The sequence below is a fragment of the Pongo abelii genome, chromosome 19, assembly GCF_028885655.2.
Source record: "Pongo abelii isolate AG06213 chromosome 19, NHGRI_mPonAbe1-v2.0_pri, whole genome shotgun sequence".
Lineage (NCBI taxonomy): Eukaryota > Metazoa > Chordata > Mammalia > Primates > Hominidae > Pongo > Pongo abelii.
The window spans coordinates 25,393,148-25,465,236 of record NC_072004.2 but is presented as its reverse complement, the minus strand read 5'-3'; the positions used below and the strand labels follow the sequence as shown (position 1 = coordinate 25,465,236).

At 43.4% G+C, this 72,089-nt stretch overlaps 1 long non-coding RNA gene and 1 pseudogene across 1 annotated transcript; one reads left to right on the top strand and one right to left on the bottom strand.

Annotated features, from left to right (window-relative positions):
- Nucleotides 1-29,705: 29,705 nt before the first annotated feature.
- On the top strand, nt 29,706-51,235 carry LOC134760467 (putative uncharacterized protein LINC02693; annotated as a pseudogene).
- Nucleotides 51,236-62,099: 10,864 nt separating this feature from the next.
- Nucleotides 62,100-63,591, bottom strand: LOC134760591 (uncharacterized). Its single transcript, XR_010138364.1, has 3 exons — nt 63,473-63,591; nt 62,748-62,806; nt 62,100-62,201 (listed from the first exon to the last, which is right to left on the bottom strand). It is a non-coding gene; the product is annotated as an uncharacterized LOC134760591 (long non-coding RNA).
- Between the last annotated feature and the right edge of the window lie 8,498 nt (nt 63,592-72,089).

Below are 72,089 nucleotides of genomic sequence, written 5' to 3'. Positions count from 1 at the left end.
TTTTCCCGATACCAGGCCGGCTCTGCCTGTACCATTTTCTTCTGCTTGGGCAGGCTGACAGCTCTGACAGTCCGGTGCTCCGGCCTGCCTCGCTAATGCGCATGCGCTAGTTTCAGGGCACCAGGCCTGAGCTGTGAGCTCTGGCTAGCATCACGATGAATGCCACTGTTGCCTAACGACAAATCTGTGCGACTTAGCTGGGAAGGAGACCACCGTGGAGGTGCGAAGGCGGTGGACTCTCGCCTGTCTTCTCCGTGGGATCCACAGGATAGTCCGACGATCCTAGGAGAGGGCAGATGTGAACGAGCCTGAAGAAACGTAAGGCAGAGCCCCAGGACTAAACCACGAAATCTCTAAGGATCCTAAAGGATCTGCAGGATGCCTCCGGCCTGCCTAGTCGTTGTAAGGGTGAGTCTTTTTGAAACTTGCCCCACTTTGATTTCTAGGTATAGCCCCCTGTTTTCCACGGGGTTGCTGTCTCCCACGTGGGGCTTCCTTCAGAACCACCCAGCCTCAGAAGCTGCCGGGCTGTGTGTTTCTGAGGGAGTGTTGCAAGTGTTGGATGTCTGCGTGTGTGTGTGACTTTGTGTATGTGTGTGCGTGTGTGTGTGCCTGTGTGTGTGCGCGCCTGTAAGTGGAGTCGGCTTAAATGAATGTGGCTAACGCACTACAGATTTTTTTCCCCCACCTTTTGGTAGCCTATCTGTGTGGCTTTGTGTGGGCTGTGGGACCCCATGTCCTTTGTGTTTCCGTGGTTCCTGAATCCGCGATGAATTGGGAGGCTGGCTGAGACCCGCCGGGGTTTAAGTCACCTCCCCCTGCAAAGGAGCCAACCTTCTAGAAAGAAAAGGACCACACTACACCCAAGAACAGACAACTCCCAGTGCTTCATTATCCTGTGGCCAACCCAGAGCCAGACCCTAGCAGTCCTGTTCACAGAGCTCCTTGAATTTACCTCGGATTGGGTTTCCAGCCAAGCAGGTGCTTCCCATCGTGAGGGGGACACTCCTCCCTTGTATCGGGATTACATTTAGGGATGGAGAGTGTGAGCAGCAATAAGGTCAGGTAGGGGAGAGGATACAATCTGGTGAGGTGTGGATGGGGTCCTGCACCTTCACCTGCAAAAAAGATGCAGACAGATGACACAGAAGGTGCTTCCAAGTCCATCCTCGCATTCCCTTCATTACAAAGGCAGTCCACACATAGCCCGGTGCCCAGTTGGGAGCACTCCAACGTGCAGGGAACAGCTGGAGTGCAAACTTGGGTCATTCTGGTCAGCTCCTGATTTGGGCTTTCATTCCACTTGAGATTGGGATGGATGGATGCCGGGTGGAATGTGGCCTCTGCACTGGCCTCCTATTTTCCTGGCTTTCACTTCCTTTCTCAGGGTCTTGGCTTGTTCTTTCGCCCAAAGGGAGTGGGGTGGACAGATTACCTCTGAACCTTGGGTGCCTTTGATTTCTTTCTTTGTAGTTGATGTCATTACAATGAACATTGATGCCTGCCATGTGCCAGGCCTGAGTCCTGGATGCCCAGAGGAAGGAGGCACCGTTCCCCTGAGCCTGCTAATAGGTCTTCCATCCACCCTTCTCATTATAATGCAGAGTTCAGGTTTTGAGACTAGGAAAACGTGAATTTGACTCCACTGGGTCACCTGCCAGCTGCTGACAGCCACTTAATTCCTCCAGGCCCAACATCCCTATATGTAAGCACAATACACAATTAGGGTTGCTGTGAGCCTTATGCAAGGGGAGACTTGGACGTGCTTGGCAGCAGCAGGTGGTCTACCCAGACTCTCTGGGTAGGCCTTGGTCTGCTTCCCTCCAGGTCTGTGCCACCTTCACTCAGGCTCCTGCAGAGGCAGCCCGTCACCTTGTGACCAGGCTGGAAAACAGCAACTGGCAGGAGGGCATAGAGACTAAGCGGGTCCCTGTCTGGAGCCCCTGCCAGTCGGCCAGGCAGCATCTCTGAGATGGGTGGCTGGATGCCAGTGCTCTTGTCCTGGCACCCCTCTGTTTCCTGCACTGGCTCGTGGTGGCAGACTTCCAGGCCTCTCCACATTCTCTGTCCTGGTGATGGTGGGAGTGTCTGCCCCTCTGAAATGTGTCCCTGGAGGTTGGGAAATGGCCATGACCTTTGAACCTCACTTCTGGCCCAGTATCTGGCTCAGACAGAGTGCACAGGGTGTGTGTTGAGGAGGGTGGAGGAGTGGCAGCCCTTTACCTATGAGCCAGTGCTCTGCAGGTCTGCCCAAGGGCCAACATCCCAGGGCCCAGGCCCTAAGATGAACGCCGCATCCCAGGTCCCAGCATCTTCTGAGAAGACATCATCCCAGTACCAGGGTCCCTGTTGGATAGTGCCTCTGCCCATCTTTCCTCTGTCTCCCAGCAGGTTCATGGTTGCAGTGGCCTGTGTGGGAGGGGTGCAGGTGATGGGGCCAGGGACTTTCGCAGGAAGGAACTAGGACATTGGCCAAAGAGGCTGCTCCCTGAGCCCAATTGTGTCCCTAATTTACTGTGTGACCTCCACAAGTCATTCAGTATCTCTGGTCCTGTTTCCCCCACCCCCACCCCCACTATGTGATGGGTACAATAATACCACAGTCCCTGTGACTGTGTTTTATTCAGGAGTCAGCTGTGGGCCTCCCTGACACTCTATCCCCAACAAAGTCCAGTGTCGGGAGTTAGTTGGACCTCCACCCCTGATCTTATATTTTCCAGCAGCATTTTGGGAAGGAATATCCTGAAAGGTGAGCCTGCCTGTTATCTCCTCAGAGGGTTCAGGAAAAGCCGGCCCTCTCTATCCCCTTTCCCCACCATGATCCTCCAGGTCCGTTCACCTAATCATTAGGCATGAACTAATTGAACACCTGCCAAGACCCAGGTGAGCTTTTACATCTAGAGAGAACTAAGACACAGCCATGGTCCTGGGGGTCTCACCCTCTTAGATGGGAGGCCAGCAGGAGAGGATATGTGGGTCGGGTTCAAGAGTGGAGTAGGGAGTTGCAAGTGGCTAGTGCCCACCTGGGCATGGTCTCATGGGCCCTTGCCAGGAATGTGCATGCCATCCTGTTTCCATTGTAAGGCTTTTAGCAGAGAAGGGAGTGGGATTGAGAAAAAAAAATTGCCATGGCCAGGGCTGCAAGAATGGCTAAGATCCTTGGTGGTACCATGGGCACGTGGCAATGACCGGAGGTTTTGAGAAGTAGAGTAGGCAGGGTCTGGTGGTCAAGGGGCATCTAAGGGAAATCAGACCAAGTTCTAGCTTCCCAGTTTGCAGTCATGGGCAGACAGTGGTGCTATTTACTGAGGGGAGATGACTTAAGGAAGAGTAGAATGGAGGAAACACCGGGCCTGCCTGAAGGTAGATGCCAGACAAAGGGAGGAAAAGAGAAGCCTGAGAGGAAGCAGCAGGCACAGATCAAGGAGGAGAAGCACAAGAGTGCCGGCCCAAAGGGCAAGAAGTGTCCAGAAGAAGGGGGCTACAGAAAGGTCAAGTTAGATGAAGGCCATAGTACACCTATCCAATGTGGCCACCAGAAGGCCAGCTGGTCAAGGGTGTTGCTGAAGGCAGAGGACAGTGGGTCAGGAGTGAAGGTGAGGATGCAGATCGAGAGTGTAGACAACAGGCAGAAGGGGAGAGAGATGGTGTGGATAGACGGGGTGTAGGGTCATAGATGGAAATATCCCCAAGTTTAGGTGGATGGGCAGGAGATCATTGCTGAGAAGGGATCTCGTAAGAAAGGAGAGGTGGAGCAGAACAGAGGGGGCAACGATGTGAGGGTGGCAGTGACACAGGGTCATTGGGGAGTGTGTGGGGACATCTGTCTGTTGGGCATCGGCTCATGGCTTAGGGCAGGCTACTGGGCAAGCCCACAGACCCCTAGAAGAGAGGAGCTCCTGCCATGTATGGCACAGTCTTGTCATTCACCATGCACTCTAATTTCACATATTGAGTACTTGGTATGTACTGGTCACTGTGTTGGACACAGGGGACATAAAATATGATAAGACACAGTCCCAAAGGGGCGAAGAGTACTGTGGCCTCTTACTCAAAGGCTTGAACCCAGGGTTAAGCTTCTAACAAGTTGGAAGGCAGACATAGGCACCTCCATTTGCCTTGAGTACAAACAGATGTTCAGAGAGGTTTAGTGACTGGCCGAAGGTCACGCTGCCAGGAAATGGCTGTGTCCAGGACAGTTCCAGGTCTCCTGCCCATAAAACCCACCCAGGCCACCGGGTTCAGTTTCAGCCAGGTGGCCTTCAGGGTTGACCACGCTGTTCGACTCGGCAAGAAGAATGCAAGCCAAAGGCAAGCACGTGCTCATTCTTCTGAGCATCCTCTGTGTGCCCAGCCCTGTTGTGGGCATGGGAAGCAGGGCTGGAGACAGGAATTCCAAATCATGACCTTGCCATCTGCAGCTGAGGGTGTAGTTGGAGAATTTGATGTCCCAGGAGAGGGATGTCTCCTGTTCCCTGGCTGCCTAGGAGAGGGCAGAAAGCAAGCCCTCTTGAAGGAGAGAGAGGGTGGCAAGGGGAAGGTAAGAAGGGACAACTCTTCCCCTCCCTCAAAGGAGGCCACTCAGGAATCCCAGGGAAGCCAGGCAAAAGCCTGTGGAATAAAGGGGCCTCTGAGCCTCCTCCCCACTGCTGTGGTCCTGACTCGGGGATTTCAGGGTGCAGTCATCATTCCCACCTCAATAGGGGAAAGCCCAGGATGGTGGAGCCTGGCTGCTGCAACTTCTTGTACAAGCAGCTCTGGAGGCCCCACATCTGAGCTGGTAGCCCGGACTGGAAGGAGCTGGGAGCCCTTGTTCCTCCTCCTCTTGTGGGAACTGTGAGTGAGCCCTCACCCATGAAGGACCAGGAGAGGGCCGCAGCAGTTTCCTCACTCTCTCCCCTCCCTCCTGAACTTCCACCTGGACCTCCCCTTCCCCCATCCTATAACCCATCCGGTGACCCCTCCTCTCTGGATCCAGGCCCTGCACCCACTTCCTAGGTCAAACTTCAAGGGCAGCCCAAAGTCGCTGTGATTGAGAGAAAGAAACTGGCTTCAGGACAGACCCATCTGTTCTACTCTGGGGCCAGCTGGGGGCCTTTGGAAAGGGAAGCTGGTATCAGCAGGAAGCTGAAGCCAGGTTGAGGGGACTCCAGTGAGTCCCCTTGCCTGTACTTCTTCCTACAGCAACTCCCCCTCCCCCAAGCTGGAGAAGCCTCCCTGGGGTGGTTCAGCTGGATTACGCCTGGCCCAACCTTTCCCTCCCCAGACTCACCTGCTGACCCAGGCTGACCCAGAAGCCCCGCTGCCTGTCTAGTGTCTGACCTCTGAGAGAGCAGGTTCTTGGGTCTCCCTCCATCTTCGCTTCACATTCCTGTCCACCAAGAGCTCTCTCCATCCACCCCTCCCTTCCTTTCAGGTCCCATGGTCCTCTGGGGATCTCCCTGAAGGCTACACCTGTTATTCACCTCTTAGTCCCTGGCTCCCTGCAGCCTGCAGGGGCCTGAGATGGACCAGGACAAGCTCATCTGCCCTGTCGCATCTTTCCCCAGCCACAGCAGTTGCCCTCATTCTAGATGGATTTTCTCTGCCCTTCCTAGAGCTGACTGTGTCCAGTAGAGGGAGGGTGGGCATTAGTCTGGAATGCCAGCCTAGATGGATGGTCAGTGCCAGGCTCTGGGGCATAGGAAAGACCTTGGTCATGACCAGGGGTAGCTGATCACCAGGAATGCAGTTGGGGCTCCATGCCTGAATGCCAGGGAGACTCAGAGCTGGATCTGGGCACGGAGTGAGGGGACAGTGGCTGTTGGTTTATACTGAGGGGAAGATGGGGCTGACAGGACTAAGGCCCTGGGGCCGAAGGGCATAGGAGCTCTTGCTAAAATTTAGGAGGCTCTGTTTGAAGGAATCTAGTGTTGATAGAATTTCCAGAGCTGCTGCCTGGGCCAGGTAAAACCCACGGGACCCTTCTCTCCAGCTTAGGCTCCCGATGGGTACCCACCCTTTTTCATCACCTTCTCCTAGCTAGAGGTCCCCTATGAGGCATGAAGGTGGTGGGGCAGAGGCCCCTGTCAGGGCCTTCATGTCTGCCTGGGGGCTGGACCACCTGGCTGGAGAAAGGAAGCCGAGGTAGCAGAAGGGCCTGCCTGAAGATCCTCTGAGCCTTCCTCCTCCTTTTCTACTCCTTGGCCCAGGTGGTTGTATAAATTACTATTCACCCCTATAAAAATTGTTTAACTCCATCACAAATATTTGGATAATGGGGGAAATCTCAATCTAATTACTGTTAGCATTTTGGTTTCTTTTCATTTATTCTCCTTCCTATGTGTGTGTCTTGGGGATTTCCCATAGGGGCATCACAGAGTACTGATGATTGTGCATTCTGCTTTTTCACTTACCGTATTCACCTAGTCAGCCAGTGTCAGCTGCTGTACCAGGCACTAGGAACCAATAAAAAAGTGTCATTCCTACACTCAGGTAGCTTATTGTCCCAGACAGAATGGCCATCAAATCCAGTTAGGATGTGATATGCAGATATGATATCATATGGTTATGATATGATATGGTACATCTTCAAGGAGCTGTGTCAGGGACATGATGGAGAAGCCATTCCCCCAGGATCTTATCAGCAAGAGGGAAATCCAGGAGTGCTTCCCAGAGGAGGAAGGTGTTGACAGAGGTGAATTCTAAAGGTTTGTACAGTTCCTTCTCATGAAACCATCTGGACCTGGTACTTTTTTCAGTGGGAGATGTTTTTCTCGTCAGTGGTAATTAAGTTTCTACTCATTATCTAGTTCATTAGGGGCACTTTATATTTTACTAGGAAAGCATTCATTTTCTCCAAATGTGTAAACTCTCCACTTTTAAAATTTATTATGAATTTCTTTGTGGCCAAACAAATGATTTTTCTCAGATTTTCATAGATATAGAAAAAATGTGTATTTTCTATTTAAGGGATATAAGGTCCCATATATACCAAATCAAGTTTTTGGTTATTCAAACTTTCACTTCTTTTGTATCCTTTGAGGGAGGAGGCTTTTACTCTAGTTCTAACAGAGATTTAGCCTTCCACTCAAATTTTCTCTATAAATCTCTTCTTTTACTAGTTTTTGCTTTTTATATTTACTATGATGCTGTGGGGAGCATGCAGATTTTGAGTGTTCTCTATAATTTTCTCTATAAATCTCATCTTTTACTAGATTTTGCTTTTTGTATTTACCATGATGCTGTTGGGAGCATGCAGATTTCGAGTGTTCTCTCATTACAAATTGTGCCTGTCATTACACGGTGTCCCTCTTTATCCCATTTCAGTGCTTAACCTTAAATTCCACCCCTCTATTATTATTATGGCCACTCTTTATTTTACTTTAGCTTTTGCACTTTCCTGGTATCTCTTGGCATTCTTTTATTTTCCACCATTATCATTGTTTAAGTGTTTTTCTTGTATATATACATCACTGGGGTTTTTTGTTGGTGATGGTGTTGATTGAGACAAGGTCTTGTTCTGTTGCCCTGGCTGGAGTGCAGTGGCACCATCACAGCTTACTTCAGCATTGGCCTTCTAGTTTGAGGTGATCCCCCCACCTCAGCCTCTACAGTAGCTGGGACTACAGGCATGCACCATTACATCCAGCTAATTTTTTGTATTTTTTTTTTCTTTCGGAGAGATGGGGATCTCACCATATTGCCCAGTTATCACTGTATTTTTAAACCCAAGCTGACCTTTGTCTTTCAGTGGGAATTCATCTGTTCACATTTCATTAAACAATTGATCTACTGTAGTTGATTTTATTTCTTTTGGCTTATTTTACATTTATTGGTTTACCTTGTGGGTTTTTTCCTCTGGTTATTGATCACTCTAGTTATTAATTTCCTTTTTCTTCCCTTGTTACTCTTTCCATTTCATTATTGGCATCTACCCCTTCTCTGGAGTTCCTAATCAAACACGTATTCTTTAGCATGTGATTCCATGGGGATTTTTTTTTCTCAGCACTGTCATCTGGAGCTCCAACCTGTTGGTCTATAGACTCAGGTCTTTCTTTCTGCTTCAGTAAATCTATGTGTTGTTTGATTTGATTGTCATTTTTGTTGTTGTTGTTGTTGTTTATTTTCTCTCTTCCCCTTTCTCCTTTCTTCTCTCTCCCTTTTTACTTTTTCTTTCCCTTCTCTTCTCTCTCTTCTCTTCGTTCTCTTCTCTTCTTCTCTCTTCTCTCCCTCCCCTCTCCTCCCCTTTTCTCCCTTCTCTCATCTTCTTTTCTTTTCTTTCACAGGATCTCAGTCTGTCACCCACTCTGGGGTGCAGTAGTGCAATCATAGTTCATTGCAGCCTCAACCTCCCAGACTCAAGCATTTCTCCCAACTCAGCCTCAGTAGCTGGGACTACAAGTGCATGAAACAACACTTGGCTAATTTTTGTATTTTTTGTAGAGACAGGGTCTCACTATGTTACTCAGGTTGGTCTCAAACTCCTGGGGTCAAGCGATCCACCCACCTCAGCCTCCCAAAATGTTGGGATTACAGGCATGGGTCACCATGCCCAGCTCATTTAATCTTAGTTTGTGTGTTAATCATTTAACCTTCATCATTCCTCAAATCTCTCTTTAAAAATACCTTATAAACATGTAAATCACTAAAACTCTTATGTCTCTTCAACTTTTTTATATAAAGTGACAACTCCAAATACATTTTTCCATTTAATGTTATTTAATAAAAACCATTCTATTTTTTTATGCTAGTATCTCCATTTGGCCATAAAACAATATATCTAGAAACAAAGTGTGAGCTTCAAAAAAACAATGATCTACTGTTTCTATCAACTTTTTACTATCCATAATCCCTTTGCTTCCCATCTACCTCAAACAAATTGAAGTTAATTATCAACTTGAAATTTGTAGAGCTTATGCAACTTCAATTCATTTATCTTTCCCTTGCTTTATTCAACTCTACTGCCAAAATTACAACCTTGGTTAAATGCAACTGTCTGTGTGTCTAATCCTTGCCAGCACCCATGCAGCTGAACATGCCCAAAAGAACAATATAGCAATGATTTTCAACATTTTACATCCAGGCCAGAACTCTCCCCTGAGTTTCAGATTTATATATTTAAATGCTTACTTAACATCTCCAATTAACTATTTAATGGAAATCCCAAAATTAATATATCCATAACCGTCAAATTCTTCACCTACATCATCTCTCAGTTTACAAAAATTCCATTTTTTCCTAATGAATATTTACCGTGTTCATCATTTTGCTCAAATGTTTCCTCAAAGTGGTGCCTACCTTAATCGTATTACTAAAAGTTTTTCTAAGCACTTCATTTTTCTGCCCTGCTTTGTTTTCCTCCTTAGAACCACCTGATGCACTGTATATTTTACTAATGCACAGTTTGTTTCTCTTACCTGCTAGAATATAAATTATATAAGACCAGCAATTTTTTACATCATGTTTACTTTCCAATGCCATACCAAGATCAGTACCTGACACTGAAACAAAGGTAGATTATTCAATTTTTTAAAATGTGTTCTGTGGATTACTAGAACTGCAAAACTCACTTCAATAAGTCTACGACAACTAAAAAATACATTCATGACACCTTATCTTCTTGGGGAGTTACAGTGATTACTAGTCTTTAAAAGTAAGAAGACATAAACTTCAGTTTGAAACCAGGACTCATCATCCCATAGCTAGAGTTGGATTTCTTTGTGTGCTCAGGGACTACAGAGAGGTCAGGGGTGTTGGCCTCAGCCTCTTGGACAAGGGAAGCGGGTGCCTTATGAGCTCAGGACCCCTGTCCCTAACCTGGATGATGGCAGAGTCTGGCTCAGCCAGGTCCCTGGCCTGCACAAAGCCAGTGGCACCAGGTGAACATGCCCAGCTCAGTGATTGCCTGGAGCAGGTGTGGGGCAGCCAGAACCAGTGGGTGTGGGCTTGGGAGCCTAGCCGCAGAGGATGAGCAGGACGGGCACAGTCAGACAGCCCTTAGAAGGCCTCCACCCCTGAGCTGCAGGAAGAGATCCCCTCATCCAGCTCCTCCCCAGGGGCCCACACTGGATCAACAGGAAAATGTAGCCCCTGATGTGGTTGTGCATAACTGGACAGATGGGAGACACGCAGCTGAAGGCCATGTTGATGACCGCCTGCTGGTATCCCAGTTTGACATCCCAGTACCACATATCACTGAAACGCCAGGTCACCACATCACCAACGGTCAAGTCGATGTGAACTATTGATTGTTGACGAGTCCCAGGATCTTTTCTGCTCTTGAGCCTGACCATGAGGTAGTAGATGCCAAAGTCAGGCAAGGATTGCCGGGCCTGATAGAGGCACAACTGGGCCTGGTCGGCAAGAGCCAGGCCACATTCTGGGGGCTTCCAGGATCCGTGGGATGAGCTGCTTGGCCTTGAACTTTTGTGGAAGTGCAGGGTTAGGGGTGTGGAGTGAGTACCAAGACCACAGAGGCTGAGGCCCCTGACAATGGCGCCACTGCCCTGGGGGTGGTTGCCTAACCTGGTGCCTTTCTGCTGGAAGGCCTGCATCTCGCTGGCTGCTGTTCCCTGCATGGTGCAGCCCCTCCTGGGAAGCCAGTGGCAGCCCCTGCGGCATGCACCTGGCTGCTCCTGCCCCGAAGGTGGGAGTCGCTTGCCTCCTGTGAGTTGGATGCAGAACTTGCAGCCAGAAACGCTAACACCAGAAATGCCCTCACAGCCCTTGAGGTTGAGCTGCCGAGGGTGTGGGGTGGGTGTCCACTGGGGCGTGGCCTGGCTCTCATGGCAGAATTGCATGTCTTGCTTGAACAGCTCCCAGTGCTGGCCTCAGCCCTTCAGGGTCAGCTTCTGGGGCTGGGAGATTTGGGGACACTCCTTGACTTCTGTGACAGTGGCCAGGCTTCCAGCCCGTCTGTGGGTACCTAGCCCTCCAGCTTCTCCTCCAGGCTGCTGAGGGCTGCGTCCAGGCCATCCAGCCGGGTATCCACAGCTGGCTTGCCCATCTCCCCTCTCTGAGACAGCCTGTTTCCATAGGACTGCAGGGATGAGACACCATCAACCCCTCCTAGATGCAGGCCAACCCTCCAGCAGCAGATCTCACTGAGCAGCTCGCACAGCGGGATCCAAGCCGCAGAAATCTTGGGGCTGAAAGCACAGCCAGAGGCGCCTGGCCCTGGCGTCCCGTTAAATGAGGCACGGCAGGTACCAGAGCCCGCTGTGCAGCAGGGATTCGTCCAACGGGAGTTGGGCCCTGGCGGGCGAGGGAGGGTCGGGCGGCGTCGGGCAGCGGCTCGGCAGATGGTCGCAGGCCTTGGTTGGCCACTGTCCCAGAAGTGAGCCAGCCTCCCCGGAAGAGCGCTGGAGCGAAGCTCCCCGCTATTACCACCTTGGTCAGGTTGCACACCTCCTCGTCCGGTTCCTTCTAGTCTCAGGAGCTAGAGTGGGGCTGGAGGCAAGTGAGCCCCACCTGCGGGGCAGGAGCAGCTGAGTGCATGCTGCAGGGGTTGCCACCGGCTTCCCAGGAGGGGCTGAACAGCGCAAGGAACAGCCGTCAGCGAGGTGCAGGCCACCCTTGGCCTTTCAGGAGACAGGTGCGGGACTCGGGCAACCACCCCCAGGGCCTTGGCGCCTCCGTCAGGGGCCTCAGCTTCTGTGGCCTTGGTGCTCAGGAGCTGGAGTGGGGCCAGTTCCGGGACGCAGGGCACTGTGGAGGCTGTAGGTGGCGGCTGCGGCCCAGAAGCACTGACGAAAGCGCCTTGACAGATCAAGTCAAAATGTAACTGAGGGCCGGGCGCGGTGGCTCATGCCTGTAATCCCAGCACTTTGGGAGGCCGAGGCGGGCGGATCACGAGGTCAGGAGATCGAGACCATCCTGGCTAACACGGTGAAACCCCGTCTCCACTAAAAATACCAAAAAAATTAGCCGGGCACCATGGCGGGCGCCTGTAGTCCCAGCTACTCGGGAGGCTGAGACAGGAGGATGGCGTGAACCCGGGAGGCAGAGCTTGCAGTGAGCCGAGATTGTGCCACTGCAGTCCGGCCTGGGCGAAAGAGGAAGACTCCTTCTCAAAAAAAAAAAAAGTGTTATTGAGAAGGCCAGTTCATTCTCTAGGATGCCAGTGGCAAACAAACATGAGGACGACCAGGGAGACGAGGATTTTGAGTGCTTACTTTATAAAGTGTCTATAATATCTGCAGCAGAAGAAGTTAATGGCAAGTTGATCAGAAGATAACCCTGGAAATCTTAAATGTCGTATACTCATTTTTAATTATATTGTATGTTACATACTCTTTGGGGCAAGAATGATGGAGATTATGTGAAGTGGAATAAGGGCTTTCCCTCTCTGTTTGCTTCAGACCACTTCTTTGTTACCATTATCACAATTGGTACAGTTAGCTGGGTGTTGTGCTAAACACATTAAAGACATGTTATTGAATATCCATTTTAACCATATGGGATAGGTTTTATTAACAGGGTGTGAATATGGTTCAAACAATTTACCCAGAGTGTGTAATGGATTAGCCAATACTAGTCTGTTTTCCTCCCAAGCCCTCTTGACTATTATTATATATTCTTCCCATGAGAGACCAGGAGATGCCTAAAGAAAGGAATCGAGGGAGCAGAAGACGTTTTGTGAGGAGGAGATATTTGAATTGTACTTGAGTATAAGTTGCTACACGGTTGTGTGCTATGACATCTATCCACAAATAACCCAGTTTACCCCATAAAACCTTCAACCAACTTTCATATCTCAATTTTCCTTTGAAGTATTCCTCTGAGTGTTGAAGAGAAGTATGAAAATTTGCTCCACAGTAAACTGCAGAGATAAACAGAGATGGCTATGAAAATACTACAACTATTATTAAGGAAGATGGCTATTTGCCTTTTAGTATAAATTGAGTCAATGAGATGCATAAATATTATTTCCAATATCAGTGAATATTTGCCTAAGACATAATTTATTATTATTATTTTCATTTTTAATTTGTAGATACCATTGTACATGTTGTGTACAATATGATATTTTAAAGTATATATATTGTGGAATGATTCAACCTAGCTAATGAACATATGCATTGCCTTACATACCATTTTTGTGGTGAGAATACAACAATTTTAAATATTTGTCCAATTCACATTTGGAAAATACAATTAAAATAAGTTTAAAATGCCTATAATTCACAGTGCAGTCATAAAAATTAAACCGATGAAACACACTAAAGTCAATTAAATGTATCCTTACTTATTGTTCTTGATCATATAGTAAAACGTCATCAAAATATAGTCTGTATTGTTTTAGAATTTGATTTTTTAGATCTGGTGATAATTATGCTGTATAGATAACACTGTGTGGTCTAAACGGATTTGAAGTCAGAAACTTGCACTGCCAAAACAACACTGTGTGTTATCAGCTCTGCCTCAATTTGCAAATCGCATAAGCTTTCAGAACTCCGTTTTATTCATTTGGGAAATGAGATCAATACACTACATATTTCAATTAATGCAAAGTAGAATACAAAAAGAACCACACTCTAGTTCCATTCCACGTGAGCACTTCATCTATTTCCCTCCAGAAATCACCTGTACACCATAGGAAAGTAAATTCATACCCACCTAGTTAACAGTGTGAGAATGTAAGTTTAAAGCATGTTTGACTAAGGAAACTTAATCATAATAAAATGGTTTAATTTCCCTGAGCATGAAATATTCTCCACAAGAAATGGCATGCTATGTTTAATTGGTTCTGGGAATGATTATCCGATATTACTCACTTTCATATTGGTGTCCCCTAGAGTGGAAAATAAATAAGTCAGTGATTGCACTTCTGCATGTCCATCTTCTGCCAAGACATTTTGCTGATGTGCAGTGTCTGCAGCTTCCCATTTCTTGGCTAAGTTCAAGCTTTGTTAGTTTAGTGCTTAGGAAAGCCTCATGTTCTTACAGAAATTCTTTTGCTCTCATTACTTTTTGTGATGTTATGGACAATAATTTGCCTTGGGAGCATGACAATTGATTCCAACAGTTGCCAATGTGGGGGAGGGGGGTGTCAAAAGGTGGGCTTTTTCAATGTCAGTTTTAACCCAGCAGCAATTTCTGCAGTTGCAAATAATTCTATTTTCTTTCTGGTCACTTAAGTTCTGTCAAATTAAATTGGTGTTCAAAACTCATAGCACAGTTTTGCTTTTTTATTACTACATCTGCAATTTGATTAGTGTGATAAATTTTCATATATGAATGAATATCACTTAAAGGTGATGAACATTTATAGGTAACTTTTTCAGCCATAGAGGTTAGTAATTTTAACGTGTAAACCATCTGAATTCATACTGCAACCATATTTTTGTAACATAAGAAAATGTAGATTAAATAAGTTTTATTAGTATTTTAAATGTAATAAAATTATTTTCGGCTGGCTGCAGTGGCTCACGCCTGTAATCCCAACACTTTGAGATGCCAAGGTGGGTGGATCACCTGAGGTCACTAATTCAAAACCAGCCTGGCCAACATGGCAAAATGCCATCTCTACTAAAAATACAAAATTAGCCATGCATGGTGGCGCATGCCTGTAATCCCAGCTACCCGGGAGGCTGAGGCAGGAGAATAGCTTGAACCCAGGAGGCAGAGGTTGCAGTGAGCTGAGATCGTGCCATTGCATTCCAGCCTGTTCAACAAGAATGAAACTCCTTTATGAAAGTATTTTGTTAAAATATTAAAATATAGTTTAATGTATCTTTAACATCATATGCCCATTAAAATGTTGTGTTAAATAACTATAATATTACTGAGAATAACTTAAGTTTCAGACATTTCACTTACATCATTTAAATCAGACTTCCTAATAACCCACGTATAAACCTTGGTATGAAGTAACTGATCCTGAGAGATGTAAATTATCTTCCCAAATTCATGCATTTATTAAGTTTATCATCTGAGTTTTCTGACACTATATGTAACATTTTTTTCTCCATACCACGTTGGTTTCTTGCATTCCAAAGCTCTTGAAGAACACTGAAAGAAGTCAATGGCCTTCATCTGCATTTCAACCAACAATGCTACAATCACCCTTGTTCACAGTCCTGTCTTCATACAAAAAGAAATGTTTCCATTAGTTTCCAGCATCATCTCACATAGTTATCATTTTGGTTTAGAACACTAATCCACTCTCAGAATTTCTCAAAAATACATTAAGTTGCTAACAATAGTCAGCACATTGCACAATAGATCTCTTGAATTTTACTCCTTCTCTCTGACTATAGTTGTGTATCCTTTGACCAACATCTACCAAACTCCATTCCCAACCACGTTAGCTGCTGGCAAAAAAACATTTTACTCTCTACTTATTAACGTTTTTAGATTCCACATATGAATGAGACTATGTGATAATTGTCTTTCTGGCCTAGCTCATAATATTCTCCAGGTTCATCCACGTTTTCACAAATGACAGAATTTCCTTCTTTTCTGTGGCTGAATGTATTTCATTGTATGTATATGCCACATTTTCTCTATCCATTCCCCCGTCGACGGACACAAGTTGATTCCATATCATGACTACTGTGAATAATACTGCAATAAACATGGGAGTGCAGATATCTGTTCCATATACTGATTTTATATCCTTTGGATAGGTAGATACCCAGCAGTGGGATCACTGGATCATATAGTAGTTCAATTTTTAAATTTCTGGAGAACCATAATACTTAGCGGCCTAAAACTTAATATTTAATACATAGCGGCTGTACTAATTTATTAGGTTAGTGCAAAAGTAATTGAAGTTTTTGCCATTGAATGTAATGGCAAAACTGCAATTACTTTTACACAAAGTGAATATATTCCCACCAATAGTGTACAAGGGTTCCCTGGTCTCCACACCCTGATCAACACGTTTAATTCTTGTATTTTTGATAATAACCATTATAATAGGTGTGAGATGACAGCAGAGTGGAGCTGTAGTTTGCATTTCCATAATAATTGTGATGTTGAACATTTTTTGCATATGCCTACTTGGCCATTTGTATGTCTTCTTTTGAGAAATGTCTGCTCAGATCTTTTGCTTATATTTTAATCAGTTCATTTGCCTTCTTGCTATTGAGTTGTTTGAATTTCTTATATATTTTGGATGTTAATTACCACAAAATTCATAACCATATAAGGTAATACATATGCTAATTAGCTAGATTTAGTCACCTCACAACGTAAATATACCTCAAAATATCATGTTGTACAAAATAAATACATAAAATTTTATCCTTCAATTAAGAAATTAAAATAAAATGAAATTTTCAGCATGATAGACATTCAAATATATGAATCATGTCACCCCAACCTCTCTTTATCATTTTTAGTAGTTACGGGTGAAATCTGAGTCAGGGCTGATGTTCCTAGTTCCCTACTATTATATTCTTAATACACTGCAGTTTCTCAATCATCCTTATTAAAGCAGTTACCAAAATTTAAAAATTAATTTTGAATGTACTATGATCATCTCTGAAAATTATAATTTGAAGAAGTGCTTCTATGAATGGGATAAAATATTTCATTATTTTTTTCAGCATTCCACATTTTTGACTCATTGACTCAGCTAAACCACATAAATCTTCACTTTTTTCTATTTTATATATCATAATGCCTATCTTTCAGCTGTGAAAAATTATCAACTATGTTTGTTTATTAACTTTGGGAATATGAAATTTAGATTGTGATCTTCTAGAAATAAAATTTAGAAGCTTTTTTTCTAACCAAAGCATTCAGACTTGAGCAAATGACAAATGCAGAATATTTTATGTGTTGACAAATATATACATATAATATCAATGTTTTTGTGTTTCAAGTTTTTAAGCAATATTTGCTACCTGATAAACTTATTTTTATTTACTAATAAGAAATAATTTGGAGTGCAGAAATCAAGATACTGTCCTTGCATGACATTAAGATTAATAGATAAATGTTATCACACATACAGGCACATACAACACCACCAGAACTTTACCTAAATGATTGTTTTCCAACTTATGCAATTGTGGCTGTTCATAAACATCTTGTTTATTGATGATCTTGATTATAAACATCTTGTTTATTATTGATCTTGTCTATAAACTATCTTTACTAATTAGGAAACATTTTTTTCTCTTTTCTTTTTTTTTTTCAGAGAAAAGGTCTGGCTCTGCCACCCAAGCTGGAGGACAGTGGCACCAGCTCCACTCACTGTAACCTTTGCCTCCCAAGTTCAAGTGATTCTTGTCCCTCAGCCTCCCAAGTAGCTGGGACTACAGGCATGCACCAGCACACGTGGCTAATTTTTGTATTTTTAGTAGAGATAGGGTTTTGTTATATTACTCAGGCTGGTCTTGAACTCCTGGGCTCAAGTGATCAACTATTCCTGGTCTCCCAAAGTGCTGGGATTACAGGCATGAGCCACTGTGCCTGGCCTCTGTTTTCTTTATTGCTTTATTTATCTGGTTTTGAGTTGGGAGATGATATTAAACAACAGTTATAATTTTCCAAAAATTGAAATAAAAATAATTTTAGGCTAGAGGAAAGTGCAAACAATGGCAACATTAGGATCTATTAGCTTATTTGAATTTTGTAATAAATAAAGATTTGATATAACGGGAAATTTCGTATGCTCAATATGTAAGTACATTCTCAATTCTTGAAGGAAATAATAAAACAGTATCAATTTAGAAAGATATAAAAAAAATGCTAAGTTGTCACACAAAAAAAAGAAATTCAGAAAAAAGGAAATTCCAAAGCAGAAGTCCTGGTATGTTACTATTCCAGACAAATCTCATATGAGAAAGCACTCAAGATAATTGAAACGTTAATTTAATAATTAATTAATTAAAATAATACAGTCCTGGATGTCTTTCCTTTTTTGTGCTTTCTTTAATTTCTTTCCAGCTATATATAAATGTGTCTTGGTAGAAATTTAAGTGCCTGGGAATGAATAGTACTGTCCCCCAGGATAATAAGTTATTAGCAAATTAATACCTTGCTTCTGTTAGTTGTCAACATGTTGCAAGTAAACATTGTTGATAGGCACTGTGGATCTACAAAGGGTAAGATATCATCCTTTCACAAAAGGATAGCTATTAAACCTGACTGTAGGTAAAGTTAAATTGCAACTAAACATATGTAGACATATACCAAGATTTTTAAAATTACACAATATTTCTGACCAATAAAATATAAACTAGAGTCTAAACTGTTTGGCTAAGAATTTCATTGCTAGAGTACACTTACAAGTACTAAATGAATTTCCAAAAATCTAACATTTTGTTCTCAATAAAATAAAATGTGTTTAATAAATATGAAGCAAAAAATAAAATCCTAAACAAAAGCAAACACTGTTGATCAGTCAATTTAACATGGACTATTATTGCTATTATTTTTATTGACCAATAATTTATTTCCTGACTTTTCTTCCCAGATATGGACACTATTGATGGGAGCGGCTGGCCATCTGGAGTGGCAGTTGCCATCATGTCAGTAGCACTTGGGCCGCACGGGCAGTGTTGTCAGGAGCAGCAGCAGGAGCAGCAGTGGCAGTGGTAGGTCCCCGTTCCCTGTGTCCTCAAGGCATCTGACTGCACCGCCCCCTAATGGATGGGCAGGACCCACTCCCAGGTGCAGACCCTCCATGGTGGCCTCAACTTCGCTTCCCACCACATCTGGGAGCCCATCAGCGCTGGCAGCCGGGTCTTGCAGGATTGGCCCCAGGAGCATCAGGTTCATTTGTGCGGCATTAGCCAGGGCCCCCATGCCACCTGCCCCTCGCCCGTGCACTACTGCAGGGAAAACGCAGAGAGGAGTCACGGCCAGGGCTGCACACTCTATGGAGCCAGTGGGAGTTGGGGACAAGTGGGAGCCCAGCCCTTTCCAAATTGCCAGGGCAGTAACTCCCCAGGCGCAACTGCAGCTGCCCAAGGAGGGTCTGCGACCCAGGCAGTCCTGTGCTCTTGGGAGCCAGGAGAAGGCAGGAGCCCCACCCTCCCAGGTACAGCTGGAGCCTTTCAAGCCACGGCTGCAGACCCAGGCACTCTGCACTCTTGGTGCCTGGGAGGGCCCCCGTGACCCCACAGGCTCAGAAGTGCCTGCGCCCACTGTCTGGGTTCTCCTCGCTGTCAGCACCTGCTCCAATCTTTGAGCAAATTTGAGGTCGAGCACACTATATTGTGCCCAATATAAAATAGATATAAAAATACCTCTTACACTTAAATCCAGGCATTGTCATTTGAATGACTTAAGAATATGCAGCTAAGATGCTTTTGAAAATACAAGCTAGTGATTATACTGAATTTGTAAATCACGTAGGATAGTGAGTCATTTTAGAATATTAATTATTTCAGTCCATAAACCTGGATGTCTTTCCTTTTCTGTGTTTTCTTTAATTTCTTTCATTGATGTTTGTAATTTTTGTTGTAGAAATCTTTTACTTCCTCGGTTAAGTTTATTTCTACAATAGCTACATTTTTGTAGCTATTGTAAAAGAAATAGCTTCCTTAATTTTTTTCAGCTAGTTTACTAGCAACATATAGAAATGCTACTGTTTTTTGTATGTTGATTTTATATCCTGCAACTTTATTAAATTTATTAAATTCATTTATCACTCTAAGAAGTTTTTGGTAGAGTCTTTAGTTTTTTCTGTGTATGAAATCACATTGTCTGCAAACAGGGACAATTTGACTGTCTCCTTTCCAATTCAGACACCCTTTATTTCTTTCTCTAACTGAATTGCCCTGGCTAAGACTTTCAGTATGTGAAATATGAGTGGTGAAAGTGGGCCTCCTTTTCTTGCTCCAGTTTTCATTTTTCACCTTTTCCATATTCAGTATGATCTTAGCTGTGGGTTTGTCTTTATGCCCTTTTGTGTTGAAGCATATGTTTTCTATACTAAATTGTTGAGAGGCTTTTGTCACGTAAGAATGTTTAATTTTGCCAAATGCTTTCATTGTGTTTATTGATTTAATCGTATGGTTTTCAGTATATATCCAAAGGAAAGAAAATCAATATATCAAAGGGTTACCTGCACCCCCATGTTTATTACAGCACTATTCACAATAGCCAAGATATGGAATCAACATAAGTGTCCATCAGCAGATGAATGGATAAAGAAAATGTGACATACATATATAATGGAATACTATTAAGTTATAATAAAGAACAAAATCCTGTCATTTGTGGCAACCTGAATGCAACTGGAGGGCATTAGCTTAGGTGAAATAAGCCTGGCATAGAAAAATAAACACCACAGGCCAGGTGCAATGGCTCATGCCTGTAATCCCAGCATTTTGGGAGGCTGAGACAGGCGGATCACAAGGTCAGGAGATCGAGACCATCCTGGCTAACACAGTGAAACCCTGTCTCTACTAAAAATACAAAAAAAAATTAGCCGGGTGAGGTGACGGGCACCTGTAGTCCCAGGTACTCAGGAGGCTCAGGCAGGAGAATGGCATGAACCTGGGAGGTGGAGCTTGCAGTGAGCCAAGATAGCGCCACTGCAGTCTGGCCTGGGCGAAAGAGCAAGACTCCATCTCAAAAAAAAAAAAGAGAAGGAAACACCACATAACTACGTGTTCTCACTTACGTATGGAAGCTTAGATAGTAGAGTATTGGTTACCATATACGGGAAAGAGAAAGGGGAGTATAAGAAAAATTTGGTTAACACATACAAAATTACAGCTGGAGAGAAGGATTAAGTTATAGTTCTCTGCAGCACTGCAGGGTGACTGTAGTTAAAAGGAATTTATTGTGTGTTTTCAAATAACTAGAAGAAAAGATTTTTAATATTCTCCTGCAAAGAAATAATAAATGATTTAGGTAATGGATATGCTAATGACTCTGACTTGATCATTACACATTGCATAAATATATCAAAATATCATTCTGTAACCCATAAACCTGTACAATTATTACATGCCAATTAAAAATAATTTTAAAAGAGAAAAAAGAAATAAAATTAAAGATACAGAATTTAACTACTTTTTCTTCTATGAAACCCAAGGGTCAGTACCAAGAAGAGTGAATTTATTAGTTTTCTAAAATAAAAAAATCAAAATGACCAAAAAAGAGCAATATCCAAGAAAAAAAACAGTTAATAAGAATACTTAGAAAACTTGGGCACTGTATCACCTGTTCCTAGATACCAATTTACAGATGACCACTTAAATAGAAGTTTATTCCAGTTAATTCATTTATAATCCCAGAGCTCAAAATTACGTTTTATCTACAATAAATGAGATAAGACATTTAAATTATATGGTACTCTGCCTAACACACGTTAATAACTCAATACATGTTAGCAATAAGCTTTTAGTATAGTAGTCATAGTACTAATTTCTCACATTGCAATTTCCTTCATTCAGAGACATGAATACAACTTTCCTCATGACTCCTTTTTCATCAAGATAGCTCTTCAAATTATTCTGTTTCTTTAATTCAGTATATTAGCTGTGTATACCAATACTACATTCTTTTTTTTTTTTTTTTCTGAGATGGAATCTCATTCTGTCACCCAGGCTGGAGTGCAGTGGCATGATTTCAGTTCACTGCAACCTCCAACTCCCAGGTTCAAGCAATTCTCCTGCCTCAGCTCCCCAGGCAGCTAGGACTACAGGTGCACACCACCACGCCTCACTAATTTTTGTATTTTTAGTAGAGTCAGGGTTTCACCATGTTGTCCAGGCTGGTCTCAAACTCCTGATCGCAGGTGATCCACCCACCGTGGCCTCCCAAAGTGCTGGGATTACAGGCATAAGCCACCGTGCCCAGCCTGATATTGCATTCTTGGATTTTGAACACTGAATATCTTTTTGAAAGATTAAATCTCTTTACCAATTTGTGCTTTGGAAATTATTTTCCTTCAAGTGTTCTAAGAGTCTAATGAAGAATGAAGGTCATGTTTTATCACTTTTGTCCTTAAAGATTTCAGACATGCTGAGGCCGAGCTTGGTGGCCCATGCCTGTAATTCCAGCACTTTGGGAGGCCGAGGTGGGCAGATCACAAGATCAGGAGATCTAGACCATCCAAGCTAACACGGTGAAACCCCGTCTCTACCAAAAATACAAAAAAAGTAGCCAGGTGTGGTGGTGGGCGCCTGTAATCCAGCTACATGGGAGGCTGAGGCAGGAGAATGTCTGAACCCAGGAGGAAGAACTTGCAGTGAGCTGAGATCGCGCCACTGCACTCCAGCCTGGGTGACAGAGCATGACTCCGTCTCAAAAAAAAAAAAAAAAAAAAGATTTCAGACATGCTGAAACTGAATGAAGTATCATTTGCTACCAGATAGATTAGTTCTTTCTAGTTGTAGGAGTGGATACATCTTTAATGGTATATTTTGGGTTATTGCCTTATTTTTGATGCAGTATTCTGTAAATAATTTTTTAAACCTGGCAAAATTCGGTGAGCATAGATTTGTCAGCTTTGGTGTTATATTGTGTTTGCTTTTAAAAACTGCTTTTGAGGCCGAGCATGGTGGCTCTTGCCTGCAATCCCAGCACTTTGGGAGGCCAAGGTGGGTGGATTACCTGAGGTCAGGAGTTCGAGACTAGCCTGGCCATCATGGTGAAACCCCATTTCTACTAAAAACACAAAATTAGCCAGGCATGTTGGTGCATGCTTGTAGTCCTAGCTACTCAGGAGGCTGAGGCAAGAGAATCACCTGAATCAGGGAGGCAAAGGTTGCTGTGAGCCAAGATCACACCATTGTACTCCATCCTAGATGATAACAGTGAAACTCTGTCTCAAAAAATAAAAAAAAACTGCTTTTGAACAGAGTTGTAAATACAATTTTTTATGAAAAAAGAAATTATCAAGTGCATAAGTCCATAATACAAAAACAAATAAAATTCGAGGCACAAGTTAGTACTAAAAAAATTATGTTGAATATTCCCTAATACAACATGCTTTTTCCCTTCATGAACAATTTGTGTTTTACTGAGAAGACTCATTATTTATGGCAGAAGTTAGACTACAGATGAATATGTACTTTAAACACTCTCAGTAGCTTTCTTAATTTTACATATGCTGCTTTATGCTTCTGTTTATTTTCATTTTTCCAATGTCCATATTCTAGTAAATTTGAATATTTTAATTCAAGTTTATTGAATTTAATATTTAATATTGCTTGTATAATTTAGTATTTTTAAGACTCAAAAAGGTTTACAAAAAAAGTAAAAGGTCAACATGTTGCTAATCATTTAAAGATTATTTTAAAATCTTTGACCTTTATGTGTTAATGAATAAAATGTTAGTAGTTATTAGTACAAAATAATTCATGTCTTTTGGTCTTAGCATCCAGCATTTCATTTTTAATAAATAAATAATTATTCTCCTGCAATATATTATGTTTATCTGGGTTTTGAAAAATGATGTTTCCTAATATGAGAAAGCCATTTACATATTTAAATCTACAAAGGCAAATGAAATGGTACTAAATTATTTACATAATAACATTTAGATGGTGGCCCTTATAACATTCTTTGTATACTTCATACAGAGTTGGGGATATGCAATCCTAGAATATTTCTGGGAGCAAACCCTTCAGCTTGATGAACAAAACAAGACTTTTAAATCAAATTAAACTTTTAAATTACCTTGGTTATGGGGCCTTTTAATTCAATGGATATGAAACATAATGAATTATCCCCTTTTCATTGGGCAATAAGTTCTCATTCTTAACTTATAATACTCAAAATATCCTTTAATTTTTAATTTGTGATTAACCATATCATTATCCCTAGATATTTTAGCTTCTATCTTGAAGTCTATAATAATTTTGAAACAGGAGAAAGTATTCTTTATTACCATATGTGTTAAACATCATGGTTTTCAAATTTAACTGCAAATGTATCTTTTTCATTGCTTCCTGATGACGCCCTTCACCCTATCCATATTGTCACTACCAAGTGGTAATTACTTTTCAGGTTCCTATATTTGTTTTTTTGGAAAATCTTCTCTGTGCCTTATAAAGAATATGATTGTAGGCATTCAAAAACCAGTGAAATACACATAATTAGCCTGTGGCCTAACTCATTTGTTTAAGAAACTACACTAATTTTACCCACATACTGATATTTTTATTGCCACACTATTTCTGGAGAAAATAAATACCGTTAACATCCTGTTGGTAAGAGAGTAAAAAAATCTCTTCTCGAAGTGCTCATTGTAGTATTAACATATAGTGTCAATTTTTTTATAAATTCCTCATACACATTTTATTCTTAGAGAAATAAAAATGCTAAAAGTGAAATGACTTTGTTTACTCTCCATATTATAAGCCACCCATCTTGGTAATTTAGGGTCTTTATAGGTAGGGTAAGTTGTGTCATACCGAGATAACAAAACAAAAAGTATTTTATCTCTTTTGGGCCTTTCCTTATTCAGTTATACTGTCAGTTTGGCTTTTTTTGTAGATCAACTTATTGACCTCAGTATTCTGAAATAATACGTTTACTATCTTTTGATCAGCATTTAAAATATTAGATTTATTGTTACTCTTCTGCCTTTATTGGGCTGGAAGAATAATTGTTTCTCTCACTCCACAAAGGCCAAGTTGCAGAGTAAAACATATAGACTTTCAATTGCAAAGCAAAGAAACTTGACTATTTTCTGCAATTTTAAAGTGTACATTGAATGAATTAAACCATCTTTTTATTTTCTTTTTTGCTCACTTGCAAATATTAACAACATCAAGTGTATTATCGTGATGTTATCTAGGTAAAAATCTCAACAAGTTTTCATAATTACCATTTTTAGATATATAAATAGGGGACCTAACTTTAATTTTAAATGTCCGAGGCCATGTCTATTATTTCAGTCTTTAAACTCAGTTCATAATGCAGACACTTAGCAAATACTCAAAAATTATGTGCTGAATAAAAAAGGTTAAATATGTAATACGTACAAAATCTACTGGAAAAAATGCACCAACAATTTTATTTTGTATAACAGTTTATTGTAGAATCTTTATTGCCTTTAAATAGTAATATACTTTTCCAGTGTCTACAATGACTTGTAATATTTGTACACATATAAAATAATATTTCCAAAAATGTAATCCAGTAAGGAAATATACTTTCTAAATTCTAGATTTATAATTTAGGGGTTAAATTATAAAATCATTAAATAAAATACAAATGACATATAGTCAAAGATCCCCTTGGAAAAAAATTAAGTGGCCTCTAAAGTGATGTATTCATATATATACTTTTACAATCACCCTCGGTTTGCTGTTCCTCTGGCATTAGAACAGATTGTTGTTGTTTACTTGCTTTAACATCAAAGGTAAATGTTTTTGCTCCTTTAAGGACATATGTAAAAATAAATGCACATGGTCTACAATAGAATAATATTTAGTGATAAGCACATAGGACATAAGACCATCTGAAATAAATGCAGAACCAAATCTCTCATGCATATGCACTCAACCACATACGTTTATTGATAAAATGCTAAGTGGAAAAACCTGAATTATATGTGTGTGTGTGTGTATATATATATATATATATACACACACACATATATACACACACATATATATACACATATATACATATACACATATATACCACATTTTCTTTATTCACTCGTTGATCGATGAGCATTTGAGCTGGTTCCTTATTTTTGCAATTGTGAATGGTGCTGCTATAAACATGCATGTGCAAGTATCTTTTTCATGTAATGATTTCTTTTCCTCTGGGTAGATAACCAGAAGTGGGATTGCTGGATCAAATGGTAGATCTACTTTTAGTTCTTTAAGGAATCTCCATACTGTTTTCCATAGTGGTTGTATTAATTTACATTCCCATCTAACAGTGTAAAAGTGTTCCCTTTTCACCACATCCACACCAACACCTATTTTAATTTTTTGATTTTTTAATTATGGTCATTCTTGTAAGATTATGGTGGTATCGTGTTGTGGTTTTGATTTGCATTTCCCTGATAATTAGTGAGGTTGAGTATTTTTTCATATATTTGTTGGCCATTAGTATATCTTCTTTTGTGAATTGTCTATTCATGTCCTTAGCCCGCTTTTTGATGCGATTGTTTTTTCCTGAACAGCTACAATTCTTTGGCTTGTTATTTTAGTGGTTGCTTTAGTGTTTATAGTGCATGTCTTCAACAGATCACAGTCTACCTTCAAGTGATAATATATCATTTTAGTATAAGAAACTTACATCAGTATACTTCTTCCCTCCTAGTCTTTAAGCTATGACTGTCATCCATTTTATTTTACATGTTGTAAATTCCATAGTACTTTATTATTTTTGTTTAAACAATTATATTTAAAAGAGGCTTAAGTAATAATAACAAATCATATATTTGTCCATGTTGTAACTATTTCCAGTGCTCTTCATTCCTTTGTGCAGATCTAGATTTCAATATGGTATCCTTCTTACTGCCTAAAAGACATCCTTTAATTTTTCTTGCAGTGCAGGTCTCCAGGTAAGAAAGTCTTAAGTCTTTACAAGTCTAAAAATGTATTTATTTCATCATAGCCATTATTCTCTTTTTGGTAGTATCTAGTTGGCTGTGACACTAATCCATTAAACTTTCCATTTCAATTATGGTATTTTTCAAATCCAGGTTTCTATTTGGTAATTTTTCCCAATCTACTTGATTATTTTCATACTCATGCTCTTTAATCCCCTGGTTTCTTTACGTGTAAGACACACTTCATGTGATGTTTGGTGACTCTAATATCTTCAGTCTCTGTAGGTTGTTTCCTTTGTACGTTGTTTCTGCTGGCTCTTGCCCATTATACATGTTTGTGATTTTTCATTAAAAACTTACATTCCTTGAAGCTGTCTTCCATTTTGCTTTTGCCAGGCACCTGGAAGGCATTAAAAACCTGATATCACTTTAAATTTGCAGCTTGAGACTTTTTAGATTATACAGCTTATGTGTGAAGCCACCAGTGGAAGGGCTGCCCATGGTTATATATTAATGTATCCTCACTCTCAGGAGAGATGATTTCCCTCAGGATGGACAATCTTGTCTGCTGCTCCAGGGGCTGCAGGGATTGAGTGGGCAGGAGACAGGGGAGGCAGACAGGTTGATTCATAGTTCCCTCCTACACTAAACCTATCTTTTTGGTGTCCTACTTTTTTTTTTTTTTTTGAGACGGAGTCTTGCTCTGTCGCCCAGGCTGGAGTGCGGTGGCGCAATCTCGGCTCACTGCAAGCTCCGCCTCCCGGGTTCACGCCATTCTCCTGCCTCAGCCTCCCGAGTAGCTGGGACTATAGGCGCCCGCCACTACGCCCGGCTAATTTTTGTATTTTTAGTAGAGATGGGGTTTCACTGTGTTAGCCAGAATGGTCTCGATCTCCTGAACTCGTGATCTGCCCGCCTCGGCCTCCCAAAGTGCTGCGATTACAGGTTTGAGCCACCGCGCCCAGCCGTGTCCTACTTTTGATGTCTTCTCCTAACCCTCCTACCTTGGACAGGATCTAAACTTTGTCTGCTATTCTGCTGCCCCATCCTCTTCCCAGACTATGAAAAGAGAGTTTCAGTATGACACTTGGCAACTAACTTAAGGGTGAAAAATGGCATCTAATTACTTCTTTGGGTTTCTACTTTCACTTTTTAATTTTAATTTTTTTGCCTTTGCGAACTCTTAATTATTTTGCAGCTCATTGATACATTTTTTAAAATGGTTCTTTATATGTATTCCAGAAGTTTTTGTTGTTTTCTGGTTCTTGTCAGCCCATGTTGCCGGAAATAAAATTCTTTCAACTTGTTCTTTAACAATTTACAGTATCCATATATTCCTTCCTGTTCCAGAGGCAATAGAGTGAGAACACACACTTAGGAGCCAAGCTGGCCTGAGATTAAGATCCACCAGCAATGTGACCTCAGTAGCCTATTTACATTCTGAGCCTCAGCTTCTCATAGGGTTGGTGTGATAATTAAATGAGGTAATATATGAATAACACTTAAAACAGAGACTGACACTGGTAAGGATGGACTTTCTTGTTATTACTATCTGAAAAAGTTGAAAAATTATGAGCCTGAGTAACAGTTATACATCTTACCCAATGGTTGACTAACCTCTGGTCCCTGGCTACCCCGGCCCCCTCTACCATGCAGTCACCCACACCCATGCTTATACTGATGGAGGGGAGTCAACTATGAGCTATTCACTGGATGACAGGCCCAGCTACTGTCACAGATGCGCCCCAAGTCCAGGACAGAATGTTAGCAGATAGCTGCTGGTCTGAGGAATGTCATCATCACATAAGCCTGAGTGAAAACACAGCCCCTTTACTACTAAGAAATCTGAAAATAAACGAACATAAACAAACATAATTTTAAATTTTGTATTTTTTATGATGTCATTTGTCCCAACAGCCATCTGACATCAATAGCCCTGATTACTAAAAGTCTCAACGTTATAGAAATGTTCTCCTCCTTTTTGAAAACCATGTTTATTTTCCCCCCACAACACAGCGCTATCTGCAAAGCCTTGAACTGATAACATAGCTCGGGGCTAACTCTGTCTTAGCAGAGTAGCAGCTGAAAAAAGAAGACAATTCTTAACAAACAGGGAGATCAGGAATGCTCACTTCTAAAAACATTATTTATTCAGGGCAAGTGGTATTTCTGACGTGCGAATGAAGCTTAAACTTCAGCTTTAATTTATAAGAATTAGGAAATGCAGATTAAATCTCTGATGCCATATTGTGAATTCAGTAAAAGTTGACTAAGCTACGACGCAAAGACAGATGTTAGCTATCCTACGCTTATTATTCTGGAAATTTAATGAAAATTAAACAAGAAGACTCACAGAGTATGAGAATTGTCCCCCCGCCTTTACAGTGTTGTTTTCAGCCTCTGTTGCCTGAAACATTGCAGAATAATTCAGATTTTTTTAACCCCACCTTTTTATTGAGCAAAACCAAAGTACTAAACTTATAAATGTGAAAAAGGATGTTGGGTTTAAAAAGAAAAAGCCTCAAGACATCGAGCCTGTTAGATATTTTAAATGTGAAGACTGAGAAGGAACGCACTGTTGCTAAACAGAATTACAGGATCATGGTCAATTTATAATCTTTTCCATATGGGATTTGAATGTTCTGATATTAGATACGATGTATGTACTTTATTTATATAGTACCTCCCGAGAAGAAAAAAAAATCAATATTGGTTTATACAGTATTTGGCGTGCTATTGACATATGCAGTGATGTATACGATGTCAGAGCTAGAAAATAGCTTAGATACGATTTGGATTCAGCGCCGGGCGGGTCCGCCCCCGCCAAGCCCCGCCCCATCCCCTCCCCCCGCCTCGCCTCATCCCGCCCCCTCCGCCCCCCGCCCCCTGCCCCCTGCCTCTCCGCCCCCCCCGCCCCGCCCCCTCCTCCCCGCCCCCTCCTCCCCGCCCCGCTCCCTCCTCCCCGCCCCGCCCCCTCTCCTCAACCCCGCCCAGCTCCGCCTCGTCCTCTCCGCCCCGCCCCGCCCCCGAGACCTGCGCTGCGCGCCTGGCCGGCGGGGCTGGCTGTTTGAGGACTGCGTGTGGAGCTCCATAACCGGTGTCTGAAGTCGTCAGTTTACTGCTTGTAACGAAGGTAGCGATCACTGGGAACCTGGAAGTAGAGACTCCTTTCTGCCGTCCCTCCGTCCCTCGGGCTGCTGCGAATCCCCCCGCCGGCCTCCAGGACTCCGTGCTGACAGAACGCCCGCACCGGTCCCGCCGCCCCAGGGCCCGCTCCGCGCCCGGCATAATGGGAGAAAAATCGCGATGGAAAGGCCCAGCCCCTCGCCATGCAGACGGGAAGCTTGGCCGCACGTGTGATCACCCTTACGCCCCTTGGAGTTTCACCCCCTCTTCGCGGGCTCCAACAGCCTGGGTCGGGGCCTCCTTGTCCTGTGTGTGCCTCTGGGCCGCAAGAACACAGTCCCGAGCCCCCGCGAGCCCGCAGGCCTCCTACCCGCCGTGCACAGGCTGCACTTCTGCGCCCCAGCACTGCGCCTGCGGGACCATCTGGATCACTTTTCCATTCTGATGACGTCCTGTACTTCGTGGCTGCAGGCTCCTCAAGCCCCAGGTCTGTGCAGAGAAGAGCAAAGCAGCAGATCCGTGCCACAGCTTTCTGGAACACCCATTTTACTACCAGATTTGGAAGGAACGAAGTTAAGTAATTTTCAAGGTAAGTAATTAAAATTTTACGATGAAAAGGCTAGAAACTCTTCTGCTGGTAATAACTGTCAGACATATCTGCCTGAAATGTCAGACTTTTTCTGAGAAAAAAACTGAAAACTTGTTTCCCATTATTTTAAATAGGAAAAATTATAGGGCACGGCAAGTCAATAGAAAAAAAACCTACCAATTTCCTAACTCACAATGAGGCAGTAGGTTTAAGTTGCACATAAGTTAGGATGTAAAATGCTTAAATGTTGCCACTTGGTCACCCACATTTGATATGGTTGTTAACATGCAGTTGCCTTGGATGCAGTAGCTATGGCTTGAGACCAGCAACATCCTTTTGCTGAACCTCCCTTTGTCACCTGAACCTCCCCTTTGTCAACACACCAAAGCTTTTTGAAGTGACTGTCATGATCCTGATGGTCTACCAGTTGTTGCTGGAAGCAACATGTGGCTTTTTCCAGCAAACTATTTAGTTTAAAATGCTGTAATTTTTGAAAGCTCAAACATTATGTCTACAACCATCAGCCAAAAAATTTGAGACAGGTTCTTGCTCTTTTGCCCAAACTGCACCACGAAAGGGGCTCCAGCGATCCACCTGCTTCAGCCTCCCCAGTAGCTGAGACCACAGGTGTGTGCCACCATGCCTGTTAATTTCTAAATTTTTTGTAGAAACTACATCTCCCCACTTTGCCCAGGCTGGTCTCGAACTTCTAGACTCAAGCAGTTTTCCTGCCTTGGCCTCCCAAAGTGCTGGAATTACAGGCATGAGTCACCAACCGCACCCAGCCTGAAAAATGATTTGTGAGATAAATAGCTGCTATACAGTTTAGATATTAAAAACTAAGATGTATTCTTCCAGGAAAGTAATAATTTCGGATATATTCTGTGTCACATCCTGTATGATGAAATAGATGGCAAAAAAAATCCCATTTAATTTAAAGATGGAAGCTGTAACTTCAAGTAAATTTGGAGCTGAGGAGTCCTTTCGGGCTATGACCCCAGAATTCTGGGGTTCTCTGTACCGATTTTTTGCTAGTGTCCACACACAAGCATTCCTTAATGCTGTGCGTTAAACAAATAGACCTTCTTTAACCCCAGATTTCTCTCCATTTACCATCTGTTTCTCTGCTCCATGCAACTGCCTCACCTCATGTCCTCTCTTGCACCCACTCCTCTCTAGCTTTCCTCCAGGGTACTTTGCTGAAACGACTTTTATCTCAGTCATTTAGCTGCATTTGACACAGACGATACAATTGAGGACTTCCACCATTTCTTCTGGATTTTAGGGACCTTCCCTCCTGGATTCCCTCTCACCTTTATCTTCATCCTCCTGCTCCTCCTCCACCAGATCTCTAGTGATCCTCTCAGAATGATCCCACACAGTCTCATAGCTTTAAATACCATCCATCTGTTGATAACCACTGGGCTTGGGGCCTCTTCCCTGAGGGGAGCACCAAGAGTCATCCCTGACTCCTTTCCCTTCTCCCCCAACCCCCATGCAACCACACAGCAAGTCCTGTGGCTCTTGAGTGCAACCAGCATCTTGATTCACCATCTCCATTTCCACAGCCAGTTTCAGTCACCTTCCTCTCCTACTGATCTACTGCCAAAAATCCTCCTACTGCCAAAGATCCTCCAACCTCCCTGCCTCCTGTCTTGCCCTGCTACAGTCCAGCCTCCTCTCAAGCATCCAGAGTGATCTCTTGAAAATGTTAAAACATGATATAGGCATACCCCCAACCCTGTGTAAACCCTGCCACTGTCTACTCATTGCAGTGAATAAAAGCTCAGAGAACCTGGTGCCTGCCTCTTCAGCCTCATCTCCTACCCTTGCTTGTTCTTGCTTTGTGGGTCAGATTTTCTGGTCTCCAGAGGTGAATACAATTTTAACTGACAAATGCTAGATCATAGACTCTATCTACAGCATAAGGCATGGAAGGAAAAGTCTGAGAGAATGAAGGGCCAGAAAAGTTTGTTTAAAAAAAAAATAAAAAGCACAGGAAACTGGAAACATAACTAACCTGTATGTATATACTTAAAAGAACATGGTAACAAAATGAACTCTTTAGAAACTGAGCCAACAGACTTGCAAACAAATAGAAATACCTTTGGTCCTACTCTGAAAACAAAAAGAATCCTTAGTGAGTATACAAGAACAAAAATTGTACACATTTCTGGGTCATAATGCAATAAAACTAGAAATAATTGAAAGACAATTTAAAGATGTTCAGCTTCCTGAAAATGTTAAATTATCCTTTTAAACAAATTAATGCCTACATCAGGGTGCAAATCCAAAACACAAATACCTTGCCTATAAAAATATATTTTTGCAAACAACAGTGTATCGGGATGTAAGGAGAGAGCTCACTGACTCAGAAGCTCCCAGAGTGACCAGATGTGTTCATGGGAACTGGAGCACTGCCCTGGAGTCATTTGACATCACCTTATTACAAGTAGGAACAGCCATGCTGGGAGATGCTCAGATGCCAGTAATAAGTCAGAGGATTCCCTCCTGAATGGGACCTCCCAGTCCTCTTTGGCACAGGGTTCCAGGCGTGACCACAAATCCATCGGTGAGGGCTTTCAAGATCAACCTACCCTCAGGCAGTGGAGTGGAAACTGGCACTAGCAGCTACAGTGGAAAAAATGAATGGCCTCTAAGAATATGTCATCTGCCCCATGCAAAGACTCTGGATCCCAGAAGTCCTCCTGGTAAGGTCTCAGAGCCAGACAACTTCATTTCCTGTCACCTGGGCTGCTCTCCCTCTGACAGCTATGGAAATTGGTGAAGCACAGGAACATATTGGAAATGGCAATGATGTGCCATGCCAATGTGTGGAAGTGTACAAGTTAAGTAATATTTTAAAAACAGAACACACAAAAGTTGCACAATCCGACCAAAGCTCTGTCATGTATGTTTCTAAACAAGTTTGGAAGAGAATTTGGAAATGGCTGAAATTTTTTTATAAAGCTCATGTTTTTAGTTTGTTTAAATGTAAAAGCATACACTTAGAAACAAGTTAGTATGTAAAAATTTTTAATCTTAGCTATCTGGAAGCTTCAAATACCTAGAATGAGGCATTTCCCAAAGGTCTCTGTAACTTGAATTTTACCGTAGTTTGAAAATTCTTGCCCAGCATAATGGCTAACACCTGTAATCACAGCACTTTGGGAGGTTAAGGTGGGCAGATCACTTGAGCTAGGAGTTAGAGACCAGCCTGGGCAACATGGTGAAACCCCATCTCTACAAAAAATTTAAAAATTAGCTGGGAGTGGTGGCCCTGCCGATAGACACAGCTACTCAGGAGGCTGAGGTGGAAGGATCCTTGAGCCCGGGAGGTCTAGGCTGCAGTGAGCTGTGATTGCACCAGTGTACTTCAGACTGGGCAATACTGCCAGACCCCACCCCCTCCCCTAAAAGAAAGAAAACTATTAGTTCATAGTGCAGCTGATGAAATAATTTACATCCACAAAGAAAGGGGCAATCATAATATGTATATAATTACTCAGTATTAAAATATTGTGTATAGTATTACATGTATTGAATACCTATAATGAATGGGGCACTGCTTTAAGCACTTTATACTCATTATCCCACAAGAATTCTCTCTCCAGCAGGTCTTAGTATATTCAATTTAAAGGCTAATTAGTAAGCAATGTATAGAATTGAATGAGAAACTACTTAAAACATAGAAGGCTCTCGAAAATACAATGTGGAATGAGTAATGCAAGTTACAGAGATACACAGCACATTTATAGAAAGTGTAAAAACTTACAAAGTTAAGCAGTATATTATTTAGGGAAACAATATATTATTTAGAGATGTTATTATGTAATAAAAGTATAATGAAAGTCAGGGAAATAATACTTTTTGTAAAGCTTCAGATGAATGATTGTCCCAGATGGGGTTACATTTCAGAAGGGCCAACCATGCAGACGGCTTCAAATGTAGTGGAGTAGGTGATGGGTACAATTATTTATTTTACTTTTATGTGAGTCTGTGTATGTGTGTGTGTGTGTGTAATTTTGTATGTATAAAATAGTTCGTAATAATTTTTTTTGAGTTGGGATGTTTCTCTGTCTCCCAGGCTGGATTGCAGTAGCATGATCACGGCTCACTGCAGCCTTCACCTCTCAGGCTCAAGTGATCCTCCCACGTCAGCCTCCTGAGTACCTAGGACTACAAGTGTGCACCACCATGCTTGGCTAAATTTTTTAAATCTCTTGTAGAGATCGGGTCTCACTCTATTGTCCAGGCTGGTCTTGAACTCCTGGCTTCAAACAATCCTCTTGCCTCAGCCTCCCCAAGTGCTGGTATTACAGGGTAAGTTGCTGTGCCCAGCCTAATTTTTTTTTATTTTTAAACAGCTTTATTGAGGAAAAATTCACATACCTTATGATCTGCTAGGGTTTAATATAATCACAGATATGTGCAACCAAAACCATGGTTAAGTTTACAACATTTTTGTTAGTCCTGTACCTTTTAGCTATCACTCTGTTCCCCCCACCACCTACCCCAGCTGTAAGCAACCACAAATCCAGTTTCTGTCTCAATAGATTTGTCTTCTCTGGGCATTTCATATAAATCGATCCATATAAGTGTTTTTTCATGTCTGGCTTCTTCACATTTGTCTCATTCCAGAAGGTGTCTGAATTTTTCCACAACTGGGAACACTAAGCTGTGGGGTGAATTTTTGGTTCCCAAGTGAATGTGAATGAGGCAGAGTGGAAGGAGAGTTCTTTGACTGAGGGAACGGGACAAGAACCAATGAAAGAAAGAGATCCAGCAGGAGGGGAGGGAGGAAGCGGGGTGGAGAGCTGCTTGAAGCAGATGAACAGAGCTCTGGGCCGTGACAGCAGAATAGAAGGTGCAGTGCAGCGGGGTGCAGGTCCTGAGGCGGTGAGAGGGGGAATGTGGAAAACAGCAGGTCATAAACTCTGAATTCCAGCTGCTGGAGCTGTGGGTCCCAGGGGCCTGGTTATCCCCTCACAGGCAGGAGCTGGAAAGTGGGGCTCTGCTCAGGTCCAGGAAGGAAGTGGATGCACTGGTGGTGTGGACATGTGCATGGAAGCCCACAATGCCCACAACGTGAGGTCAGAACTTCAGTGAGAACCTGCATTTGGGCTCCAGGCTGGTTGGAAGTATTCTTTCATTCAGCAGCCTTCTCATTAAGTGCCTGCTGTGTGACAGACACTGCAGAGCACAGAGATGCAATCTTACCTGTCCCAGCCTTCCAGGCACCAGGGGTGCCACGCGCTTTCAAACAACCAGCTCTCATGTTTCATAGAGCAAGAACTCACTCACTACCACTGGGACAGCACCAAGCCATTCCTTCCAGGGACTTGCCTGGAAGGCTGGGACATGGTTATTTTCCATCTCCCCATGGTTCATGGAACTGTATTCTGCATAGAATGGGCAAAGTGCAACTATCATTGATTAGTAATTGAAGAAACAAAGATTTCACCTTCATGTTTTTTACAAAATGCAATATCTGAGATGTAGCATTCTATATCTTTGGCTTCTTTAATGTTAGCTATACAGACAAAATAGAAAATGAAAAAAACCTTCCAATATTAAATATTCACATTGATGTCTGTATTAGTCTATTTTGTGTTGCTATAAAAGAACACCTGAGGCTGGGTAATTTATGAAGAAAAGAGATTTATTTGGCTTATGATTCTGCAGGCTGTACCAGCCTGGCACCACCATCTGTTTCTGGTGAGGACCCTAGGAAGTCGCCAATCATGATGGAAAGGGAAGTGGAGCAAGGAAGAAAGGAGGTGGGGTGCCACATGCTTTCCAACAACCAGCTCTCATGTTTCATAGAGCAAGAACTCACTACCACTGGGACAACACCAAGCCATTCCTGAAGGATCTGCCCTCAAAGACCAAACACCTCTCACTAGGCCCCACTTTCAACATTGGGAATCAAATTTCTTTCTTCTTTCTTTCTTTTTTTTTTTTTTTTTTTTTTTTTTGAGATGGTGTTTCGCTCTGTCTCCCAGGCTGGAGTGCAGTGGCATGATCTCAGCTCACTGCAAGCTCTGCCTCCCGGGTTCATGCCATTCTTCTGCCTCAGCCTCCCGGGTAGCTGGAACTACAGGTGCTCACCACCATGCCCGGCTAATTTTTTTGTGTTTTTAGTAGAGACGGGGTTTCACCATGTTAACCAGGATGGTCTCGATCTCCTGACCTTGTGATCCGACTGCCCTGGCCTCCCAAAGTGCTGGGATTACAGGCTTGCACCACTCCACCCATCCTAGGCCCCACTTTCAACATTGGGAATCAAATTTCTTTCTTCTGTTTTGTTTTGTTTTGTTAAAGAGATAATCTCACTCTGTCACCCAGGGTGGAGTGAAGTAGCGCAGTTATAGCTCACTATAGAAGCCATGGCTGAGCTGAGCCGTAGCTTACTGTGGCATCCAACTCCTGGAGCTCCAGAGGTCCTCCCACCTCAGCCTCCTGAGTAGCTGGGATAACAGGCTCAATCCACCATGCCCAACTAAGTTTTTAATTTTTTGTAGAGACAGGGTCTCACTAGGATGTCAAATTTCAACATGAGATTTGGAGGGGACAAATATTCAAACTGTATCAATGTCAACAGGTTTTTTTTTCCTCATAAAGAGTATCTATGTGTTAGGAACTTTAGATGTTTAAAAAGTGGTGGGGGGGAAGAAATATATAATAAGGGACACACACTTTATAATTTCCTCACATTTTAAATTACTCCAATAACTAATACATAGATGGATTTATGGGTCTGGAATTTTTTCAGTGAGACATTTGTTTATAATTAAAATGTGGATTTTATCTCCTTATTCCTTTTTAATTCAGTCCCAGGCCTGAGCCACCATCAAAACCTTCCTACATTGAAGCTGGGGTTTTTCCCTGAAAATGTTGCTTGTTAGGAAAAAAGGAGGCAGTTGCCTTGAGCCAGCTGACCTTGGCCGCCATGCCGCTCTCACAGAGGAGTGTTATTCAGTGGGAAGTTTTGCTCCCTGCATGGCACCGCAGCCCCTCAGCCATGAACTCAGCAAACACTGTCCCATTTTGCCCCCAGTAACAAGCACGGGACACCATCACAGGGTAGTACCTAGTGTGAACTAAGTCTTGGGAACTTACTGGAATTGTTGGAAGATATGTCCCTTTTTAGTAATGCACATGGCTGTAAATATTAGGTACAATTTGATTTCAGACTCAATTCATCGTGTGTTTTGGCTCAGCTGTGGCCTGCATATGGTGTTGCTGATACAGAAATGAAAATGCTGGTGAGCCACAGAAAGAAAAATCCTGTGTTTTCTGAAAGCTTCAAACACCTTTGGCCTTGTTCCTTAATCACCTGGGAGGAAGAGAACCTACAAAAACTGGAAACGCAGTGGCCAGCAACCAGCCCTTGACAGGCTTGCTGAGCTGTGAGGGTCTGGAGGAGGAAGAAGCTCTGCATTGTTTCTGCAGCCCCCGTGCAAAACAATGTTGAATTCCAGCGTGATATTGAAATGAATGTATTTTATTGTAATGTTAAATCTTAAATTTTTTATTAAGTCCTTTGTTCACAAATGGAAACAACAAAATGACAAATTATTTAAAATTTTCAGATTGTATAACCTTCCTGTCCTCTAGCAAAAAAAAAAAAAAAAAAGAAAGAAAGAAATTTGATTCCCAAAGTTGAAAGTGGGGCCTAGTGAGAGGTGTTTGGGTCCTGGAGACAGATCCTTCAGGAATGGCTTGGTGCTGTCCCGGTGGTAGTGAGTGAGTTCTTGCTCTATGGAACATGAGAGCTGGTTGTTGTGAAAGTGCATGGCACCCCATCTCCTTTCTTCCTTGCTCCACTTCCCCTTCCACCATGACTGGAGGCAGCCTGAGCTTCGGAAGGGAGGCAGTCCTTTAAGACAGCCGTGTCCAATATAAACAGAATATGAGCTATGCCTGCCTGTAGTTTTAAATTTTCTTCTAGCCAGGTTAAGGAAACTAAAGAGAAACAAGTAGAATTGATTTGTAATAATATAATTTATTTGACCCAATGTATCCAAAATATCATTTTAATGTGTGATGAGTATAAAATTATTAATGAAACATTTTACATTTCTTTGTCCTAAATCTTTAAAACTCACTCCATATTTTACACTTCTAGCATATCTCAGTTCAAAGCAGCCAGATTCCAGATGTTCTGAAGGCTCTGACTCCCTGAACTCAGGAAGGTGAAGGGCCCGAACCGCACTTCTCTGCCAGGAGCGAGGGAGCTCCCCCTCCCTACCCACATCTCTTCTCAGTCCCAAAGGAAGAGAGAGTGCCCTGAGACAGCAGGGGCTGCCAGCAGGAGGTGGCCACAGGTAGGCCACTGCTGCCCATCTGCTGCTTGATGGGACCATTCTCCCCTCCAGAGATCAGAGGACAGTGGGGTCCCAGGAGGTGGGACCTGTCCACAGCCTTGACCTCCAGAATTTAGATTTGGAGGGAATAGATTCCAGACAAATGCCTTACCTTGCTATTTGGCCTTTGCCCTAGTGGTCAGGCTGTCATCTATTTCCTCCTGTGTTGTGCGATACTGTGTGACTTTTAAGCACATACACATCTACATGCATTTCTTTATAATTCAAGGGACCCAACTTCTAATAAGGGGAAAAGGAATTCAGTACCTAGACAGTCCCTATAGTGTGCCAGCTAACTTGTAGTCAGCATGTTGTTAATCCTGGCATCCTGTCAGCTCTGGGTGTGTTAGTTAGCTGTTACTGTGTAATGAGCCATCCCAAAACTTATTTAGCTCATGATTGAGCAAGTCAGCAATTTATGGCAGGCTCCTGCCATAAATTAATTGCTATACCTATAAAACCTGCCGTACCTTTATAAGGTATAGCAATCTTCATGTGTGTGTATGGGAGAAGGGGGTCAGCTGCTGGTGACCAGGCAGCTCTGCTGTTGAGAGTGAGTTGACTGTGGACTGGGCAACTTTGGTTCTCTTCCCCATAGTGTTTCATCCTCTAGCAGGCTAACCTGGGCTTGTTGTCATGGAGATGGCAGGGTTCTGAAAGAAAAGGAAGAAGCATTCAAGACCTTTTGAGACTGGGCCCAAAACTGCCAGCTGGATCCAAGTCTTGGGAAACAGATTCTAACTCTGGATGGGAGCAGCTGTAAAAGCGCATTGCAAAGGGCATAGACACAGGGAAGGATGAAGAAACACGTATAAAGCACTCCACATGTTTGGAAATTCTTTTCATCCCATTTTGGTATTTGTAGGCTATTACTGGTCTTCAACACAGACTAAATCAAAATGCTGTGCCCAAAACAACCTCTTACTCTGAAAGCAAGTGATGTAAAGATAGATCTGCTGAAAAGACATTTCCTCCTGCTGCAATTTAGTCAAGCAGCTGAGCACGTCTTGAAGCCATCCTTTGATTTCAACAGGGCAGAGCTGTTTTCTAAGACTGCCCACCACCCCTCCCCACAAAGCTGAGATGCTGCAATGAGGCAAATCCCAGCAGCACACAAGGAAATCAGGCACAGCTAAGGTTCTCACCCCTGATGCACCTTATAATCACCTGGGTGGCAGGGGGCTTTTAAAATTCCCAAAACCCAAATTGCAACAGACCAGTGAAATCAGAATCCCTGGGGTAGGATCCAGACATCCTTGCTGTTTAAAGCTCTCCAACTGGTTACAATGTGTGGCCAGAATAGAGAACCACAGCGTGAAACCAACGTCTTTTGATGAACTAGTAGCAAATGGTTTCTCAAACGAATGTGAAGTCTTTGCTGCCGAGCTGTAGCCTTTCAGTCTTACTTGCATTATTTACATGCTATCTTTTGCAGGACTTGACCTCTGCTCCTCATTTTGTTTCTGATTCAGCTCAATTTCACAAGTACTGAGTGCATACGATGTGCAGAACACCGTGCTAGTTATTGTGGCCTTGATTTGGGGAGGACTTTGCTGGGAAATAAAATCACATCATCAGAAATAAGAGTCTTACTACTTACCAAATTGAGGCAAAAATGGGAAGACCTAGGGGGTCTCACCCAAGGATTAGGACACTAATAGATACATCAGAATATTACAGTTCATCTGATGATGCTGTGAGTGGAAGTGTCCCACTTTGAAAAAAAAAACGCTGCTGTTACTCTGAGATACTAAGTTATGTGTGCAAATATGTGGTATTTAAATATTTTGTTGATATATAACATGCATGTAGAAATACGTGCATAAAGCATTCCCTTAAGCTCAATGTATATTATGACAAAATTAATACACGTGGGTAACCAAGAAATAGAAGCAGCCTCACTCATGTGGCCCACAAGCGCTTTCTCCCTCCCTCCTCTTCAAATGTACCAGTGTCTTAACAGCTGACGTTACAGATCAGTTTTGTCTTTCTGTGCAAGTCTTTTCGTTACAGAAAAATTTAAATATATAAAAATTGAACAAAATTGTACAATAGAGCCGTGATCCAGCTTCAACAGCTAATAATCATGTGCCATTTTTGTTTCTTCTGTACCACAGCCCTTTCCCTACCACCCTTCATTTTATTTTTATTTTTTTAGTTCTTTTTTGGTGAGGTAAGATACACATGCATTGAAAGGCACAAATCTTAATTGTACAGCTTTGAAAAATAAATACACCCATATAACCTTCACCTCTTTTCAGAATGGAATATTTCAATCATCCCCAGAAAACACCCTCATGCTCATTCCTAGGCAATTTTTAACTTCCCCAGAGGAAAGTACTGTTGTGGGGTTTTTTTAACCGTAAGTTCGTTTTACTTGAAATCATACAATATACATTTTTATGTCCAGCAGTCTCAGCATAATATTTGTGAAACACCTCCATAGTGTGTGTTTTAGTAGTTTGTTCCTTTGTATTGCTGAATAGTATTCTGTTGTATGAATGCACCATGGTTTGTTCATACATTTCTCTGTTGATGAATATTGGGTTATTTCCTGTTTTGGGCTATCATAATAGTAAAGATCTATGAACATTCTTATACAAGTACTTTTTTGTATTGTTTTATTCCTTTATTAGCATTGAAGTGACACATTTTTTCATTTTTTGGCAGTTGCTCCAAGGATTACAATGTGCATCATTAACATTCTCACAGTCTAGAATTAATATTGTGCTATTACAGTGAATGTAAAATAGAAAAACTTGCTACAGAATAGTGCCATTTATCTCCTATCCTTTGTGCTGTTGTTGCCATAAATTTTACATCTGCATGGCATAAACCCCACTACACAGTGTTATATTTGCTTTAGTCATAGATCTTTAGATGAAATTAAGAGGAAAAACAAGAAAAATATTTAATAAATATTTGGAGGGAGATGTTTTGAGGCCACAGAAACATACTGTTTCTTCATCCAAAATTTTTGCATTCGTTGATGACTCTTTCCTGCAGTAATGATTACTGTGGTGTTCTAGTGGTAGTTTTCTATTTGTGCTCCTTCAACATTTATTACTTGGAATTCTTCTGCAAGGAAGATTTGTCTTTCCTTCCTGATTTATTTAATCTTTTCTATGTCAGTATGGACTTGTGGATATTATTTTATGTTCTTGGTTACAGTTTAGTGCTGTCATAGTTGTTTGCCACTCACATTGTTCCACCTTGAGTCATAGCTCTTCCAGGTTGGCTTCTTTTGACATGTCCCCACCGTTTTATGTTTTTTAAAAGCACTTTCTTATTTTCTGGCACTGCAAGTTGCTCTAGTCTCATCTCGTGTTTTTCATGGCAGGGCTAGAATTAGTCATTTCTCCAAGAAGCCTTGGTTTCTTTTATAGGAGAATGGCATTTAGAAACCAGGATCTGGGTACTGGGTGTGCTCATTAATACTGGGATATCACTGCTTCGAGGCCCTCTCAGCATAGTTTGGAAACACGTGAATGTTTCTAAACATGTATGCATGAATACAAACTCAGCATCTACCTATCTACATCTGTCCATCTAAACAGATACATTAAAATAGACATGGGTTCATACTGACATTCCTAAGTCCAGTCCAGCACCTTAGGGTTTATGCTAGCATTCTCCCTTTGTTTATTTATAACTCTTTCACCTACAGAGAGAAACTGGGCTCTAATTTTCTAAAATATATTTGCTAACATGGAAAATCATTTCAGAATTGCTGACCCATATCCTGAAACAAATTTGCCAACCAGAATACAGTATGTTTGTGTGCAGTTCTTGAGTCTTACAGTACGCAGTCAAAACAGTATTTTCCAAGGTTACTTAGGTGAAGACTTTTTTCCCCCACATTCTTCAATATGGGTTAGTCAATACTTTTAATTCAGTAAAATTCATTTGTCACCAACTGCATTCCATCTGACCCACCCACCATCTTTGTTGATTTTTAAATTTATATAGAATAAAACTCATTCTTTGTAACATACAGTTTCATGAGTTTTGACAACTATATAGAGTTATACATTCACGTTCACAGTAACAGAACTGTCTCATCACCTCTAAGATTCTCTATTCTTGACACCTCTTTGTAGTTAACCCCTTCCCCAACCGCATTATTTGGCAACCACTAGTCATTTTCTATCCCTATAATACTACCTTTTCTAAAATATCATATAAACAGAATTATAGAACATATACAACACAGATGAATCAATTAGGTTGTTTGTTGTTGTTGAGTTGTCAAGAATCGCTTGGCGATATATGTGAGAGTTTATTTTGGGGCTCTCTAGTCTGTTCTGTTGGTCTATATGTCTGTCTTTATGCCAGCACCACATTGTTTTGATTTCTGTAGCTTTGTACTAAGTTTTGAAATCAGGAAGTATGAGTCCTCCAACATTGTTCTTTTTCAGGATTGTTTGGACATTCTGGATCCTGAAATTTTATATGAATTTTAGGATGAATTTTTCTGTTTTGCACAGGACATCATTGGGATTTTTACATTCTTGGTTTAGTTAATTCCTAAGTATTTTATTCTTTTTGATGCTATTGTAAATCGAATTTTCTTAATTTCCTTTTCAGATTATTCATTATTAGTATTTAGAAACACAGCTGATTTTTGTGCACCGATTTTGTATCCTACCATTCAACTGAATTTGTTTATTCTAACAGGAGTGTGTGTGTGTGTGTGTGTGTGTGTGTGTGTAATCTTTAGGGTTTTCTACATCTAAGATCATAGCATCTGCAAACAAATATAATTTTACCTCTTTCTTTTCAGTTTGGATGCCATTTGTTTCTTCTTCTTGCCTAATTGTTCTGGCTAGTACTTCCAAGCCATTTTGAATAGAAGTGGTGAAAGCAGGTCTCCTTGCTCTGTTCCTATCTTAGTAGAAAACCTGTCAGTCTTTCACCATTAAGTATGATGTTAGTGTGTGTTTTTCATATATGGTCTTTATTATTTTGAGGTAGCTTCCATCTCCTCTGCATTTGCTGAGTGTTTTTTCATGGAAGAGTATTTAAATTTTGTCAGATGCTTTTTCTACATCTGTTGAGATAATCACGTGATTTACCACTCCATTCTCCTAATGCAGTGATGTTTGAATGTTCAACCATCCTTGCATTCCAGGAATAAATTATACTTGGTCATAGTGTATAATTATTTTAATATGCTGCTGAATTTAGTTTGTTGGTATTTTGTTGAGGATTTCTGCATTGATATGCATCAGGGAAGTGATACGTGTCTCTAGTTTTCTTGTCTACTTTTTTTCTGACTTTGGTATCAGGGTAATGCTGACCTCATAGAATGAGTTTAGAAATGTTCTCTGATTTCCAGTTTTTTAGAAGAGATGGATTAGTGTTATTTAAATGTTTGATAAGATTCACCAGTGAAGCCATCTGATTCAGGGCCTTTCTTTGTCAGAAAGTTTTTGATGACTGATTCAGTCTTCTTAGTAGTTATGGGGTCTATTCTAATTTTCTGTTTTCTCATGATTCAGTCCTAGTAGGTTTTGTATACCTAAGAACTTGTCTATTTTATCTAGACTGTCCTATTTCTTGGCAAACAGTTGTTTATAATACACCTCTTATAATTCTTTATTTCCGTAGAATTTGTAATAATGCCCCACAGTTATTTTTGGCTTTGAGTCTCTTTTTCTTAGGCAATCTAGCTAAAGTTTTGTCAGTTTTGTTCACCTTTTCAAAAACCAACTTTTGGTTTTGTTTATTTACTGATAAGGAGGGATTTATTTCTGTCATATACTGTTGGTTGTTTATATGCCTTATAGCTTTTTTGTTCTTCATTTCCTGCATACTGTATTCTTTTGTATTTAATTGATTTTTGGTAATGAAATGTTTTAATTTCCTCATTTCCTTTTGTATATGTTCTATGGTGTGTGTGTGTGTGTGTGTGTGTGTGTGTGTTTGTGTACCACCATGAGATTACATTTAACTTGCAAGTTTATTCATTTTATTCAATTCTATAAACATACTGTAATTTATTTATCCATTCTGCCCTTGATGGTCCTTTGGATTTTTTTTAATTATTGGACTTTTTTTTTAGAGCTGTTTTAGATTTACATGAAAAATGAATGGAAAGTACAGGGAGTTCTCATATATCCAGTTTCCTGCCCACATGCCCTGTTGTTACCCTTACAGTCTTGCCTTGTGGTACATTTGTTACAGATGATGAACAATGTAGAAACATTATTATTAACTAAAATTCACTAGAAGTCACTCTTTGTGTTTTACCTTCTATAATTTTGAGAAATGTGTAATGACATGACATGTATCCATCATTAATGCAGCATGCAGAATAGTTTCACTGTCTTAAAATATCCCTTGTGCCTCAGCTAGTTGTTCCTTTTTCTCACCCTCCCCCTCCCACAACCCTGGCAACTACTGCTCTCTTTACTGTTTCCATAGTTTTGCCTTTTACAGAATATCATGTGGTTGGAATTCTATGGTACATAGCATTCAAGTGGGCTCCTTTTACTTACCAATATGCATCTAAGTTTCCTGTGTGTCTTTTCATGGCTTGTTAGCTCAGTTTTAAATCAAGGAATAATAGTTCATTGTTTGAATCCACAACAGTTTATCCATTCACCTATTGAAAGGCATCTTGATTGCCTCCAAGTTTTAGCAGTTATGAATAAAGCTATCATAAACATTTACATGGAAGTTTTTGTGTGGATATAAGTTGTCAGCTTACATATGATAAGTGTATACTTCACTTTATAAGGAACTGCCAGGCCAGGCACAGTGACTCATGCCTGTAATCCCAGCACTTTGGGAGGTTGAGGTGAAAGGATTGCTTGAGCCCAGGAGTTCATGACCAGCCTGGGCAATATAATGAGACCTCATCTCTACAAAATAAATTTAAAAGTGAACCACGTGTGGTGGTGCCTGTTGGTGTTAATATCATTGTTATGCAACCTGCTCTAGGAAATGAGGATCCTGTGTTCTCTAAGATGAACCTAATGAGAACCACTCAAGTCAGTAATCACAACCCATCATTAGCAGAAGCTCAGAAAATAAGATGTTAAATGCCTGGCCATTAAGTTTTCTTATCTTTATTTCTACAGAATCATCACCCCTGCCCCATAAACATGAAAGAAAAGACAAGAGAAGCACCCCAGAAGAGAAGGGGAGAAGTGCCCCAGAAAAAATCATCGTCTCTGAAGTTTGCCCAGGTGGGCACAGGCCAACCAGCCTCTCCTCTGGTTGCCCAGCCAGCTACAGGCTGTCATTTAACCTTCCGCCCAGCATGCTTTTGAGTGTGCAGAAGTGCTGCATGCCCTCTTCTTTGAAAACCTGTTGAGCAAATGCCTCTGCATTTTATGCACCTTCAACCTTGGGGGACTTCAGCCAAAGTCCCCCAAGACCAAACATGCTGTGCACACAGAGCAGCTCTTTGTGTCCCACTCCTTGCCGATCTCCTGCATCATCTCATTGAGCTTCATTGAACTCCGCAGTCTGCATGCTCTGTGGAACTCAGGGTCTTCATTTTGCATGGAACTCAGGGTCTTCATTTTCCATGGAACTCAAAGTCTTCCTGCTCTGTGGAACTTGGAGTCTCCTGGCTCCATGGAACTCAGGGCCTTTGTGCTCCATCGAACTTGGGGTGTGTGTGATTCATGGAACTCAGAGTCCTTGTGCTCTGTGGTACTCAGGGCCTGCGTGCTCTGTGGAACTCGGGTCTGCATGCTCCGTGGAAAGCACCAGGATGCACTTGACCCCCCACACCCACACACACATCCTTCATTTTATTCCTGGCCCTCATCTGTCCACCCTGTGAGGCTTCTTCACCCCCACTCTCCTTTGAGCTCATGCCGGGTCTTTTGGACTTGCCTGAAGCATGGGTGTTGGTAGGAGGGAGTGGCTGAGGTCATGCCTGCAGGCAAATTCTGCTAGTGTGGCACCAGATGGAGCTGCCTGGGGAGGATGTTTCCTTGGAGGACGCGCCCTGGCAGCCACTGGCTTCTTATGGTGCTTGCACTGCTGCTGCTGCCATGGGGGCGCCACAGAGCCACACTGGGGGCTGTTCTGGAAGTGGTGGTTTTCATTTCCAGGTTAGGTAGGGACTGGCAGGCACCTTGGCTGTCCTTGTGGCTTCTGCCCTGACCCTGGTCCTCCCCAGGCTACCGATTTTCCGGGCTGCTGCTCTTCCAGGAGGAATTGAAGGTGGGAATGGCTGAAACCTCAGCTTTGGATTTGCAGAGACCCTAAGCTGTGTCATGCAGAAAGGGAAAGGATTGCAGATGGTGGTGGCATCAGCTGAAGGCAGGGGATTCACTGTGATGCTGGAGCCGTCCACGCTGGGATGTTTGCATACAGCCCAGGTTCAATTCGGTGGCCCATCAGCGAATCCTGGATTCAGTCTCACTCGCAAGCCATGGACAACATGAGCTCAATTTGCCAGGACTCTTGGGGTTAGGGAGAGCTCAGCGTCCGGGTGGCTCTGGTTCCTTCTCATGCTGAAATTCTGCTGGTGTTCCTCCATGGGGCCCTTGTGGGTTTTTCTGAGGTGCCCCTCTTGCTGGAGTCGAGGATGAGAAATGTTTTCAGTGGGTTTTCACCCTCCACACATATGTAAGAGGTGTTGTGTTTCATTCCTGTCAGTATCCATTGCTGCAGCTTCCTGAAGTTGTGTCCGTTAAAAGGCAGGGACCCAGTGTCCAGGCTACAGAGGGTGACTTCAAGTTCCACAGCACCACTGTGGACCAGTGTGCCTATGGCCTTAGGAGAATTCCCAGATAGCACAAGGGGGCTGCCCCAGAGGGTGTTCAGCTTGTTGCCAACAGTTACTGAAGCCAGAGTCTGCAACCTTGATGTTCAGGTCAAGCAGCCAGAAACAGGTGTTCTGGCTTTAGGTCCCTGTGGACAATGCCGTTCTCTCCTTCCCAGGCTACTGATGTCCTGGGTTGCTCCTCTTATGGTAGAAGCTCAAGATGGAATGGCTGGAGCTTGGCTGCCTCCGGTTAGAGCCTGGGCTCTGTATTGCAGACATCACCCGGCAGAATTCCTCATGGGCCCCTTTTGTCGTGGGTGCGACTGCTGGGGCCAGGGTTGTCGTGGGTAGTAAAGGTATTTACCAAGACAACTGTGAGTAAAGAAAGGCAAATTTATTACAGAAACTATGAAAATACATTGCAAGAATGCAACATGCAGCACAGCAGAGAAGGGGCTGTCTGCAAAGATAAAGGGCTGGAGGGAAGTTTTCTAAGGTTGTGCTGGACAGGGCTATGTGCCGGTGAGCTTGTGCTATATGCTAAGAATATGTTGGAATAATTTTAACTGCCAGGGCTTTCCTCTTCTGGTGCCTGAGGGAAACGCCCTGCTGCTTTTAGCTGTCTTGTAACCCACACGCCTTTTCATTTCTGAAGTTGCAAGATAACGGCTGTGGTTTTTCACACAAAAGGGTTGCAGACTGGGTTAGGTCCATGTTCCGCCAACCTGGCTCTTTCCCAGTTTCAGTTAACTTAGTGGTTTACTAGAGCCCCACACCTTTCTGTTTCATATGACCATGATCCAGGAGGTAATCCGTCACCTCCCCTCCACTAGAGAGCTCCATGGCCAGGGGTAATCCTCACTTCTCCTCTGCTAGAGTGCTCCATGGCCAGGAGTAATCCTCATCTCTCCTCTGCTAGAGTGCTCCATGGCCAGGGGTAATCCTCACCTCTCCTCCGCTAGAGTGCTCCATGGCCAGGGGTAATCCTCACCTCTCCTCCGCTAGAGTGCTCCATGGCCAGGGGTAATCCTCACCTCTCCTCCGCTAGAGTGCTCCATGGCCAGGCAGTGTTTCCTGCGTCCAGAGCACCTCAAACAATTTCAGTGTTGTGGTGACTCAGGGCCTTCACCATACAGACTTGGCAGCATAGTCTAGAGGCTGGAGGGGCTCTGTGACTCCCATTAATGACGGTCACTGCCATGGTTTCCCCAAGCAGAATGTGCCGGGAGAACTGCTCCATGTTGGCTCAGCAGAATGTTATTATAGGTAGCTCAAAAAGAAAGGGAACAGGGCTTCTCTAGATTATTTCAGGGAACAGCTATTATTTGAATGTTAATTTAAGACTATTTTATCAATTAAAAATGTAAGGCCCAAGAAACTTCATTTAGGAAGATTGAATAAATTGAATGAATACTGTTAAACTTTATGCTTCTTTCAACAAATATTTTCTGCTCCTCTCTATGAATCAGGCACTGTGCTAGATACCATAACATAGAAACATAGTGTCAATCAAATATGGTGTGGGTACTGTATGTCAAATTTAAAAATAAAATAAAAGTGCTATATAAGAAACCTGTCAGTGCCCTGGAGGCAGGGTCCAGAGACATATCCTGTGGATGACTGGGGCTGAGGTTTAAGGGATGAGCCTCGGTGATGAGACGGATGGGAGAGGGCCCCTAGGAAAAGCATCTTCAGGCAATTGTGGTTCAGTGAGCTGCAGCCGTCGCGGCAGGAGAGTGAGGAGTGCGGCCTATCTGGTGATTTGCTGTGGTGATGTTCTGCAAACTTGCCTCCGGGTCCTGAAGTATTGCTTCTGGGAAACACAGGGTAAGGTTCCTGCAAGCCTCTGGTTGCAATATTTTCAACTGCCAAGGCACCGTTCATGTTCCATGGCTTCATTTTCCAACATCCCTGTAAAACAAGCCAGTCCCATCAGTGTTGAAAACTGCTCTCCACATACCCTTTTCCCATAGAGTACTTCCTGACATACAGAGCTGCCACTCCTGAAAAGCTAACACTTTCCATGCCATGCTGCCTTTTGAAAGGTGCCAGCCAGGCAGCATTAGCTAAGGCCGCTTTTTGGCTCTCCTCACAACAGTGCTGCCCGCTGTGCTTTCATTGGTCATCATCTCATGACGTCACAAATGTAGCTGCTTTTCCATGGTTTCGCCACACACCAGTGGTGTTAGTTTTGCACTTTCCCGAGCAGCCTCGTGTACAGGTTGGTGAAGCTCCCCTTCCTCTTTCTGGATGCACCGTAGTGCTTGTCATGAGCGTTGAACTCACAATTTGCAGCACTAGAACCCACACCTGAACCAAGCTTGGCTAACGAGCGTTTTCTCTGTAAGGCACATCACAGCCTTCTTGCTCATAAGGACACTAGACAGCGCTTCAGCATTATGCTTAGAGGCCGTTTCAAACAGTGAAATCTCCAACAACAAGCTCAAAACTGCAAAAAAAGTGGTACTATATAGACCATGAGAAGACTGGTTTGCAGGTTGAGAGTAGGAACAAGAAGGCAGCATGGGGCCCTGCATGGCCTCTGCTGGGAGGCCGATGGCTCAAATTGTTGCCCTGCTCTGCACATGTTTTCCTGTGACTGTGAAAGCCACATGAATATTGATTTGGGGGTTAAAAGTACATTTTAACAAGCAGACAAGTTCACAAATATGAAATAGTGGCTAGTGAGGGCCACCCCCATGCTGGAGCTGCAGACAGAGGCTGTTGTGAGTGCGATGTTTGCTCCTATCCCGGGAGCTTCTGGTTGCCACCAGCACCTTGTAAGCCAGGGAGTGGTGTCACCTGTACCGTAGCAAAAGCACCTCTTCTCAATGTGAAGTATGGCTTGAAGAGAGGAAGATGGAAGACTGGCTGGAAGATGGCTGTGTTAGGGGTGAAGCAAGGGTGAGGGTGGATTGACCAAGCTGGGCCAGAGGTCCGAGGGGCTGATCCGAGAGCCCTGTGTGACTGTGAGTCCTGGCAGAGTGGCCGTGCATGGTGACAGGGAGGAGGCATCCAGGACAGCACCCACGTTCCCGCCTGAGGCACATGAGGGTGGATGACAGGGTTCGGGGCCCTAGCCTTCAAGTCGGACACACCTGAGTTCAAATCCAGACTCCACCACTGACTGGCTGTGTAGCCTTAGACATGTTCCTTCACTTTCCTAAGCGTCCATTTTCTCATGTCCAATACATAGATTACTATTCCATAGGAATATTAAATCACTCAGTGATTTTGAGGTTAAAATGAGTGCGGGTGCTTTTTATTGAAATAAAGAAAATGGGAAAAGAAGCAGCATTTGAGGTGTGAGGGAGGGGAATCTGGGCATGGGGAGTTGGATGTGCCTGTGGACATCCATGGACAAATGTCCAGCAGCCGTCTGATGTGCTTCCGGGATGCTGGGGCCAGGACGTGGGGCCGCAACATACAGACCTGGAAGTTATGAGCAGGCAGGCAGCTGCTGCAGCTGTGAAGAGCAGGCAGTGCAGGATCAGAGGCCCAAGGGTAAAGCCTGGGGAACGCCAGCATTTAGGAAGAGGCCGCTGGAGATCAGGAAAGAGCAGCAGGAAAAGCAGGAGGGTGTGGAGGGATGGGAGGTGCAGGAGGAGGGTTTCCAAGAGGGAGGGGCAGGAGTTGGTGTTCTGCGGGCATGGACTGGTAGTCGTAGCACTTTTGAACTGTAGGGACCTAAGACATCTTTTAGTCTAATCCCCTTATCTATCCTGAAGAAGAAATCATGATTCCAAGGTGATGTGAGTTGCTTGCTTTAGGTCACACTGATTTCACATTGGGATACCTCGATTTCTAATGAGTAATAAAATATTTAACAAATATTCTAGAATTTGGTATTGCTCCTATTCAGTCACACTGGATATTTTCCCAATTTGATGATACTGAGATTTTAACAACTGTTAACCATTCCATGTACTAAGATGCTTATAGTCAAACTGTGCCTCTTAAACATATTTTTATTGTATATTTAATAAATTTTGCTATAAAAATAAGGTTAAAACAACTCATAACTCATCAAACTGCATTTTAATTTTAGTAAACACAAATTACACTGAGACAGGAGAGTTTTCTGGCCCCCCTCACAGGACGTGTGACAAGGTAGTGTGGCTCTCTGCCTATTCAAACCCCTTACGGGAGGGGGATCACGCACAGGGACAGGCGCAGGAGCCCAAGTGGGTGTGTGCTACAGTGTGCTCTTTTAGCCTTGGCATCTGTGGATGGCTTGAGTGTTAACCAGCTCAGTGGACCCTCAGCCTTTCTGCAAAAGCAGAGGGTCATTGTGGCAGCTTTCTGTATCCCAAGCTCTTGTCCAGCATCCTGGAAGAATCAGATCACACACAGACATGAAGGATAAATGCAGGGGTTTCTTTGAGGGGTAGAAGTGGCTCTTAGTAGGGATGGATGGGGAGCTGGAAAGGGGGATGGAGTGGGAAGATGATCTTCCCCTGGAGTTTGGCCATCCAGCAGCCAAAATCCTCTCTGACCACCCCCAGCTAAACTCCTCTCAGCATTCAGGTGTTCCTCATCTTCCTGCTTTCTCTGCCGCACCATTCTGCTGTTTGTCTGCTTTTCTCTTCATCTCTTCATCTCTTCATCTGCTCCTGGAGCCTGGGGTTTGGGGTTTATATGGGTACAGGATATGGGGGTGTGGTGGGCCAAAGGGCAACTTTTTGGGTACGAAAATAGAAATGCCTCTTCCCAGTTAGGGCCATGGGTCTCCAGGCTTGAGGGTGGGGCTTTTGCTGAGGAGCCACCCTCTTCTATGCAGTATTTCCCTGTCTCTTTTCCATATCAATACCTCAATAAAATTTAGTTTTAAAAAATAACACAAGTAAAAAGTTTGGCTATTTCAACTAAAAAGTAATTATGTCCTAAATTATTTTGTATGCAAAGACCTGAGGATTTGAAATATTTTAATAATTGGAGCTTGTCTCTCCTTTGAGGGCACCACTTGCCCCGATCCCTTTTGGTTTCCCCCACAAGGTAGCAGGAGTGCCCATGAATGAACATGGGTGAAATCATTGGATACAGATAGTAAATATATTCTATTTCCTGAAAAATATTATCTAACTACATGTCTAGATATGGAATTGCATTTTCAAGCCAAGTTGGAATTACAAATTGTAGCCCATTTGAAAATGCATACAAATGTGTGACATATACACCCAGAGGGAAAGAAGTCACAATTATGAAAGAACAAAGTGGGAAAATATCTCTTTCATATAAGATTGAGCATTTTGGTTGATACTGTGATAAAAAATCTTCTGATTGATTCTCTTTTGCATTGGTTTTTAGTGTCATTTGCACTCTGCCCAACTCAGATAAAATTGTATATGATGTAAATAGCAGGAAACTATAAATGGTGATATTGTCCTGAAAGGAAGCCACTTCATTTTTCAAAGATTTCTTCTGCGGCAGGGATCTAGGTGTGTGCAGTGATGGAGTTTTGCATTTCTAGAGGGAACAGCAGGCGGGGGTGTGTGCAGCCGGAAAGGGAGGTGTCTAGGTTCCAAGGGTAAATCCCACCCACTTAGAGGGGATTGGAGAGCCTGGGAAAGAGGCTGGGCTGCCTGTGATCCCCACCCCACACCCTGCTTCCTACAAGCCCCCTAGAAGGTCCACACTTTGAGTTGTCAGCCAGAGACGGTAACTCAAAACCTTGGCTTTGGGCAGCCAGAAGCCCAGAAATGGGGGAGAGGGCAGGCCTAGACACCAGGGATGAAAATAAAATGAATATTGAAAATTACCTAAATGTAATGTTTCATATATTCCATATATTTTAATATAAATGCCAGAGGTTTTTGAACCAGAGTAACTCCATCTTGAATAGGGGCTGGGTAAATAAGGCTCCATCCTCAAGCCTGGAGAATCTTGAATAAGGCTGAGACCTACTGGGCTGCATTCCCAGGAAAGTAGGCGTTCTAAGTCACAGGATGAGATAGTAGGTCAGCTCAAGATACGGGTCACAAAGACCTTGCTGATAAAACAGGTTGCGGTAAAGAAGCCAGCCACAACCAAGATGGTGATGAAAGTGGCATCTGGTTGTCCTCATTGCTCATTACACGCTAATTATGATGCATTAGCATGCTAAAAGACACTCTCACCAGCACCATGAGAGTTTATGAATGCCATGGCAATGTCAGGAAGTTATCCTATACGGTCTAAAAGGGGGAGGAACCCTCAATTCCAGGAATTGCCCACACCTTTCCTGGAAAACTCATGGACAATCCACTGCTTGTTTAGTATATAATCAAAAAGTAACAATAAGTACAAGCAGTTGAGCACCCCATTCCATGCTCTGCCTATGGAGTGGCCATTCTTTTTTATTATTATTATTATTATTATTATTATTATTATTATTATTATTAAGACAGAGTTTCACTCTTGTTGCCCAGGCTGGAGTGCAATGATGCGATCTCAGCTCACTGCAACCTCCATCTCCTGGGTTCAAGTGATTCTCCTGCCTCAGACTCCTGAGTAGCTGGGAATACAGGTGCCCGCCACCACACCCAGCTAATTTTAATATTTTTGGTAGAGACAGGGTTTCTCTATGTTGATCAGGCTGATCTCAAACTCCCGACCTCAGGTGATCCGTCCACCTCCTCGGCCTCCCAAAGTGCTGGGATTACAGGCATGAGCCTCCGTGCTTGGCCACTGGAGAGGCCATTGTCTTATTCCTTTACTTTCTCTAATAAACTTGCTTTCACTTTATGGATTTGTCTCAAATTCTTTCTTGCACGAGATCCAAGAATTCTCTGTTGGGGCCTGGAACAGTGCCCCTTCCCAGTACCATAAATATGTAATAAAACAAAGGTCCATAACTTGACCCAATTGGAAACACAAAATTTACTATAAGGATTTATATGACAAAGAGATAAAAGGGGCCGTGATTGGCTTTTGTGCCTGTGCAGCATGGGCTTCAGATTAACAAATGTTAAAATGCACCAATTGACAAAGCTTCATGAACTTAGTCAATGCTGGGACTCAAGTTACAGTTGTACCTGCGAATCTCAGTAAATTTAAACACTGCAATGCCTGTAATCCTGGCAAAATAACTATAGGGGAAAAATAGCCATGCTTTATTTTAACTGTAGCTTTGCCTAAATTTTGCACAGGCATAATACTCATTGCCCTAAAACATGCTCTAACACAATGAATAATAGATATGATTCAATTAAGTCTTTGGCACTTACAAATTGGCTTGGACCTTGGGGGTCCCCAATAAAAATAGTTAATATTGCTATAACTATGAGACAAGTTGGACCTTGCATGTCCCCAGTTAAAATAGTTAATATGACTCTACGTAAGTTATAGCAAGATGTGTTAGTCTGCTAGGGCTACCAGACACTGGGTGACTTTAACATTAGAAATTTATTTTCTCACTGTTCTGGAGGCTGGAATTCCAAGACCAAGGTGTGGGGTATTTGGTTTCTCTGAGGCCTCTCTCCCGACCTGAAATGACCTTTCCTATGAGCACACCCAGCACTGAGGTCTCTTTATGTCTCCAAATTTCTTCTTTTATAGCGACACCTGTCATGTTGGATTAGGGCCCAACTTAATGGTCTCACTTGAACTTAACCACACCCTTTAAAGGCTGTATCTGTAAATTCAGACATATTCTGAGGTATTGGGGTAAGGGTTTCAGTATGTAATTTTGGGAGAGACACAATTCAGATGTACAGGACCTTCAAGTTTAAAACTTAATATATAAAACCTAATTAATAAAAGGGTGATTCTCTCTACTGCTTCTCCATTTGACAGCTCAGTCTTGCCTGTGCTTAAGCCTGGAAAAAAATAAATGGTGCTTCACGGTGGATTACTACAACCTTAACATTGTAATCCTTTCATTAAGACCCCATACCCAACACCCAGTATTATGGAACTTACTGACCCCATCCAATCAACAACTGGTAAATATTTTGCTGTTATAGATTCGGCTATAATGTTCTGTTCAGTGCCTATTTCAATAGCCTCTCTTCCTTAATTCACGTTCACCTGCAGTGGGAAACAGTACTTCTTCTCTAGGCTACCCATGGGTTATCCCAGCAGCGTTGCCACCACATACAATCTTCATAGAGCTCTTAACTGCACCCAGCTTTCTCCAGGAGCTCAGGATGCCCCAGACCCTCATCCCAGACAGCATTGCTCTGGAGCTCACAGCTGGAGATGACATCACCACAGACGTCCCCATCCCAGCCCTGTCCTGGGAGCAGGATTCTGGCCTCCCTAGTTAGGCCTCAGAGCTGGCTGATCACCTGGCTTCATAAACCTGGGTGTTTTCAGGGAAATTTTTGATCTCTACAAACCATGACATGTAGAGAGGGACACATATCTGATTCAACAGTCCCTGATCCACTGATCCATGGACATATTTGCCCCCAAAGAATAACCAAGAATCTCTCTCTGGTGGAGGTCAGGGGCATTACATGAGCTGAGTAGAGCTTAGTTTTTAATCACAGACATTGGCAAGGTGTTTAAGTTATTACACTTTCAAGCAGCATGGCCCTCACTCACTCAAGGTGAGATAAATATTGCTGCAAAGGAACAACAGCTGCATTGTTGGAGTTTCGCTTTTGAGGCACGCGTGTGTGTTGGTGTGTGTTGATTTCTTTCACAAAACACATTTTCAAATATTTCCTTACTCCAATCAACATTGCCCCGTCCTTTTAAATAAATTTTTTGAAAACTAATAAGCCTATTTTATTTATTTACATTTTTTATTTACATTTCTTTACAAACTGTTCACTATTAGTCTACAGTGAAAAGTCAACACTTTATAAAATAAGATTGGCATTTAAAAGCTTCTCAATTCTAATACTTTGAAAGGCTACACCCATTTTCAGAAAGTCTGGGCTATTCAAAATATTTTACAAAATTCTGAAACTTTGAAAAGCTGCAAGAATTGGGGACAGCAAGACGAGGCGTTTTTTCTTATAGCCAGTTTTGTTCACTATATTATTAAATAAGCACTGTTTAAATTAACAGCTTGAATTCTAAAATATATTTTTGAAAATCAATAATGATTTTTGTAAAAATAGAAAATCAGTTGTACTTTTATCTTAAAATTCCTTTCTTATCTATTTTCTAGATTTGATGTTTTGCCATTTTAAAGAATACTAGACAAGATGATCTCAATTTGGATCACTATATTGGGCTCCTAATAGCCTGATATAATTTTAAATCATCCCACACAACACATTATTATCATATACATCAGCATTTCCCAAACTGTGCTGAAATTGTGTATACTATTGATATTTTTGAGCTAAAATATGCTTATAAATACACAAAAATATGTTTATCTAGGTGTTTTTATGCAATAATGCACTTTTCAAAAAGAAACGATATACCAGTCTCAAGAATACCTGGAAGCTGCATGAAAATTCTTGATTCCTTTTATATATAGTGACAGAAAAAGATGTAAATCTCACAATTGGTTATTTTTATTGTATAAAATTTTTTCTATAAGCACATGTGAATTAAGTATTCATTATTCCACATTCCCCATGTCACCGGCGCTGGGTGCCCACAGCATGGCTTTTCTAACACTGCAGGTGCGGGGCTGAGGGTGGCAGACTGGACACCTGCACGCAGCCGCATTCCTCACAAAGTTGGACCAGCCCTGAGCCGGGGGCGGAAGCATCCTGATGTGAAAAGCTGTTTGCCAAGTACAATGACCACACGTTTCGTCTATTTTGAATACACCATCACAACAAACTCTACACTCTTGACAGATGAGACAGGTAGATATGATCTTTGAATGCGAGTGAGAAAGACATTCACACAGACTCCCATCCTCCCTCACATGACTGGAGGAATAAATGGCAGTGGGGGTGTGGATGTTCAGCTCAGGGGCAGGTTAGTGACACTGTCACAGCTATTTTAGGACCTGAAATATTTATATGATCCTATTCCAAATCATAATACGTACACAATGAACTCAAAACTGTACACAAAGGGGAACAAAAAACCACTCTGACAGCCTCCAGGTCCCTCATAAACTCCCTAGAAGTCAAGGAGGTCAAGGCTGTTCTCAAACTCCTGGGCTCAAGTGATCCGCCCACCTGGGTCTCCCAAAGCTCTGGGATTACAGGCATAAGCCACTGCACACGGCCTAGTAAGTTCTTTTGATATGTTTGGAATGAATGTGTTTCCAAGGATAAAAGCTTACAATGACATCTTTTTTACCTGTAAGATACCCGAAGAGCCGAGAGAGGGTCCCCAGGCTGGCTAAGCATCCAGAACTCTGGGGGAGCTTTAAAAACATAGATATGAATTATTGTGCTTCACCCCTTACTTACTGAGTCACAATCCCAGGGATGGAAGCACCCAGAGATCTGTCTTTTCAGAACTTCTCTGGCTCTCCAGGTGGTGCTGACAATCAGGCAGATTGAGAGCCAGTGCTGCAGGCAGCTCGTCCCAGACCTCAGGAGCAGAGGAGTCACCCAGGGCTAGGTAAGACTGAAGGTTCTGGGGCACCAGGGGTGGAGAGGGACTTGAGAGTTGGACTTTCTAACAAGCTTCCCAGAAGGGCTGGTTTGCTGAGCCTCAGACCAGGCTTTGAGGGTGCATAGCACTCTTCCTCTAGGTGTGTGTCCACATACCTGGCACCTTTGTTGTTGAATTGCCCCAGATATAAAGTGCAGGGTGCCCCCTCTACGCCTTCAGCCCTGCTGTCTCCCCTGCTGACCCCCAAATCTCTGGGGCTCGGACTTGCCTTTATAAAGGGACCTCTCAGCTCAGGGGCAGGCCCTCCCCACTGACCCTCTCTTCCCAAGGCCCAGCATCAGCGGGAGCTGCTCGAGCAATTCATCCTGAGGGGTCTATGTGGTGTGAAAGGCTGAGGGAGACTGTTCTGTTTATTGTCAAAAGCCTGGAAACAAAGTCTGGTATTGCTCAACCCAGTGGTGCTGGGTGACAAGATAGGGCGGGGTGCAGAGGAGACTCCCACACACAGCAGGGCCGAGTGAGCGCCAATTCTTCCTTCTAACACTGGCACCAAGGAGAGACCACTGTCCCTTCCCATAAAGGCAGTGGCCAAATGGAAGCATCGCTTGGTGTGCCAGATCCTTTGGGGCAGGAGAACAACAGGTGACTTGAGGCGGGGTTGGGAGCCCCATCCCAAGCACAGTGGATGCTGAAGGGGGTCCCGGGCTCCCCAGGTCCTGGGCTTCTCTTGATTCTCAATGTTAAGCTTGTTGATTGAATATAGTTGAATATATACAGGTGAGGAAAAGACACAGGCCAAGAACCGGGTGCTTCAGTCAGCTGTGAAAAGTCAGGAAGAGCATTTCCTTTTTTTTTTTTTTTTTGAAACAGAGTCTTGCTCTGTCACCCAGGCTGGAGTGCAGTGGCACGATCTCGGCTCACTGCAAGCTCCGCCTCCCAGGTTCTCGCCATTCTCCTACCTCAGCCTCCAGAGTAGCTGGCACTACAGCACCCGCCACCACACCTGGCTAATTTTTTGTATTTTTAGTAGAGACGGGGTTTCACCATGTTAGCCAGGATGGTCTCCATCTCCTGACCTCGTGATCTGTCCGCCACGGCCTCCCAAAGTGCTGGGGTTACAGCTGTGAGCCACCATGCCCGGCCGGGAAGAGCATTTCTAACATCCAAATGCAAACGTCTGCCATCCCGGGCTGCTCTCCTCTGGAAACGGCACTGCAGGGCATAGCAGGTCCCAGGTTTGCCTTTCCTAATTCCCTGCACCACCCAGCTCCCGCCTCCCTCACTGTGCGGGATGAGAGGTCCACACAGACAGTTCCTTCTCACCTTTGAAATGGCAGTGGTGGCTGCAGCCTGGGAGCTGAGTCCATCCCAAGCAGGTGAGACCCCCACCAGGGGCCCTGGGTGCCTACCGGCCACAGGCTGAGCCATCCAGGCTGTGCACAGCCACGCCTCAGCCACCAGGATTTCTTTCCTGTGGAACTAGACCTTCCATCCAGAGAGCCTTGCAGCAGAGAGCAGAAATGGGCTTTCTCTCTGCTGGTGTAGGAAAGCCATGGCAGGAAGGCGGTATCAACAACACACAGCTGCCTGTCCCACGTGGGGTCCCGCACCTCCCGCCTCCCTGCTTTCCTGCCCCTTGACTTGGTAAGTGTGCTCTCTGATTAAGTGTCCTCTTTTTAATTGTGTCCAAATGTTCACACTGTCTTAAGTGATGCTGGAGCCACAGCCTGGGGCCACTGCCGGTCCTTCCTCTGGAGCAAACGGTCTTTGTCACAGTGTTTCTCTAAAAGCACATCCATCCTGAGTGACACTTATTTTAGAAACAGAATTGGTGAAAAAAGAGTTGAGCATTATAAAATGTCTCTGGATTTCAAAGAAGTTGGCCACTATCTATGGGGAACTGGGGATGAGTAACTGCTCTTTAAATAAATGAGGACAGGCCAGGCATGGTGGCTCATGCCTGTAATCCCAACACTTCAGGAGATTTGTATGTAAAAAATACAAAAGGCTGGACATGGTGGCGTGCACCTGTAATCCCAGCTACTCAGGAGGCTGAGGCAGGAGAATTGCTTGAACCCAGGAGATGGAGGTTGCAGTGAGCCGAGATTATGCCACTGCACTCCAGCCTGGGTGACAGAGCAAGATTCCATCTCAAAAAAAAGTAAATGAAGACAAAATCCCAAAGGCTAGAGCCACCGCCCGCCCAGAGCAGGTTCAGGATCGAAGTGCCCCTGTGGTTCCGCTCCCACCTGAATGCTCTATTTTAAAATGAAGGTCCGGGACAAGGAGAGAGCATGTCATTACTAAGGTTCAGTGTTAAATACAGACATTCTTCCACTGATGGCAGCCATGATGGGCCACCTGAGCTTTCTTTGGTTTTCCCTGCCATCTGCATCATCCTCCACTACACTTGAATGAGGAGTCCTGAGGGTCTGAGTAACTTGCAGGGATTGCTGTGCTGCCAGGAATGAGTGAAAGAAGAGGCCAGAACAGCCACCTCAGCTAAAAAGAAAGCCAGAGGAGAGGGTGGGTATTTAGGGAGCAGGGATTTTTAATTTCAAATAAATTCTGTAATTAAGCAAATGGGGTGGTGGTGGTGGGGCTTGGGGCTGGGTGCTCTGGCACTGTCCCTAACGGCAGTCACAGTGATGGCTTTGCTCCTGTGCTGCCGTCCCTCCTCCCTCTCAGCAAAAGGAAGAATATGTGTGCTTTTGATGCACGTGGTGCAGCAGGCCTGGGATGCCACATTTCACACAAGCTTCAGGTGACCCCAGTGCTGCTGGTTCATGGACCACGCTGTGAGTAGCAAGGTCACAAACTCCCCTGAGGGAAGGGAGCAGCTGGGCTGCGTTTCTGAGAGAAATCGTAATAGGTTACGATTGAACTACTTTGGGCCTCCCTTCTTGAGAACCCAAAACAGCTGCTGTGTGTGCTGAAGCTATATTCACCCCACCACAAAGAGGACAGTTAGCACCTCTCCCCACACAATGGTATAAGGTTTTGTTTTCATATAAAACCTCAACAGATGAATGTGGCCACTATCAATGATTTTCAGAAAGAAAGGTGTAAATACCAACTATTTTTCTTTTATGGAGTCTTGCTCTGTCACCCAGGCTGGAATGCAGTGGCACAATCTCCACTCACTGCAACTTCTGACTCCCGGGTTCAAGCAATCCACTTGCCTCAGCCTCCCGAGTAGCTGGGACTACAGGTGTGCGCCACACCTGGCTAATTTTTGTACTTTTAGTAGAGATGGGTTTCACCATGTTGGCCAGGCTGGTCTCGAACTGCTGACCTGAAGTGATCCACCTGCCTCTGCCTCCCAAAGTGCTGGGATTACAGGGGTAAGCCACCATACCCGGCCCCCAAATACCAACTATTCTTTAAAAAAAAATATGATTATGTTGGAGGCACAGTGGCTTATTCTGTAATTTCAATACTTTGGAAGGCCAAGGCAGGCAAATTGCTTGAGCACTGGAGTTGGAGACCAGCCTGGGCAACATGGCAAAACCCTGCTCCTGCAAAAAGTTTTTAAAAATTTAGCCGGGCATAGTCGCATTCATCTATAGTCCCAGCTAGTCAGGAAGCTGCGGTGGGAAGATTGCTTGAGCCCTGGAAGGTTGAGGCTGCAGTGAGCTGTGATGGCACCACTGCATTCCAGCCTGGGTGACAGAGTGAGACCCTGTCTCAGAAAAAGAAAAAAAAAAAAAATATATATATATATATATATATAATGTTGGGAGAGATGTCCCTCATAATTAAACTAGGTTAATACAGATGATTTTATTTAATAGCTGAAATGGTTCTGTTACCTGGGAGTTTGTTTTACATTTAGTTGATCATGAAGGATCCATCATGAATCCCCCCTAGAAGTGCCCACAGTGACATGTTCCATGAGTGCTTGATGGAAAACCATGTATTTCTAAGGTTCTGGTGGCAGGTAGCAGTTATGCGATGGCATGAGGAAAATCCATTTAGTAGAATTGTCCAAAAGTGCAATGGCCTGGCTTGGTAAGCTGTAAATTCTGTCCCTGTGAGGGGTAGAAAGTGAGGATGGAGAAGGAAGGAATATGCCAGACAGGGGTTGAACCAGACAGGCTTCTTCCAGCTGTCAGCTTCGTGACTATGGGTACTGTCCATGTCTCCAGGATCCACCTGGGATGCCTCTGATAATGTAACCACGTACCCCCATTTTTCTTGGGCAGTTTATTCCAACAAGTGAGCTATAGTGCAGGCATTGGGACATGCAGTAATCTGTTTGACTTTCAAGGGCTTAGGTCAGCTTGGTGGAGTTCTCTGGGTCCCTCTGGAGAATCACCCAACCCAGGGATGGCCTTCAGGTTCCCACCCTACCACTAAACCACTTACATTCACACAAAATCCTGGAGCTGAATGTTCTCAGCAGGCTTATTCCTCATAGCCAAAAGCCAGAAACAAATCCAGATGTTCTTCCAGGAGCGAGTGGCAAAACAGTTGGGGTCATTGTGGAAGTGAAGGGAAGCCTTTGGTCTATTGGAAGAATGAACAGGACTCAGTAATGGATTGTTTATGATGTGGGGAGATACAGGCTGAAGAAACTCTTTCTAGAGTCTGGAATGGAGTCCCTAGGTGAGCCGTCACACCATTTATTTAGACAGTAAGTCTAGGTCACAGCCAAGTCCAGGAAGATGACCTAGACTATAGAGTGGGATCAGTTTTAATCTGTAATGTCAAAGAGGTATTTCGGTCTGGAAATCAGCTAGGTAGCTGTACATATAATTCTGAGTGGAGATAAAATCTGGAGGTTGTAAGAATAGAGTTAATAATTAGTGCCTTAAAAATCAGTTTGGTCCCCCAGAGGGCTTGGGGTTCTTTTTTTCTGGCATACCAATAAAAGAATAGCAGAGTCCAGGAGTGAGTTATGATGCACTTCAGATTTTAAATCCCAAGCAGGGGTTGTGAGCACGCTGGCAAACCTTGGGTAGGAGCATCCAGAAAGGCAGGATGAGAAGGAGAAGCATTGGCGTCAGGAGCCAGGAGCAAGATGGACCCCAGAAACAAAAAGGAGCCACTTACCTGGACTGTTCCTTTAACATGGTAAATGGAAAGTGGCCATTAGATATTCCATCATGGAACTGTCAAAAGACAAAAGTACAACAGATTTAGTTTAAAGATCCTAATTGGCTTTATTTGCTATTCTAGAATCAGGCAACACTTCATTCCATAAAACAGACTGAGCATTCCTCCGAGCAGAGTTGGGGAGATGGGCTTTATGGATAGAAAAGGCTGAAGCAGAAACAGAGAACAAAACACGGATTGGTTGCAAAGTTACTTTCCTTGTAAACATTAAAGCAGAGGGGAGGGACTGCCTACCATGCTGGCTAAACCTGGCCTGCTGGGGATTTGCCTTTTATCTCTCTGTGTCCTGACTTCTCAGAAGGTCAGATCAACAGCTCAGTTTTGGTTTGGAAAAGTGGAACTTTAGCGCAAGAAACTCCAATACAGTCTGGTTTTGTTACTGAAATGAACCTGGGTCTGCTTGCCCCGTGTGGTAAAACCAAACACCCACACCGAGGTTTGCAGCAGGAGAAAGGAGGGTGTTAACTTGCAGGACACCAAGCAAGGAGAATGGGACAGCTTACGCTTCAGACCCAATCTCCTGGATGGCTTACAAGCAAGGGATTTTAAAGGCAGGGGAATAATTCAGGAATGCAGAAGTTACAGGGAAACCATAAATCAATACAGAGGGTATACACTGGTTTGGCCTAAAAAGGTGGAAGCTCTTGAAGCAAGGGGCTTACAGGTCATAGGCGGCTTCAGGATTCTTTGATTGCAGTTGGTTAAGGAAGCCAGGCTTTGTCTAAAACTTGGGATCAGCAGAAAGGAATGTTAAGTTCTGGCCTGTGGGCATGACTCTCTCCAGGCCGCTGAGAAAGAAATTTACAACAAAGAGCAGCTGTCAGTGTGCAGCCCTCATCTCCCTGACATCTGAGGTCCCTGTGATGATGGTCAGTATTTTCCATCTGAGGTGGGTCCGGGTTTCTGAAAAACCATTCATGGACATATGCTAAGATGCAATCTTTAGTTTCAACAGGGGACAAAACACCTTGTCGCTCTGACTTACTCGAGTGGCTATTACTTGCAGCTGTTATTCCCTTCTTGCTTATCAGGTGGCTCATTTACTTCTCAATGCCAGCTAGGTACCTGGAATTTCCCTTGAAAGAAATCAAGATTTTCCTTTGTTTCCATGCTTGGAGGAGGCCTAGCAGGCCTCTAATAGGGGTCCATGCTCCATCTCAGTCTGTTGGGCCTAGTGCAGAAGTTCAGTCCAAACCAATGGCCTCCTGTAAATATATTTTACAGAAGTCAGCAGTGTCCACAGCAAGGGAGAGTTTCTTGAGCAACCTGCTGGGAGACATAAGAGTGAAATAAAGAGTGAATGTCAGGTGAAAACATTGAAAAGATGAGGACTGACAAGTATTTACAGAGGGTTAACTCTGAAGTGGTTCCAACAAACTGGGATCTTGAAAAGCAGGTAGTGGAGGGAAAAATGGCTTCCCCTTCTAGGTTCTTTGGCTGGGCTAGGAATTAAATTGACATAAGACAGGCTAATAGGAGAAGAAAACACTTTAATTACGTCTATATGCACAGGAGTCCCACAAAATATGGACCAGGAGAAGGGCCAGATGAATGAAGCTTAAATAGTGTCCTGAGTTACAGAAAGGAACAGGGGCTTGGGGCTTGCCGGGGATGGGCACAAGTTCTGGGAGGGTGAGGGGAGGCAATGTCTGGTGAATAAAAGTGTCTTGTGCTGCAGAGAAAACTCTCTGGGGTGATAGAATTGTCTGGAACCAGCCCTCTTCCTGATACAGATAATTCACTAATGTTGATGTATTTTATAGTTATAAATTTCTTTCACAAAAGGGCAGCTTTTCAGAGCTACTCCTGTGTCTGCAATTTCTTAGAATAACAGATCAAAATTTGCCTAAGAAGTATATTTTGTGTTCACATATCTGGTTTTGTATTGTCATATTTTGGGGTGGTGTGTCCTGAGCCCCAGCAGCAAGGGCCATGTTATAGGAATATAGTTTTTAATTGACTTTTTCAGAGTTGTTTTGAATTCACAGCTGAAGGGGCTTAGAGTATGCCATCCCAAAATATGCCACTCTGACATAAAGATTATTTTGAGCTGAAGACAACTGAGACCAAGTAGACACAGGACAAACTCTCTGCCCTGCCCCCATCTACCAGAAGGGCAGGATGTCTCTTACCAGCCCAGAGGTGGCACCAGAAAAATCAACATCACAAGCACACCAAATCAACCTTATCTGTCAACTTCCCCCATATATCTACCTTCCCACAACTTGTTATCCAAAGAAGCTCAAGGTCCCCTTCCTTTGTCTTTCCACTTCTCTACAAATATATTGCTCTCTCATTAGGGTGCTAATAAGCCCAAGTTCTAACTGCCTTTTTGAGTTATTATCACTGAGCTCTCCCATGTGTATTTGCAACGCATGAATTAATAAATGTGTTGTTTTCTCTTGTTAACCTGGCTTTCATTGGTCTAAATTTGTGGGGCCAAGGCAATAAACCTAAGATGGGTGGAGGTAAGATTTTTTCTACACCTATACAGCAAAATTGAGCTGAGCGTGCAGAGAGCTCTCATATGCACCCCTCACCAGCCCGCGCGCACACACACACACACACACACAGCCTGCCCTACTGTCCATGTCCCACATCAGTGGGGCACATTTGTTACTACTGCTAAACTCACACCAACACATCATTTTCACCCAAAGTCTGTGGTTCACATTAGGGTCATTCTTGGTGTTGTATTGTCAGTGAAAAGAGCCAAACACTGTAAAATATATTGAAGAGATTTATTCTGAGTCAAATATGAGTGACCCAAGGTATAGTCTCAAGAGGCCCTGAGAACATGTGCCCAAAGCGGTTGTTTTACAGTTTGGTTTTATACATTTTAAGGAGACATGAGACATTAATCAGTACATGTGAGATGTACATTGATTCAGTCCAGAAAGGTGTGACAGCTAGAAGGGGGTCAGTGGGAGGAAGGCGTCCAGGTCATAGGTGGATTCAAAGATTTTCTGATTGGCAATTGATTGAAACAGTTATTATCTAAAAACCTGCAATCAATAGAAAGGAGCATCTGGGTCAAGATAAGGGGTTGTGGAGACCAAGGTTCTTACCATGTAGATGAAGTCTCATGGGGGCCGCCCTTAGAGACAATAGATGGCCAATGTTTCCTATTCAGACTTTTAAAAGGTGCTAGACTTTCAGCTAATCTCTAGAAGATTGGGAGGGCCTGGGAGGGCCTGGAAGGGAAAAGAGCTAGTTATGGTAATAGAGATTCTTTACAGATGCAAATTTTCCCCACAAGAGACAGCTTTGCAGGGCCATTTCAAAATATGCAAATAAATCCTATTTTGGGCTAAAATATTTTTATTTCCTTCTTTATCTGTCATATGATGTTATACGAGAGTCCGGTGGGAAAGTAAGCTGTGTTATATATAAGGTTAAATAATGCCCATATGTTGAGATTTTAGTTTTTAGGGTATGACTCCCCAGGCCCCTTAGATAGGAATATGGGCAAGAGAGAAAAAATGTCAGTTTAGTCCTCAGTACATTCTGTGGGTTTGAACAGATGTCTAATGCCATATCCACCACTGTCATATCATACAGAGTAGTTTCACAGTCCTGCAGATCCCCTGTGCTCTGCCTGTTCATCCCTCTCTCCCCCAACCCCTGCCAACCACTGCTCTTTTTACTGTCTCCATGGTTGTGCCTTTTCCAGAATGTGACAGAGTTGGAATCTTACAGTATGCAGCCTTTTCACATCAGTTTCTTTCAGTTGTAATATGCATTGAAGGTTCTTTCATGCAGCTCAATAGTGTTTGGCAGAAACTCAAAGGCAGGGAGAGGAATGGGAAATCTGTGTGGTGGAAAAGAGGAAGAGGAGTCCTGATGGGACTGCCAGCCGCCAGAGGCAGCTGCTAGTGAAGTGGCTTCATTGTCTGGGGTGACACCCAAGGTTCATTGTCTCACAGCCACAGAGATCAAGGGCATGGACACACAAAGGGTGAGGTTAAGAGTGGAAATTTAATAGGTGAAAGAAAGAGAATAGCTCTCTGCTACAGAGAGGGGTCCCGGAAAAATAGGTTGCTGATGCACAGTGAAATGCAGATTTTTATAGATGAGCTAGTGGGGAGCAGTGTCTGATCTACATCGGGTGCAAAAAAACAGGACCAGGTGTGCCATCTGCATAGGGCATGAATCTCTGGATGCCCCCACACCAATCTTCTATTTATTATGCAGGTGAGTAGCTACTCCATGTTGCTTATTTCTTTCTTACTGTGCATGTGTTAACACCAACAACAAAAAATTAGGGAAGGTGAACCCCCCATGGTGGACATGCCTGGCCCCAGGTAGTCCCTTTTATCAGTGCGGCTGCAGGCCTCCTCCCAGGCAGGCTTCCAGCTTCCTTATCTATGCTTGCAGCTCCATTTTTCAGGCTGCTCTTTGTTAGAAAGAAATGATTTCTTGGGCTGTTTTTTGTTAGAAGTTCTGCCAAGGACTCTTTTGTCCTATCTGCCTAAATAATTTATTTCCATCTCCTGTATCACTGGAAGAGGGGATCCTACCTGACTGGTAAGAGGGTGCCTATTTTGTTCTCCCTGTTGGTCCTAAGTTCGAAGCAAGGGCAAAAAGGAGGGAAGCCGTCAGTGCAGTCCTGACCATTAGGGTTGCTGTATGCAGTTCCCAGCTGGTTGCTTCACTGGCTGTGGGTCAGAGCGTCACCAGGCTCTTGGGTGGATTTTTTAAATCCCACGGACTGAAACCCTTCTTTATTATCTCTAGTCACTTGAACATCTTTCTTTGATAGACAGTTTATTCAGTGTTGTTATTAAAAAAAAAAAGCTGCTACTATTACTACTACTACTACAATTACTATTTATAATAATGGTAATAATTACAGTAATGATGAATCCCAGCAAGGACCAAATAATTATAATTACTGATTTAATATTTATACATAAATATTTATTAAAATATATAATCTATATATTACATATATTTATACCATGACATTTATAGTATCTACATAATTGTATATTATTAGTGTATTTATGACAATTTATATTTATAAATTACATAATAAAAAAAGAATATTATTACTACTACTACTATAAGCCTCAGGACTCCCCCTGCCCCCCACCATTACAGAATATCCCCCTTTTACCATTCAGCCACCCAATCCCACGTTGCCCCGCTGGTCGAGCTTGCTATATATAAAGGCGGCCGCCAGGTGTCGCCAGACAACTAGCTAAAAAGCCTGCCGAGCGGATCCGGATGGCGAGTGGGCAGGTAGGACGCCAGGCCTCGTCCGTGTCCACCTCGCGTCGCATTCCCACCTCGGGGCTCCCTGGCACGCATGAGTGGAACCGTGAGATCCCTGGAAGCCAAAAGAAGCCTTGGAAAATTTGGGGGGGAGCGCCCTGGGCCAGGGACAGCTGCCGGGCAGGGGACAGGTTCCGCAGCGCCTCCCGGGACAGCGCCCCACCCAGAGGGGACTTCAAAATTCACTGGGGTCGGCCTGCCTCAGCCTCCCCAGGGGCATTTAGAAATTTCTGCGGACCGAAAGCCCCTCCTGCGTCCTCTTCAGAACTATAATTGTTTATATCTAATCACTATTTATGCAGATTTATTATTTATAAAGTATAATTTATACTTATAATTCTACAAATTTATATTATTTATATTCATATAGTTTGTAAATGTAAATAAATTATTATTTGTTTATAATACTTGCTTAAAAGAATTACTATTGCTATATAAACCTCAGGTTCCACCATCCCCCTGCCCCTACCCTCCCCTTCGCACCTCGCCGCAGGCCTCCCCCCACGCCCTTCTCCCCTCGCCTTGCCCCCTTCTCCTCTCCCAAATTCTAGTTGCCCATCTGCTGGGTTGGGCTGCTGGTCGATCTGATCAACTTTCTGAGGTCACATCAAAACTGCAGAAATGAGGCTGATCGACCCAGCAACTCTAACAAAGATCATCCATCGGACATCTGGTCGCCCGTCTATCTCGGAGCCAGAGGCTGTAGGCTCTTCCCCAGTGGGGAGGGTGGGGCCCCAAAGTCCAACCACAAGATCCCATTTTGCAGGCCGTGGCTAAATCCACTGTGCCTTCCCCGTTTTTTCTCGAACTGCCCAAGCCAGACTCCACCGATTTCTGCGTGTACTAGTCGACCCGCTCAGGCCACAGCACTCCGAGCTCAAGAGTGCGCCTCCAACGCTGACCCGCAGGTTTAATCTCCGACAAAAGGACGAAGAGTACACCCGGCAAAGCGAGGCTCATCCTGCCAGTGCTGCCAGTGCCGCCATTCCCCTTGAACTCTGCATGGCGCCCTGTGGCCAAATCCCCTTTCTTGCCTGCTTCGCCAGAGCGCCAGAGAGAAAACCTTCGAAGTGCAGCCAGGTGGCGCCCGACAGCCGGCGCAAGCAGCCGCGGATAGAATGGGCATCGCCAGCGGGCGAGGCCTCTCCTAGTCCCAGACCACCTGGGATCGCGTTTCTTGGCCTGGGGCGGGTGGAGGAGCTCCCAGTTGGCATGGCCTGGAATGACGCGACCCCGCAGCCGAAGGGGACTTGAAAATTTTTCCTAACAACCGTTTCGCTCCGAGGGACTGCTACCTGCTGGGACAGACCTCCCACGCAGCTCAGGGCCTGGCGATCTTCCGCGGGAACTGGGAACGTTTCCGGAGACCCCGGCAGGCCGGCGCTCTGCCTCGGCTTCACAGTGCAGCGGGGTCCCGGGTTCCCCGAGGATTCGGAAGTTTTGCGGGGCGCCGGCGGCGGGAGAGACCGTGAAGTTGAAACCGTGAAAGGCAGAACGTGGGTGAATCGCTTTTATTCTGTCTTTTCGGAGTGGGGAAGCGTTTCTAAAGCATAAAATAAACCCAGAAGCCATCAAGGAAATGATCGATCAGCTTGACAACATGAAGTTTCACAAGCAACGTCAAAAGATAACGAATGATTGTGGGGATCACTTATGCATAAGATAAGAATATTGATTTCATTCACAGTAGCCAAGATACGGAAGCAACCTAAGCGTCTACCAGTGGGTGAAGGGATAAAGAAAATGTGGTGTATGTACACCACGGGGTACTATCCCGCCTTTGAATAAAAGGAAATCCTGCTATTGGCGACAACATGGATGAACGTGGAGGTCATTGTACTAAGCAAAGTAAGCCAGGCACACAAACAAATACCACTTGGTCTCTCCTGTTTGTGGAATCTGAAAATAGTTGAACTCATAGAAACGGAGAGTAGAACGGTGGCTACCTGAGGCCGGGAGAAGGGCAGGAGGGAGGAGCTGTTGGTCAAAGGGTACAAGGATTCAGTTAGACAAGAGGAATACGTTTTAGTGATCCACATGACACGGTGAATGTAGTTAATGCATTTTATATGTCAAAATCCCCAAAATAGTAAATTTTAAATATTCTCACCACAAAAAATAAATGTGTTGGTGATGGATATCTTAATTAGCTTCAAGTAATTGTTCCACCAATGTATACATATATCAAAACATCACATTGTATCCCATAAATATATGCAATTATGATTTGTCAATTAAAAATAAACTTTAAAAAATCTTTTTAAAACGATTTCAACATTATTTACTATAATAACAAAAAAACTGGAGTGGGGGATAATAGCCACTGATTAAGAGGGGTCAGGTTAAATAAACTCCAGTGCATCCACACCGTACACTGTGTGAATTTGTTTTGTTTGTTTTAGATGAGATAAATGTTGATGATGAAATGTTAAATGAATAATTTAAAATAAGAATTAAGTTATCTCTATTTCAACACATTAAATAGCTAGTAAAGACCGTGTGGTGTGGACAGAGGGAGATGATCTACAGAACAGAAAAGAGACCAAAACAAATGCACCCAGCTGGTTTTTGACAAGCATGCAAAAGCACCTCGTGGGAGGAAAGGTAGCCTTTCCATCAAATGGGAGTAGGGCAATTGCACATCACAGGCACAGCAAACAAGCAGGCGAACCAAAACCCTTGACCTAAACACCATCAACTTTAGAATCCCAAGCCCCCACCAAATGAATGGACCCCCTCTTGGCCAAGGGGACCTCAGGAAAATCTTAAAAGTTTAGTTCTAGTCATGATGGGGTGGGAGGTCAAACATGCCTCATTATACCCCCTGCCTTTTGGGGTTTAGACCAGCATTAATGTTAACATAGAGATCAGAAGACTGAGAGAACAGACTCTGAGGCAATAAAATACCAAATTATAAATGGGACCTAAGGCCATGCCAGGCAAGGGTTAAGTCACTAACCCTACGCCTAAAGAATAAACTGTGTTCTAAGGACTACAAGGTTCTTCTTTTTGTCTAGCAGCTAAACAACCACTGGCCTCGAGATAGACAAGATGATTAAAACAATTTCCAGCTCCACTACCCACTTGACTTACTGAACCCCTGCTGTACCAGCCATAACTTCCTGATAAGACCACCAACCATGGATTGTCTCTGGCTGGTTTACAGAGGCTGCACGCTTGTGTGCCTTCATGCCCTGAAAAGACCTGTTGACATATGGGACCTAACTGTAATACATTTAAATGTTAAGTCTCCACCCCAAAGTGAACATGGGTCACATGCTACATGCATGTCTGTTCAATATGCATGTGTCAGGACCACCTTCATGAATATTCATAGCTCCTCCTATAACCTGTTGAATATGTATGTTTAGCCAACCTGCCCAGCATAAAGCTCCTACCCTAACCCCTCCTCCTTCAAAGTGCCTGTTTCTGGTCCCTTGGCTGAGCTGGCCACCTTGAAGGCTGTAATCCTTATGAGAAATAAAGTCTCCTCACGTTTCTAAATGGATAAATTGTGGGGGTTTTACCGTCACACCTCATGCAAACCTTAACTCCAAATGGATCACACATTTCAATGTAAAATGTAAAACTAAAATTTTAGGAAAAAAATTCTTAGAGAAAATTGGGATCTAGGCTAATAAATGAGATTTTATACTTGACATCAAAAGCATGATTCATAAATACAGATGGATAAATTGGAAGTCATCAAAGTTAAAATCCCAGGCTCTGTGAAAGGTCCTTTTTTTTTTTTTTTTGAGAAGGAGTCTGGCTCTGTCACCCAGGCTGGAGTGCAGTGGTGCAATCTCAGCTCAGTGCAACCTCCTCCTCCCAGCTTCAAGCAATTCTCCTGCCTCAGCCTCCCAAGTAGCTGGGACTACAGGCGTATGTCAACACTCCCAGCTAATTTTTGTATTTTTCATATAGATGGGGTTTCACCATACTGGTCAGGCTGGTCTTGAACTCCAGACCTCGTGATCTGCCTGCCTTGGCCTCCCAAAGTGC